This window comes from Schistosoma mansoni, chromosome 4 (assembly GCF_000237925.1).
Source record: "Schistosoma mansoni strain Puerto Rico chromosome 4, complete genome".
Classification (NCBI taxonomy): Eukaryota; Metazoa; Platyhelminthes; class Trematoda; order Strigeidida; family Schistosomatidae; genus Schistosoma; species Schistosoma mansoni.
Genome location: NC_031498.1, coordinates 18874974 through 18947062, shown reverse-complemented (window position 1 = coordinate 18947062; position 72089 = coordinate 18874974). Strand labels below are relative to the sequence as shown.

At 31.9% G+C, this 72089-nt stretch overlaps 1 protein-coding gene and 1 non-coding gene across 2 annotated transcripts; both read left to right on the top strand.

Moving 5' to 3' along the window:
• Positions 1-11865: 11865 nt before the first annotated feature.
• On the top strand, positions 11866-68537 carry Smp_145140 (putative wnt-5; the record flags this gene model as incomplete). Its single annotated transcript, XM_018797072.1, has 5 exons — positions 11866-12295; positions 44402-44658; positions 58794-59086; positions 59606-59746; positions 68217-68537. Exons 1-5 carry the CDS (start codon positions 12096-12098, stop codon positions 68535-68537), a joined length of 1212 nt encoding a protein of 403 aa, XP_018652150.1. The 5' UTR covers positions 11866-12095.
• Smp_tRNA_02389_Gln_TTG.1.1 lies at positions 46107-46172 on the top strand. Its single transcript has one exon. It is a non-coding gene (tRNA).
• Positions 68538-72089: the final 3552 nt, after the last annotated feature.

The following is a 72089-nucleotide window of genomic DNA, read 5'->3' as shown; positions in this document are numbered from 1 at the left end:
TTGGTGTGAGCGGTCTCACTCTCACAAACTATTATAACAAGTGAGTGTATTAGTTAACAGGGCCATGAAAGTATATGGAAGTAGTCCTTTGTCCATTGTTGTGTAAATAAAAGTGATCGGATGACTGTATCGTAAAGAAAATGAAATTTGTATTGGTATTTAACTAAAATAAATGATATAGAATAGAATGCTAAGTTGAAGTGTGATAGATTTTGCTTACAAGAATTCTCTTAAAAACACTTTTCTTTGGTAACTCCTAGTCATACGATTTTTAGATATCTTAGTGTTCTAATAATTTTTTATCAACTATCTCAAATGAAATACCTTTTTTTGAGATGCTTACTGGTCATACTTTGAAAATGTCAATACGCATGAATTAATTGATACGATGAAATATATCCTCGGCCTAAGGAATTTAGTTTATGGTGAGATAGATGTTTGGACTGAAAATAAAATTACTATCTTGTGTTCAGAGATGCAAACATACTACTAAGTGACTTGGTAGTAATTTGAAATCCTGAGTGTACATAGAAACAAAATGTAAAACGATGAACAATTTTTTTCAAAACTGCTATGCATAACAAACTATTCAATGGTTCCTATGATAAGACTTCTAGAAATGTCTAAAAATAAATCACCAGTGTGGTTTCCATTTAAATATGTAATACTTCAATGCTTCATACGTTTTGATGGTTCTCCAGTCGACGTCAGTCTGTGACGAAAACCTTTCTTCAAAACACATAAAAATCTTAGAATACAGTGCTAACCAGTGACTGGTTTTGGCAAAAATCTGAAGAGACCAGTGAAAAGGTATGATTAATGAGACCAACTAAGCTGGGAATTTGTAAGTAATTTACCAACGATGTTGGATATATGGTTCGCTTTTCGCTATCCAAAGGTTTCGAAATCTCCTTGATATTTGAAAACTATCAGCTAGATCCCATATGAAATAATTGGCATGCTTTACTAAAGAAACACCAACCAAGAATGAAACAACCGTCTACTGCTACGAGGATCTTTGTAGTTCTCTATTTAATACCAGCTTATAACGAAATCACTTTTAAAACAAATTTTTGCATTTTATAAACTTGGTATTTATTAGAGAAATCATTTTAAGTTTACCGGTCAATTGAATTAACTAAAAATAATGGTAATATTTCTTGAATTAATTAACAGTAGACAAATCTGGTAAATTTCGTGAATTGGTTGAAGTTAGACATTAAAACCGTTGGATACCGGCTCAGTGGTCTATCAGTTAAGTGCTCTGGCGCGAGACTGGTAGGTCCTGAGTTCGAATCTCGCGAGCCGGGACATGGATGCGCACGGCTGAGAAGTCCCATAGTAGGACGAAAGGCCATCCAGTGCTTCCAGGTTCTCTATGGTGATCTAGCTACGATTGACTCATGATTTCAACTATGAAAATTTCTGTTACGTACAAGTTGGATTATCATTATAAAAACCAAATTTTATATTATAATTAATATTCTACAACTTTTATCTTCAAAGCGAAGTCTTTCATGTTCACTTTATCAATGATCAGACATATACACTGAAACCACTAAATTTTTATTGAACAAATTCAATAGTTGGCTTTATTCAAATAAAAGATTCTTTGTTGTTTTGCTGCTTATTGGTAAATGTGAAAATTTATGCAAAAATAACTTTATGGACAAATATATATATATATGTAAGGCTTCTGTAAATGTTGTAAATTTCTTTATGACACTTAAATCCTTTTTGAACATTGTTTATGACAATCAACCTAGATAGATAGATAGATAGATAGATATGTACATGTATACAAGTAGTATATAGTATATTATATACCAAATAAGGAAGAACAAGGCAAAGAAAATATCATATTCAGACAATAATTTTGACCTGATTATCATGGATATTTTGTTTTGTTCACTTCTCTACATTTCAATTTAATTCTACTTTATAGAAAGTCATGAAACCCCATATATATATATATATATATATATATATATATATATATATATATGTTGAATAATGACATTTCCAATTAAAGTTTGATTGACCCAGACAATATGTATGAGATATTCTTTTTTATGTAAAACAGTTGATAACGTAATATCTGCATATTTTTAACGGTTGTGTGGAAAGTAACCTATTAGTCTTACTTGTAAAGAATATACAAAAACAACAACATTCAAATGATGTAACATGACATATTAGTTGTATTGGTAAAACATATGTATCTCTTTAGCCTAGTGAAATGAATAAGACAAAAACAAAATGAAGAATAAGCAAAGATTGATAGTGGCTTACAGTGGAATCCAGTTTGACGCGCTTTCCGTCCTATTTTGGACTCGTCAGCTGGAGGTACCTGCATCTCAGAGTTGACGTTCACTCTGAGACTTGAACCTAGTACCTTTCGCTTCAAACGCCATCGCGTTATCCAATCAGCTACTGAGTCCTGATAGCCACTTGCTTGTGCAATGGGGTGAAGTTTTTCAATTCACTTGGTATTGTTTGTTTGAATCTTCCAATTGATGTCCTGGATTCCACTGATAGCCACTATGATGCTTGTGAATTAAGGTAATATCGAGGCAATACGCACAGTTTACACATATGCCAATAAGAGACTGACCAGTTGCAGCCCTAAGCATCGATGAGAAGATTCAAACAAACAATACTAAGTGAATTAAAATAAAGAATAGATTTTGTAAATTTATGCGACAATGGTGTTTATGAAGATTATTGAATTTTATTGATATCCTGAACGTACCCGAATCACATAATCATTGAATATTAGGAAGTATTATATAATTGTTTCATCCTAGAATCAAGAGAGATATTCAAAAGTTATGTAAATAAAGAACTTTTTCTTTCGGAAAATGTTATATCCCGTGGAGAATTATGAATGGTAACTTTGAGTAATATTTATGGACCAATGTGATATGTATATTTCCTATTGTATAATTGCTGAGTAACTTAACTATTCATATTCACATTCCTTTTATTATGAGCTTTATTTTGACTCATAGACTATCACTGCACGATTTACCATTCCTGAGTTATACTCAGTCTATTAATTACTGTTCCCCCTATTCACAGCCACATTTGGCCAAATCTTGTACAAATGTTATTTTATATTTTATGGTACGATGTGGTCTGTCTGTTTAGCATATAAACCCAGTATGTTTGAGAATAATGATTCATATTTTAGAGGCTGTTATTGGTGTTCTGGACTTAACTGGCTGGGCTAGGAAGAAAGCAGGACTGATAAATGCTCAAGACTGCTCATACGGCTTTTGTGTATCACTGTTCTGATCGATAAATCACTGCTCTCTTAAATGTTCGTTAATGTTTTAGGTCTTACAACATGACTGAATGAATCTGAACTGAAAACAAATGAATCGACCAAAATAAATATATATGGTCGAAAAGATTGCCTTATAAATTGATTCGAGACTATGATGTCATCTTTTCTAACCTTCCATAGACACATATATTTTCCATATAACTATAAATACGAATGTACAGCTTAAGTAAATGATTTCATCGAAAAGAAAATTTTCTTCGCTGAATTCTCTTTATTCTTATTCAGTGAAATTTTTTGCTATTTTTTTAAAATCATTAAAGCATTTGACCTCATTCTACCCCTCCCACATAGAAATAGAGGTATTTAAAAAATTCGTATTTCTTAAGATAGTTTCCAAGTCGTAATAATATCAGCTAAATAAGTATTTATAGTTAGGATTTACAACATAGGTATTTCACTAAGTATGCTAATAGCCTTTCACAAATTTTGTATGTAATATATGCAACTCTCTGTACTTCAGGTTCTAGTTGGAAATCATCAATCTATGTGGTAGATAAATTATTTTCAAATTTTATTTACAGAACTAACGAAATAGTGAAATAACGTCAAGTATCCTGAGTTTTTTCAACTGTGATCTTGGAAATGGGTTTCGATTGAGTATTGCGTAACAAGGATCAGCTCTCTAATAACCCGCATTTAGTTTTATTAATATCAAATTTTATTATGGTTCAAAACTACACTTCACACTATAATCAAATCGATATATCTTGATGGAAAAAAGAGAAATGAACTTTTTATTTTATTTACAGCTGACGATATTATCCGTTTTATTGGTAATACGCCATTTTACCAGTCAATTGTAACGATTGAAAAACTCAAATCTATCATTTAATTAGAAATCTATGGACTGAAGCCTCAATGGAGTCATTAAGCTATGTAATTCAAAATAGTAATACATTGTTAAAGTACTAACCAGACGACATGTACTTAACATGGCGGTCGGTTATTATTTCAAAACCTTTCGGAATAGGTTCGAATTGATTGTGCCTGAGTTAACCTATTGCCTACAAAAGATTTAAATCAAATTTCTACGTTCTAAAGGATATTATGGGTGGGGTTAACCGTCTTTTTTCAATTTTTAATAGAAGTACGATTTCCACCATTTTTGAGCATTTTCCATTTATCTATTCTGAATAAATGTTTTTTTCATTGAGCACTACATTTCAATGATTTAAAACTATCTACATTTCTTTTGTTAACACGACACTGTAGTGCAACTCAACCTGTCAGATGAAAAAAGCAAATATAGGGAAAGCTGGGGCTTGAATAAAATCCTCAGTGACAATTATACTCCTATAAGCAGAAGCTATTTATCAAATAAATGAAAAACCACTAGATACAACACATATTAAACACTGGTGAAGTGAATGTGTTACAAATTCACGAACATTTATCTTATACCAAGATTGTTGTTAACTCTGTATTTCTTTAGTAACTTTAATTTTTCATAATTAGTTGTACAACATATTGGTGCGTGTTCTCGTCCACAAATTATTTATTTGCTTGAAAATTAAGCTTTACAAATTTTACTAAATTTATCATTCTTTTTGTAACTGATATTGTAGTGTGGGCTACTTATATCCACATAAGTAGTATATGGTGATGGTCAGGCATAGAATGTATTTCGACAGAAGATCGATAAGGAAAGAACCGAAACGAAGCGCAACTGGTATTAAAATGCATAAACAATGAAATCAGAGAAGACGGACTGATATTAGCAGAAGGAAAAGTTAAGATTGAAACAATTGATTGTTATTTTGCAAATCAACTGTTTACTGTATGGTTATCAGATTTTAGTGACATAGTCTGTAATTTGTGCTCAAATCCATTCAATTGTCCCCGCTTGTGTTCTTTTTCACTACAATATTACATAACTTCTGAAGTTTATTTACCGTTTCTAGAAATTTACTTTTATGTGCATCCCAGTTGTTGTCTTTTTTAAGAATATCCACATGAGTAATCTACAAACAATCAGACTTAATAAATTCCTCTTAATTATCTACATTCATATAATCACTAATGCTGATAAAACATCTGTAAGTACGTTATAAAGTAAGAACATTGGTTAATCTAAATAATGAAAACTATTGTATACAAGTTGTAAACAGTTGGAGATTGATGAAATATTATGAATTCATTTGAATTCGCTACAGTTGTTAACATTACTTCACCGAAATTTATAAAATAGAGATAACTGTTTGTAATAAGTCTAACATGGCTACAAATAACTGATAGGTAAAGGAAAACATCAGTAAGCTGACACTGAAACAAAAATTGAAGTAATAAAATAATCAAAGTTCTATCGTTTGTCATCGCGATCTCAAATCTTTACGATCAACAGTTTGAATTTTGACTGATTATTTCGGTCAGTATTTTCATTATGCTTTTAAAGCTATTATTAACAAACTGTTCGGTGGTATCGATGCTTGACGATGTTTTAACTTTCCTGGTAATCATGATAATTTATTATCTATGAAGTAAACAACGTTGGGGGTGAAACAATGACTTTCTAGTGACATCAGATGCGAATTACGATAAACCAAGAATTATTTAAATCTTGAATATATAACTAATGCTATACTGGAATAAGTGATCTAGTGGTATTCACTTGTCAAGAAACAGGTATACATTCCACAAGAATTACGATTTAGGATGAAACAATTGTCCGGCACCCTCTTAAACTTCAGTTAATCACCGAAGAATTTTGTTTTATGATGAAAAATACCCTTCAATAAAATGTGTCACAAACCCAACATGATTATTATTATTATCGTTTATATTCATTAGGGACTAACAGTAATCTAAATTTTCTGAAATTGTACCATAATTCTATAAACTTTGAAAATGACTTGGGCGTTCCCTTAATCTTGATGTAGCTGATCAAATATTGAAATAATCAATCAATTAAAAGTGATGAAAACCATTTTGGCAAAAGAAAGATAAGTGTAAACGTTCCAATTATGCAGTAAATATACGGTGATTAGTTGAAAGCATGAGTCAGTCGAAGTTAGACCACCAAAGAAAACCTGAAAGCACTGAACAGCCGTTTCGTCCTATTGTGGGACTCCTCAGAAGTGTGCATCCATGATCCCGCCTCGCGAGATTCGAACCCAGGAACTACCAGTCTCGCGCCAAAGCGCTTAACCGATGCACTATTGAGTCGGCATCTGGTGATGATCTAGCTTCAATTGACTAATGCTTTCAACTATGAAAATACGGAAATCTCCACAAAACCCCTTCTGATACGGTAATTACTTTAAATAAAGCTAAGTAAACATGAAAATCTAGAATCATTCAAGAAAAGCAATCATGAATTTAAAAAAAAAATAATTTCCCACAAATTCATCTTAACCACAGTCATAAAATAGTTTTCATGCAACAAGAAAAAAACATTCCTCTAAAATGAGATTAACACTTTTGAAATCACTTTTATTTTTCTTTCTTTAAAAGTAGGTTTCATTTCTATAAAAGTGGAAGAAGTCATCTTTGATGGTTTTTTTCTTTATTAACACTTTACTAGCACATTTCAAGTTAACTGAATGTAAGAAATTGCTTTCTAATGATAAATCATTAACTTAATGTTTAATAGTTTCTTTTAATGAATAGTACAAATATCTTGATTGTTACTATGGTTTTTGAATGAATTAAATGATACAGATTAATTACAAATGTTATATGACTACTTACAATGAAGTTAATGTTTAATATGAAATAATTAAGTAGTTTATGATGAATCAATTCATTGAAATATATTACTATGAAGAGTTTGTAGTAGTTTCTAATCTATAATGGTTAACTATAAAATCCAATATGCTGCACAAATCCCTCAATTTAATAATAATTATATGTTGATTAGTGATCCATCTCGAAAGTTAATTCTAACAGTTCTAGTGAGAAGACATGACCAGTATAGTTTAGCCCATATCAACTGTAAGGTAGATATCTATCAATTTCATTGGAAGATGTTTAAGTAATATTATGAATAGACTGAAATTAAAAATAGAAAAGGTAAATTATTGAATGTTAGTTTACTAGCCTACAGGTTATGTGCTATTCACAAGACTTGATTAACTCAGGTTAGATTCACAATGTGATCATGAGTGTACAATTTGAGGTAGTTCACAACTAAGACTATATAGCTATCCAAAGTTTTCTAGTTTTGAAATCGACATCATCAACATATATGTTAATTAATATTTGTTAAAGTGATTAGTAAAAGTCATATTGTTAAATGGGTGGTATATTTTCTCCTGAGTTTACAAATACTTTATTAACACCAACTATCAGCTATTTGATAGAAAGAAAGAATGTCTATTTGACAAATAATTTGAAAAAAACATGAATAAAAGTAATAAAAACTTATAAGCAAAGATGGATAGTGGCTAGCAGTAGAATCCAGGACGTGCGTTTCATCCTATTCGGGACTCATCAGCTGGATGTACCCGCATCTCACAGTTGATGTTCACTCTGAGACTTGAACCTAGTACCTTTCGCTTCAAACGCCATCGCGTTATCCACTCAGCTACTGAGTCCTGATAGCCATTTGCTTGTGCAATGGGGTAAAGTTTGAATTCACCTAGTATTGTTTGTTTGAGTCTTCCCATTGATGCTTAGAACTGCAACTGGTCAGTCTCTAATTGGCATATATGCATACTGTGCGTGTTGTCTCGATATTACTAGCCACTATCCATCTTTGCTTATAATGCTTGTGAATTAAGGCAATATCAAGGCAATACATATAGTATGCACATATGCCAATTGGAGACTGACCAGTTGCAGTCTTAAAAATCAATGGGAAGATTCAAACAAACAATACTAAGCGAATTCAGTATTAAAAACTGTTTCTCCAATAATTTATAGGATAGCATAATTGTATAGTGTTATTTTATTAAACTAGCTTTCTTTTTAAACAATTCATCAATAATGAAGATAAATTATTGTTCTTTCATTTAATGATAACAAGATGTTTGTAAACTTTCATTATTATAATTCGTATTCGATTAAATAAATACTGTACACTAGATAATACGAGAAATTCCCTTCTTTAATAGTCTATTTTAAAAATTACTGTCAACTACTGGGATGAATATCAGTAAAAAACATTGACAAATTCAATGCTGACTAGTCAGTAACTAGTAATAATTCTTGAAAAAAAGAACTCCATAATGTTTAGATCTAATTTATACAGCATAAAGATCGTACTGTAGTGAACGAGAACTCGGACAATCGAATGTATTTGAATACGAGATTACAGAATATCTTGGTAAAATCTGAGAACTATACAGTCAATACTTCATTTGCAAAAAGGTTAATCAATTGTCTCAAAGTTGACTGATCCTTCTGCAAATGTCAATCAATCGTCTCAGACTTCATCGTTCTTTCGATTCCAATCATTATTTGTTTTCGTTCTCCTTTTTTTTAACTTGTTAACCTTCTACCACCAGGCATTTCACTTTCGATTGATGGTACATACTACTGATATCTGTCAACATCAGTAGCACACATCATAGTAGCACATCGATACCACTGTATGAGAATTGCTGTATATCAATCATTTAACGAAATTCCAAAACTTAGAAAACTGAATTTTTAACTTAATCCCTATATATAGTATTGTACTCAATGAATGTTCTATAAATCAGTTCCGTGAATAAATTAAAACATTCCATCATCTAGAGTTATTCCAATAACTCATCCGTATGAAAGACATCCTAATATCTGTATCTTAAAGCAGAAATGTATATCGTTAATTTCACTATTACTTAATGATCATTATTATTGTTAAAACACTAAACGGAGAAATTTTCATCAATCTTAAATGGTATGTAACTATGATAAACTTCTCATTTTATTAGAACAAACATTTTAGATTATACAAATAAACAATTTTATTGCAAACAAACAAACAAACAAAACAAAAGACACTTGAAAAATTTAATTTTCTACAAATTTTTTTTATTAGTTTTCCATAGATTTCTTTTGTAGGTATATCTGAAGGGGTTTTTTTTTCTTTACAGTAACCATAACTGATTGTCTGTGTATAAGTTTCTTTAGAACTGAATATAATATATATACATATATTTTACATTCCCTTGATGTTGTATACTTATATCTTCCCATTGTTATTTAGGACTGCAACTGATCAGTCTCTTGTTGGCATATGTGCATCCTGTGCCGACTGCCTCGATATTGCCTTAAGTCACTAGCTTTCTAAGGAAAGATGAATAAAATTCTTTGAAAAAATTATCGTTTGCCATAATCTTGGATAACGATTGTAAGATTAAGTTGATCAAATATCTATATATAAATATAAGTCATCGATGTATAAATTTAGGTAAGTAAAGGTCATGAGAGATGATTGTTTGAATAGTTAAATTCCATGTTCATAGGTCAATGAGTTAAAGTTGAATTTATTGTAATATAATACTTTTTTACTCTTACTTACGCCTGTTACCCCTCGTGAAGGAGCAAAGGCTACCCACCAGCATTCTACATCCAATCCTGTCCTGCGCAATCTTTTCCGGTTGTTTCCAGTTAACATTCACCCCCTTCATATTTCCTTCTATATCCTGACGTGATGTATTCTTTGGCCATCCTTTTGTTCGTTTCTTTCAGCATTCCAAGTTAGGGATTGCCTCGTGATGCAGTTTGGTGATTTCCTTAATGTATATCCGATCCACTTCAAACATCTTTTTCTAATTTCCTCTTCAGATAGAAGCTGGTTTCTTCTCTCCCATAAAACTCTGTTGCTGATGGTATTCGGCCAGTGAATGTTGAGTATTTCACGTAGATAAATGTTGATAAATACATGTACCTTCTAGACAATGGATGTAGTAGTTCTCCACGTTTCAGCCCCATACAGTAGGATTGTCTTGACGTTCGTATTGAAGATTCTTACTTTGAAATTAACTGACAGTTATTTTGAGTTCCATATATTCTTCAATTGTAGAAATACTACCATTGCTTTACCAATCCTCGCCTTTACATCTGCATCCGATCCTCCCTGTTCATCGATGATGCTTCCCAGGTACGTGAATGATTCCAAATCTTCCAGAGTTTCTCCATCAAGTGCGATTGGGTTGGTGTTCTCCGTGTTGTATTTGAGAATCTTGCCTTTTCATTTGTGTATATTGAGACCTATCGGTGCAGAGGCTGCTGCTACATTTGTTGTAATATAATATTTCCCCATATTATCTGATTTTGAATATACACTAACTTATCATTCTATGTATTACTTAAAACGGTAAGGGGTATCCAGAGTTTACTTATATATCATTCTGTTTTCTGATTCAATTATCTAAAGGCAGTACGTGATGATTTGATAAATCCTATTAGCAAACGTGTTGTTTTCACAAACTTTGTACAATGTACACTATTTTTGTTGTTTAGATGACTTAAAAAAGAGTTCTGTTTGAAAAGTATAGTTTCAGTAATATTCTCTGGCTCATACTAACTAATTTTTAAGTCATTTTATCAAAATTCAATACATGAATACATTATTCTAAAAAATAATAAACAATAATACATGTCATAATGTATTCAATGACTTACAGTATATAGGGTTATCCTCTTCTTAACTTATTTCATTCTATCACAAGGGGTTTTGTGGATATTGTATTAATTTTAATAGTTAAGATCATGAATCGATTGAAGCTAAACCGCCATGAAAAACCTGGAAGCAGTGGATGGCCGTTTCGTTCTATTGTGGAACTCCTCAGCCGTGCGCATCTACAATCATCCTACTCATTTATAGATAATTAAACAAGCTGACCAATCAGTATTTAGTTTTTTTTCTTTCAAAAACTAGACGGATATTATCCTGATATGATAAAGAAATATATGCGTCAATGAATACAATGAAATGAGATAGGTAAATAGGTAGGAAAACAAATGACCAGTGAATTTATTTATATAAAACTATACAATAAATATGAATGTATGTATTTACAAAAATATGAAGGGATAAATAGAAAGTTATATTCTTAGTACCTATAAGCATTTCTCTTTTATGACAGTCAAATAACAAATTTATCTACGAACCAATATCTACTATTTGTCTCCTTTTTTTTGTTTTTCAATAACAAACATGCGGATACATATACAGAATCTAATGAATACGCCTCCAATATCTATAGAGAATACTGAACAGTATACACAAATTAATATCTACTTTTAATTATTTTAATACAATAGATTGTACGCTTGTTCGTTAGAGATACATTTGTTCTATTCTTTATATTTATTGTCAAATAATACTCTACGTTGCTTAGGGAAACTATACCTATCTTATGTAATAGGTTAGAAACAAGGTTGAAAAGTGTTTTTTTTTCTTTTGAAGAAAGAAGTGCAAAGAATCTGTACATCTTAATGTAGACATATATATACATACACATTAATTGACAAACATAACACATGTGTAGGCGTAGTATACACTTACCTATCAACTGTTTAATAGATTTAAACCACAAAGTACACGTTGTAATATTGATATCATGGAAAATTTAGCAATTATATAATTCATTTCATTATTACTTGTTTGTTTTAAACTCAATTTATTGACCGCCTAATTTATTTTTTCTAATTTTAAATCATTTTACCTTAGTCAATTACTTGAGTAATATATTTCCTCAATTGTAAAACGAAAAAAACAACAAAAAAGAATTACATGTTTCCAAGGGGAGGATTTATTTATCAAAAAAAGATAATTAGTAGTCATGCAAAACTAAAAAATTTTTTTATGGATTAAATGAATTCAACATTTAAAAGTTCATTATTAACTAAAGGAATTATAATCCCATCTATAATGCCTTTAATGAAGAATTATAGATCAAGTCAATATCATAAAGGAAAACAATATTCTTTTAATGGAATATTTGTTTTAATTTTATTAATATATATATTAACACTTAATCATATAAATGCATTTGGAAATATGGGTTATTGGTGGTAAGTATATAATTTTTAAATGATATATATGTATACTTTGAAAGTATATGTATATACTACTAACAGATTGTTGTTATTTTCTAGATAAGTAGAATACAGGTTAGCTCCTTATTTTGGGTAATGTGTTATTCAAATTCCATACATATACCTTGTAATGTCTTAGTAACCATTTTCATTACAATTATTCATGGATATAACATAATATGGTAGAAATGTATAGTTATTAAACACCGGCAGTTAGACACTATGGTTTGAATAATTTTTTCTGGTCAACGTTTTCTTAGCGAGTTGGTTTTCTACGGGATGGGGTCGCTAGCTCCATGCCCAACCTTCCTCCTTTACCCGGGCTTGGGACCGGCAGTAGCCCCCGGAGGAGCTACAGGCGGAAGGCCCAGGACAGAGTGGGTTGGAGAATGCTGGCAGGCGGCCTATGCTCTATTGGGAGTAATAGGCGAAAGTAAGTAAGTAAGGTAATTAGACACTATGACATAAGTGTATGTAAATTTGTGTAACAGAGAGTCTTGCTAAGGTTAAGAAACAACACACCAATATATCTATTTGTAGTACCAGATGATTAACATTCAATTCATTTAAAATTTTCTACTTCTTGTAGGTTTCGGGAATGCCTTATTGAAAACAGTGAATAACCAAAAAACCTTAGCTCTACCATAAAGTACTAAATGAATATATTTTCTGCTTGTTTTTTTATGTTACCACACAAGGTCTAAAGTTTCTTAGTATGAAAAAAGTATACTACTAGGAAAGCAATTTAAAGACTTAGTTTCTTTCGCTTGATTTTAATTTGAGAAATGCAGAAGTCTATAAGATTTAAACAAATGACTGCTAATTTTTATGGTTAGCCATATACATATTTACCAATAATGTTCATTTGATCATGAATTGTTTATTGTAAACGAATTATTCATCGCAGTGAAAAAAACTACCACCTGAAACATTAAACTTGTTATAAATCATGTGCAATCAGTTTTCAAGTATACACGTTCTAATGTCGTAAAGGTGAGGATTGGCAAAGCAAAGGCCGCACACCTACAATTGAAGAACATATGAAACTTGAAACAACTGTCAACCAATATCAAAGTCTTAATCTTCAATACGGACGTCAAGACAGTACAATTACTCATAAACAATTCTTTACACAAGATACTGAATGTCCGTTGAGCGGGTATCATCGGCAACAGTTTACTGTGAGAGAGATCAAACCAACTTCCATCTTAAGAGGAAATTAGGAAAAGATGCCATAAGTGAATAGGACAAACATTGAGGAAATCACCAAGCTGTATCACGAGGCAAAGGTCACCTGGAATCCTGAGGGGAGATGAAAAAAAGAAATCCGAAGAACACATTGCGTCGGGTATGGTAAGCAGACATCAAAATAATGAATAGCAACTGGAAAGAATTGGAAAATATTTTCCATCCCAGAGTTGAATGGAGAATGTTGGTGAGCAACCTATGCTCTTCGACGAGGGGTAACAGGCGTAAGTAAGTAATTAAGTATGTTTTAATGTCATAATATCAAAAGAGAATCACTTAGAACCACGGAGTACTAGGAAGGTATTATTTTATCCTACTTTCAAACTACTCAGCTGTGTTCACATCCTATCCTATATAAACATAAAACTCATCACATTTAAATAAGTAAATCACTTTTTATGTAATCTGTAATTTATTTTCTAACTTCAGTTTATAACTAAATTCATAAGTCACAACTTCTCACTAAACGTTCAGGGAATTATATCTGTAAGTTAGTTATACTCAATTATCATTGGTAAATTAATTTCTCCTGATTTTCATTAGCTGTTCAATTGGTATCACAATACATTTCAACGTTAATTTAAAAGAATGTTGCTGATATTTAGTTTATAAAAATGGATTTATTCAATAAAAGTACCATTCAATTTAATTGATTCATCTTTGATCATTAGTATATTCAAATCTATAATTGGAGGATAATTTAAAATGGAATAATGAGTGAAGTTAATTTTGTCCTTGATGGGAAACAACAATTAAGATTTCATTCCATTTAAGCAAATTTTCTATGAATTTTATCAAGGTAACAATTAAACTTAAGGGTAATTTAAGTAGTCTATTTGAATTTTCAACCATCAATATTTTCAGAAACATAACTTGCAAATGGATTGATGGGATCACTGACTTTGAATTTATAAATTGAATTCAATACTGAGTCTGTCCTATTAAATAATTAGTGACTATTGATCTTAGCCATGTCAGTTGATTCGGACCACTTATTTAGTGTCCACTCAATCACCGTAATTAGTTGTTGGAGGTGTTGGATGATCGAACTCAGAAACTGACATGATCGAATAGATGCATTAAATATTTATCTTATTTTTGATCTCGAGTTTCAGTATTCCTTTATATATACTATTTATTTTGCCTTTTTGTACCATATACTCAATGTTTAGTATTTCTCATTATCGCTATTACATGTTTTGGATTCCTTTATTATTCACCTTGTTAATTTCATCTCATCGTGCTGTTACAGTATGACAACGTACACCAATGAGAGTATATATGCCACTCCATACAATAATAATGACTAACTAGCCTAATAAAATGTAGATAAATTCATTTTTGCAAAACCTAACGTGTGTATAAACTCTAAGAATAAAACAAAATGTTATTAACATACTATTCGAATGACTTATGAATTGGTGCTCTATACATTATAAGTGATTTTCAGTACATGTACAAATTGATCACCTTCAGTTACACTTAAATAATCATCAATAGATATCTGCATAAAGTCTATCAACTGAATGATAAAATTTCCAACAACTCACCAGCAGAAACAGTCCATCACTAGTCTCTGATATAAATATCATAAAACTTCGAGTTTCCGAATCCAATAAGCATATTTACATTTGATGATGAATATACAATATCAAAGAGAATAGTATATTTAATACTATCCAATTGTCAATATATCTTTAACTGTTACATTGAGATCTGGTTTCGAATTTGCTAGAAATCATCAATACAAAACCTGTTAACCTACTAATGCAATATGAATGACAAATACATTCCAATTAAAAAAATGATTTAAAAAAACAATAGAACTAATGGATGGTAAGAGCTTCGGCTATTTTTAGGAGTTGAATACGAAGAAATCTAGGTAGATTTGAATGAATCATATAAACAACCTTAAAATCAGACTGTGGATTCATTCAAATCTACTTCGATTTCTTCGTATCCAACTCCTAAAAATAGCCGAAGCTCTTACCATCCATGAGCTTAAACCAGAACTATGCGTACAAAAGAAGTATGTCTTATCGTTATCGTTACTATGGCCTTAATATTATTATTAACAATAAAACTGAAAAAAATTTGCATCTTATCAATTATTATTTAGTATTAGTTAACTTGTCCCAACTTTCACGCTTTTTTTACTCTCTATCATTGATGTTGTTATGTGATTTTCCAGTTTTCTCATGAATTATTATAATCTGTTGACAATCTGTCATCGTTACACTGGTCAGAAAAAACTTTGGAAATTATATAAAACTATTTACTTAATTGAAATTATTGATTTACACAATCGTTAATCCCATTTACAGATTCAGGATAGTGTTCAATGTTTAGGATTGATCTGGTATACTCATTTGTAAAGTCTATCTAATAATAATAACAATGCAGAAATGTAATGAGTAGTCGATCGAAAGCAAACCTTTCTCAGGTCGAGTCTGTTTCCTAACCTCCTCAATTATTATTGAATATTTTATGAATAAGAGTTATAAAATAACACCAGAGATTGATTGTATTTGAATAAGTCAGATAATTTAATTTTTAACCGGTTGATAAAATTATTGAAGTGATACTAAGAGAGAGAACTGACCATATACTTAACTGTATACTTTAATGTGAAGATCTTTAAATTAGCTATGTGAAAATAACTGGTTCAAATCTATATGCCTTTGAACTTAACTTGTAGTTATAACCGTTAAATCCTATCGAATACATACCGTTTGATCACAATAAACTTTGCCTTTAGTGTCGTTTTGATCTTTTTCAAAAACACATTTTCATTACTTCCCATATGAGCTAAAAAATCTAATGGTAAATATAAGCCACCAACAGAATGTGACTTGACAATGAAAACTGACTAGGAAACTGAAATCGGCCACCGTAATCAGTAACAGTTCGAAAACCTAAGTTCTCTCTCACGATGGAAAGTCTTCAGACTACTTAGCTAAAACTATTGCCTGATAAAGCTTTGGCAAAGCATTCAAAGAACTCACCTTTAATCCATTTGGTTGCAGGTCCGAACGCCGAAATGCCTATCTGTTTTATGTGGATTGAATCCCTTATTAGCCCTCACACAAAAGATGTTGCTCAAATCACAGCAAAAGAAATCCTAAAATAACCATTAGGGCGTTTTAACAATGCACCAAACATTGAGGAAAATCCAACTATCCTCCATTTATCCTACGGTTGCTTAATGATTACCAGTAAACTAAATCGGTGAATAATATACAGCCTTCAATTCCTAATGAATAGGCTAGAACGTGCTTAAATTGAAAAGTGTCTGTATTTAACGACAAGTTGATGCCGGAGATTCCTGTGGATGACGATTGAAAATCACTATTTAGATAGGATAGCTAAAGCCCCAGATAGATGTTGTTTTTTTGACAGTTCTTAATTACTGATCATCTAAATTATACTAAATCACAGAAGGTCTCTTGTGGCAAGTAATGTAGAAGTGGTTTGGTCAATACTGTTTCTAAGGATTCAAACTTTAAAAATCGTCCGATCTTTGACTAATTTGGCAAATCCAGGCAGATTGAAAACATTGTTTAGCATATATGGGCTAATTCGCCTGTCTTCATTAGATCGGTAGATCATAATATACTTATCAACTTCCAAATGTAGCTGTAATCCTTAACCAAGAAGCGTTTTTTAACTTCATCAATTGATTGATCTTGTGGCGCTTTCTATAACTAAAACGTGTACCTAGGATTTACATCAATCTAATAAATAAAACAGTTGTTCCACACTACATGGAAAAATGTGTGTTTTTGTGTCTGGGAATCAGATATGCAGGATGTGAGTTTTGTGGTACCTGATTCAGTAACATAGAAGAGTTCTATAACTCAAAATAGTAACTGTTTAAAAATCCTTTTTGACTGACTGTTAACGAATATTTGAGAAAAAACTTGAGTTTCCCAACAGTCTATATTAAAATAGAAATGATTGGGCATTTCTTACAGCGAATCGTCATCTACACTTATTGTGTGAATCGACATTCATCAGAGAGGCTAACACTTTCCTGTTGTATTATTACCGTAGTTATGTATTTGAAGCTGACTGTTTCATAATATGACTTTTCTAGAATTGCTCTCTCGACCAGATATTCTCCTATTGACTTGGAGTACAGAAATAAAAGTTCTAAAATTAATTGAAGATTATGAAAGGTAGTATAAGAATATTTAGGATGTAATTCTTACCAGCTTTTAAATGTACATAGCTGTCTCAGGAATGATTTGCATTGATGCCTGGTTTGGAAATAGGAAACGACTTTGTTAAGTACATTATATTCGGTTATCTTGAGAGTCTTGAGAGCTTTTTTGACTTGATCAATGGCGAAAACTACTTCAGGTGGAAAATACCAGTCCAGTTTTTGTCATACGTAACTCAAGCAAAATGTTCATCTGCATACGAAAAGTTAAGTATTTTGTGAAACAGTATGTAGAGTATAAATTGACGACTATCAAACATGATTTATAAATTTAAAGGATATGTGCAGTTGAAGGATGTGCTTGAACCACTGTTGAAGTAAAATTTAATCGCCAAATGAGAATTAATAATGGTAGATATAAGGTTTTGGGGAAGTTGGTAAGTTTATAGATGCAATAGCGGGAATATATATGACTGAAGTTCTCATGTGAGGGGGCTGAAATCAGTCTCAGTGAGGCTAATCATTGTCCCGTGCTTTCCATTATTTAGTTACAGTTGTTCATATCAAATTATATTTGTATTATCTAATGTTTCACTCATTTGCAGAGAACTTTGCTAGTTTTTTCTGAATTCATTAAAGTGAAGCATAGAAACTAAGATAAGTCAATGATTTCTTCAGTTTCGAAACATTGTTTCAATTTATTTATCTGTCTCAGAACATTTAAGGTTTAATTAAATGATAGGTCTTTCAAAATATTAATGACTGTTGAAGCAGTTATTTCCTTTTAAAACCTTAAACAACTCTTATAATCTTTAAATTAAATGGGAATTCTCGTTTGCATTTTAGTTTGTTAATTACTTCTTAAAGTCACACATTACTCTATAGGTTAACACGTCTTAGGCTAATCAAATTGTCAATTAACAATTTCGAGTTAAATTCATCAGTCAATTAAAGCTAGACCACCATAGAAAACCTGGAAGCACTGAATTCAGACACTGAAGTTAGACATTAACACCATTCGATGTCAACTCAGTGGTCTACAGATTAAACGTTCACGCGCGAGAGACCAATAGGTCCTGAATTCAAATCCCGTGTGCGGAATTGTGGGTACGCACTTGTGATGAGTCCCATATTAGGACGAAACGGCTGTCCAGTGCTTCCAGGTTTTCCATAGTGGTCTAGCTTTAACTAACCCACGAATTAAACCATTGAATTAGTAAAATCTCCACAAAACCCACTTTTGATAAAAATTTCTAGTTAGTTAAGACAGTTTTATTTTATTCATTCTAAAATTTTGTCAACTCGGTTCATTTATGTATACTTGATAGTTGTAATGTTTATTTGTCAAATGACTCACTCATTTTTCCTTTTTATTCTCTTTCTTTTTGACATGCTTCATTGCATACAGACTTTGTATAAAACTATCTTTCATACTACCATCCATGTCTTCTTTAACTACGGCATCTTACAAGTGTCTAGCTATGATATGTGCTAAATAATACACTTTATGAATAACGTGTTCAGTAATAATGATGCTTAGACTAATGTTAATGACAATATGAAGAGTTTGTATATCTTTTATTCAAGTGTCATATATTCAGATGTATCCAACGTGGATTATATTATAATAAGAACTGTAATTATAATAAGAACTGACATAATAATTCATGGGAAATTCAACATATTGATTCCTTCCAGTTAAATAATCTTCATATAATGGAATGATCATAAGCATAATGTAGCCATCTAATTTATTTACTGTATAGACTGAAAAACAATAATTGACTCAAATAAGTAGTATGATGTGCTTAAAACAATTCGTTGATGAAAACTAGAATTCTATGATGAATCATTTTGTTTTCCTTTTTTTTATATCATGGTAACTTTTCACAATAATGTCAAGTATATTGTTATTAAATGGATTGTTATATCATGAATTCGTATTATAAGCTACTTTGGTGTTGATTGCCAGCAGATTTTCCAAATGGTAATAATATGATATTCTTATGGGCAGTCTCTTAAAACTATTCTTAACCTCTTCGATTGTTTGATTGACCGTTTGAAACTTCCCATTGATGTTTATCATTGCAAGTGATCAGTTATATAATGGTATGCGTGCATCCTGTGCGGATTGCCTCGATATTGCACTGTAAGCGAAAATGGACAGGGCTCAGTAGTGGAATCCAGACACGAGTTTCGTCTTATATGGAACTCATCTGCTGGATGTACCTACATCCCAGAGTTAATGTTTACTTTGGGACAGCTGACGAGTCCCAAATGGGACGAAACGCGCACCCCGGATTTAACTGTTAGCTCTCATCTATCTCTGCTTGAAATGCTCTTAACTTCTGTTCATATTTTTCATATTAAAAATATAATGAGTAATTTTTCCCAGCAAATCAAAATACCACAAGGTTAAATAATGATTGTTAATATTGCGATTTTATATCAGTTGAAATTAAAATGTAGTTGTAAGTTGTCTATGAATAGTTATTTAGATCACGTTTAAATAGTTTTTATTTACAATAACTAGATCAGAAACACTTTCACTATACTGCTTATCGCTATATTTCATGTTTATATAAAATTCTGTGGTAAGATATTGAAATAATGGTGAATGTATGAAATCAGAAGGGGGTTTTGTGGAGATTTTACCAATTTAATGTTTGAATTCATGGGTCAATTGAAGCTAGACCACTATAGAAAACCTGGAAGCACTGGAGAGCCGTTTCATCCTGGTGTGAGACTCCTCAGCAGTGCGCATCCACGATCTAGGTTTATCATGGTGGTCTAGCTTTAATTAACTCATGAATTCAACTACTGAATATTTACAACCCAGTAGATAGTTTTCAGAAGTAATTAGCGTTTTAAATGAGTAACTCAATATTAAATCATTTTGTTTTATGTTGAAGACCTGAACAAATCACGAACTTAAACCATTTGCAATAGTGTTTTATTTACCATTCCATTAAACCATGAGATGTAATGATGAAAACATACTGTATACTTTATGAATCACTTCTCAGTGTCACAAAAAAACCAATATCTTTCTAAACGTGAGAATCATTTCATTACACGTGTGGACAAGAAGTAGGTACACTTCTAAAACTTGTGATCATTAAACCATTGAACCAAAAGTCTCTAAAACTCTTAGTTATGTCGTAACTTGTAGCGAATTACCACTTATTCATCTTAAGGAACATACCACACTGTAATACCATCGAACAAAAAATTTCTATTAAAAATAAAACCTTCTTTATCCACAGTATATGTTTTAATTTTCAAGTTACTAGCATTCTTACCTTATTTAAGTGTATCCTTACGGGCTTAAAATCTAGATTCATTAATTAGATTTTAACATTAACATCATTAACAAAATAGATAAAACTAATCAAAGGTAAAAAACTGTAAATAAATGAACAGTAAAATTAATTTTATAGTTGAAATCGTGGGTCAATTGAAGCTAGACCACCATGGAAAACCTGGAAGCACTGGACAGCCGTTTTATTATATTGTGGGACTCCTCAGAAGTGCGCATCCAAGATCTCACCTCGCCAAATTCGAACCCAGGACCTATCAGTCTCGCGTGCGAGAGCTTAACCTCTGGAACCGCTGAGCCGGCATCCGACCGTGTTAATGTCTAACTTCAACCAATCCACGAAATTGAGCAACCATTTACCATTGTCTTAAGTGAGTTACTATCTTACAACAGATCTCACGAGGTGGGATCGTGGATTCTTACTGCTGAGGAGTTCCACAATAGGACGAAACGGCCATCCAGTCGTTCCAGACTTTACATGGTGGTCTAGCTTCAACTAATTCATGATTCCAACTATAAAATCAGTAAAATTACTATCAACAAATGTAATTAGTTTAAGTAAACTATGTCTAAAAATTAGTTTGAAGTTTATTCCAGCTCAGAAAGAGAAGAAAAAGACTGGAAGAACATCAGACACAGTATGCAGTAAAATAATAACGATATTACACCAAGAAAAAACTTGTATTCTTTTGAGGAATTCCTACATTTTTGTTGTGTTTTTTTAGGAAAAATCTTTTCTAATTGCTTCAATGTAACTATAGATAGGTTCGGAGTATAACTTAATTACTGTCAGATGTGTTCGGTTATTATTATCTTTATGAATAGTTAACAAACTAGTTTTAAAATCGATACTTGAACACGCACACACACACGCAGACCTTTAAATAGTATCAATGGTACATTATTATATAATCAAAATTTTCACATTTTTTAATTTTGTCTAATTATAAATTGAGGAAACCGTATAAAAAAGAAAAGGAAGTAACAATACAGAAATCTGTTAGAGATTATGATGTTCCAAATGTTTTGATTATCCCTTTAAATGAACTATGAATGATACTATAAATACTCACATCTGTTATTATTGTATATAAGTGAAGTATATGAAAAAGGTATAACATTTTTCATAGATAAAGGTTTAAACAGAAAATCTGTTGTTGATTAATACGAGTAACAAATAGATGAATAAACTAAGCTTGTTCGTATATTTCATCTGAATTACAATTTTATCATAGGAACGGGAGTCAGACAAGACTGTCTACTGTCCCCTTTCCTCTTTCTTCTTGTGATTGACTGGATTATGAAGACTTCGACATCTGAAGGGAAGCATGGAATGCAATGGAAATCTCAGAATCAATTAGACGATTTGGACTTCGCAGATGACCTAGCCCTCCTATCTCATACACACGAACGAATGCAGATGAAGACAGTGAATGTAGCAGTAGCCTCTGCGTCAATACGCCTCAACATACACAAAGGAAAAAGCAAGATTCTCAAATACAACACGGAGAACGCCAATCTAATCACACTTGATGGTAAAACTCTGGAATATGTGAAATCATTCACGTACCTGGGAAGCATCGTCGATGAACAAGAAGGATCGGATGCATATGTAAAGGCAAGGATTGGCAAAGTAAGGTTAGCATTTCTACAATTGAAGAATATATGGAACTCAAGACAACTGTCAACTAATTTCAAAGTGAGAATCTTCAATACGAACGTCAAGACAATCCTACTGTATGGGGCTGAAACGTGGAGAACTACTACATCTATCGTCAAGAAGGTACATGTATTTATAAACAGTTGTCTACGCAAGATAATCAATATCCATTAACTTGATGGCGTCAGCAACAGCCTACTGTGAGAGAGAACAAACCAGCTTCCAGCTGAAGAGGAAATTATGAAAAGACGTTGGAAGTGGATAGGACATACATTGAGGAAATCACCAAACTGCATCACGAGGCAAACCCTAACTTGGAATGGTGATGGGAAACGGAAAAAAGGAAGGCCAAGGAACACATCATGTCAGGAAATAGAAGCAGATATGAAAATGAACTTTAACTGGAAAAAACTTGAAAGGATTGCGCAGGACAGGGTTGGATGGAGAATGTTGGTGTGTGGCCTATGCTCCTCCATCAGGGGTAACAGGCGTAAGTAAGTATCTTATGATACTAGCTGTGAATGGTTCTTGTAAAGTAGAAAAAGGAATGAATATTGATTAATAATCATAATGATATTGCAATCAACAATTTAATGTTGTTGCATGAAACAACTACGAGTGATTACATAATGTCTTGAATCGTAAAGCAGTTGAAAATGTGAATAAATTGAATTTCGTCCAAATTATTTCAACGCATTAAAGTGATTACAATATGTCTTGGAGTTGTTATGTATTATTGAATTCCAAAACTAAAATGAAGTGATTATTCAGTTCCCCATATATCAGAAGGATTTTTCGGTTAATATCCATTTTGTTACATTTCCATTCTTTGATTAACTTGAAAATCACCTTGATGAAAATACATGATATGTTAATTAGCTACCGCAAATTGTAGTATAAAGGAGGCTACACTAGCCAGTAATATTCTGCTTTCCGACTACATTAATTATTTAACGATTGTAAATGGACAACTTACATGAAACTAGAATTGATCATAATGTTTTTGATAAAATTTCAAAATATGTTGATCGATTGAGTCCTGAACTTAGATCAATTCAACAATGTTTACTGAAGTACACTAAACTATTTGAGACTTTTCATCAATGAGGGGATTCAAATTTGACTAAACAATTAGAGAAAACATTTATTGAAATTTTCCCAAATTTGATAATTACAAACAAGTGATGTTGAGGGTTAACCAAATCGTATTTATATTTATTCTATGTGAAAGACAAAGAAATCTGCCAGTTGACCATTTACAGGATCCCTAATGTGAATACATGTCTTAGATAAGAAAAACAAAACATTTTTAATGGTTCTATTGAAAACTACTAGTAAAAACCAAAGTTATTGAATTTCGATAGAATCAATGAATTATAAAAATGTCACCCTACATAGATTGACAAAGATCAATGAAATCAGAAAGATTATACCTGGTTCATGTATTTAGAAGGAGTAATTTGTCCTTTCACAATTGCTTCATTAGTGTAAGTGAACAGTATGTATGTTAACTCTATTTCCTCATCTTCTAACTGTGATTACATTTCAGTAAGTAGAACTTCTATTTCATTTCTACTTTTTGTCAAATATCAGTTTTTAATAGTTTCTATTTTATACACTGTATTCTGATTAGTTTCTCCTAAGATTCCAGAATTGTGCTTGTACCTATTAGAAAGTTATCACTTTTCCTAAACTACACTTATTTTGCTTGAAAAGATATCATTGATGAATTTCAGTTGTTCTCGATTTCTAAGGTATTAACATATCAAATTATTTGAATTGCATAATTGGTAGATAAGGTAACTGAAAAGAAATAGAATAAGTCGATCAAATTGTTTTAATCAAATCCCCTTAAGGTGTATATAACCTTATTACTATTATTATTATTACTAAATTTAACTGTCGACACTGATCGATGATCATCTTCTTTCCTAAAAGTATCAACTATATATTTTGTACGAAAAATTATGCTTTTCTTGTGTTGTACAACATTCCTTATGATTGTAGAAAGTTCAAATAATGTTAAAAACTATTTGAAGTAGTGCATTTACTCTAATGAATTTTCATTGAGTAAACCGGAAACAAATACACTACAACTTTATGTAAATCACGTAAAATAAGAAACTATTTCAATTAGTAAAAATGGATAGTGTCTAGCAATGGAATCGAGGACGCCCGTTTCCTCCTATTTGGGACTTGTAAGCTGGATGTGTCTATATCTTAGAGTTTAAGTTCACTTTAAGACTTAATTCATCTTTGTTTATAATGCTTGTGAATTAAGGCAATATCGGTGCAATAGGCACAGTATACACATATGCCAATAAGAGACTAATCAATTGCAGTGATAAATATCAATGGACACAGTCAAGCAAACAATACCAAGTGAATGTAAACTTCACCCCATTGCACAAACAAGTGGCTATTAGGACTCAGTAGCTATGTGAATAACGTGATGGCGTTCGAAGCAAACGGTACTGGATTCGAGTCCTAGAGTGAACATCAACTCTGAGATGCATGTACATCCAGCCGACGAGTCCCAAATATGACGAAACGCACTTCAAACTGGATTCCACTTCTAGCCACTATCCAACTTTGCTTATAATGCTTGTAAGTTAGGGCAATATCGAAGCAATACCAATAAGAGACTAATCAATTGCAATGATAAATATCGATGGAAAGATTCAAGTATATATATCAAGTTATTTCTCATAACCCAATACATTTATTTATTTATTCTTATTATCATTAATGTAAACCTACAGTATTAAAATGATTTTATTTTCAAATATAAACCCCCCTCCCTCAAAAAAATTTTAAAAAAATCATTCATTACTGAGAAACACTGTAACATTCACACATTTTATAGTTTTTTCACTTAAGGTAAAAAAAATATATTAATTTTATATTATGTAACCATATCACGCTTAACATAATAGTGAAATGGCAATACTTGAACATAAGGAAAAATAGAGAAAAAATGGAGAAAAAACAGAGAAAAAACAGAAAAAATAGAGAAAAAAATAGGGAGAAATAGAGAAAAAACAGAGAGAAAAATTGTGTGTAAAGATGCTACTTAAAACGAACTCTTTATTTGTATATTCAATAAATCAGTGGAAAATTCATTGACAATTGATGATGAATATACTTTCTGTTGTAAAATCAGATAGGAGAAGAAAAAAACTTTGATGATCAGATTACATATTTTGGTAAGTAATAAAATCTATCATGTCGTGGTATATTTTAAAATACAAAAAGAAGGGAAAGGAAAGAGAAATACTTTGTTAATTAACTGTTATCATTTTAATCATTTCTTATTCAAGTTCTGTTATTATCAGAAAGGAGGTTTTGTGGATATTATAGTAATTTAATAGTTGAATTCATGAGTCAATTAAAGCTAGGCTAGCATGGAGAACCTGGAAGCATTAGACGACAGCAGAAGTGCGCGTCTGTGATCCCACTCCCGGGACTCGAACCCAAGACCTAGCAGTCGAGCGCGCAAACGCCTATCATCCAGACCACTGAGCCAGCATCCAACAGTGTTAATGTCTAACTTCAACCAATCCACGAAATTGAGCCACCGCCCACCATTGTCTTTAGTGAGTTACTATCTCACAACAGACCCGATTGAACTCCACTGGTCACGTCTTCTCACTAGGACTCCAGGAAATACCTCTTGAAGCCAGTCACTAATGAGCATATGATGATTGTAATCGGAAAGGAGCTCTTTGTTTGTTCTTTTTTTGAGGCAACATAGTTTGTTTCATTAAATGTGGTTTGAATTATATGCTATGAACAACATACTATTCATCATAAAAATTCATTTTTTGACTATTCAGTAATTTTGGTGAATAATTTGCATTTATACACTAATTGGTTGTTGAAAAGGGATACATATTATGCGTTGCATGTGCTTGTAAACCAATAAGTTTCATAATATGTGAATTCACACTTGATCATATATGTGCAGGAGAAGTCGACTGATGTACACAAATTTGGTTCACCAATTTATTTAGTTTCATTTAAGAATTTAGTCAGTTGAATTTTTAGACCTTGACAGTATACATCAAAAGTTTTCTTAGAATATGGTTTGTGGATAATGCAGTAATTTTTAGTAGTTGAATTCATGAGTCGAGATCGGAGGTTCTTGGTTCGAGTTCCACTGCAGCATTACGGATGCACACTGCTAAGGAGTCCCATACTAGACCGTCCAGTGCTTACAGATTTTTCAAGGTGGTCTAGTTAAGATCGACTCATGCATACAACTATTAAAAAATATCAGTATGGGCCTGTGGAGATTATTATGTTTTTGATTAGGATCATGAATCGATTGATGTTAGACCACCATTAGAAACCTGGAAGTACTGGACGACCGTTTCGTCCTATTGTGGGACTCCTCAGCAGTGCGCATTCACGATCTCGATCGCGGGATTCAAACCCAGTACTTTCGGTCTTGCACATGAACGCCTAACCTCTAGACCACTGAGCCTACGTCCAACGGCGTTAATGTCTAACTCCAACCAATTCACGAAATCAATTATTGCTACGGATTGTTCAGTTATCCAGTCTATAATCATACTTAGTCCTAAGAAAATCCACTCAATTATATTAATAAATCAAAAATGCTTTTAGATATGCTGCACTATGGATTAACATTTTAATGATTTTAGCAATGCTTTTTGAATTTAGTGAAAATTTTCATTTAGACATTTGGTAAAACAAGAACTAATGCTTATCGAGTAGTTACGTTGCGTAACAATCATATAATGACACATTGATCATAAAATAATATTGAGTAATTTGAAGAAAGAGGATCATTAATAATCAAAGTAATTATTCGAAAAATTAAACAGATACCATGTTGCATAATATATAAAAAGAAGGAACTAACAAAATATTTTGATGAAAGGTCAGTATTATAGTCGTTATGTCAGAATCAAGGGATGAATGTTGAGAGAATGTAGAATACAAAAGTTTTCAATGGTGGTCTACATTAGATCAACTCATGAATTCAACTATTAAAATTACTACAATCTCCACAAACCCTCATTCTGATAATTAGAAAATAGTTTAAATATTTTTGGAAGAAAGGATTTCATCAAAGTTCAGCTATAAACCCACTCCTATACCTATGGTCAAGGTAGCGAGAGTGGTTGTACAAACTTCTTTTGGATTGTTAAAATGAAGTTCAGTATGCTGATTGATAAATAATATGCAATGCTACAAAGTGTAAACGACTGATGATCACTTACGACAGTGAACTACTGATCAAAGCTCTCTAATGATTCGAAATCAGAAACAAGACCATTTGCCAGAAGAATAAGGTTTTTGATGCCATAAAATGACATGAACATGTAAAAGAAATATAACATGTTAAAATGTCATAAAATTCTGAAGGAAATAAGTTAATAGATTATTCACTCTTCAATAGACTAAGATCTAAATGCTTAACCTAATTCTTGGGTATCATATCTGGTTGGTAGTAAGCATTTTAACACTGAGGCAATTTTTAAAGCCTTTGTTTCCCTTCACTAGTAAACTGTTTAATTTTACGTGATTTTACCCAATCAGTTTAATATTAGTGTAATACAGTCAATCTCAATAAAATTGTCTAAATATCTAAAGTTAGTTTTCACCATATAGTAATATAGTCTTACAATAAGCATTAAACACATTCCATGTTGAACTGACGAAAATATTTACAGCACATGTGAATACTTTTGATGTTGTTGAGTTTCTTGAGTCAAATGATCTACTTGATGAGTTCTATTTACAGTGAGCACTTATGATTACATCCAGAATGATAGTGAAAACACTTCGAACAGACCGTCTAGCTCAGAATACTCAGTAATACCAAGATTCTGTTCTATTTTTATTTGAATTTCTCTTACAATATACATCCACAAACTCATTTGTGATTAAACTCAATATCATTGTGATACTGAAATGATCACAATATGTCATTAGATCATTAATTGGGAATAAGAGTAAAAAACCGACCATGTTCTAAAAATTTCTCTCTTGGTTATTTTTACAAATTTTATACATTTATATTACGTCGACAGTTTTCTCCAACTCTGTTTGTGTTTTTCACTTTAAATTGTCATTTATTTATTTATTTAGACACATAAATATTGGTACAAAGGGGCACCAGATACATATGCGCCCCACGAATCTCATTTGTTTTGCGTGAGAGCTGTGATACTGTCCGGGTGCCCACACCGAAGCAGGTGGTTTTCTTAGGGGGCCACACCCGGAGCCTTCGACCTAAATGTCTGATCCACAAGGCAGTGAAGCATCGTGAGGAGATGCAGTCCCATGGTAGCCGGTGACCAACAATTGGTTCGTACGCTATTTGTTCCCTCAGGATACTGGAGCCCATGTGCACCATTGGTTTGGAATCAATGTTTCCCAACTCCCCTAGGTGGACTCACCGGTTAAAGCGCCGGTCATTCGTCCGCCACGAGAAGATAGTGAGTAGGACTTCCCTGGCAGAGGCTATATAAGCGTGGCCATGTGAGAGCGTTTCGAGAGGGAGAGCGGACTCTCCGACTCTCGGCCGTATCAGGGCAGCTAGGGGCTTAAATTGCCAAATCATTATGATATACAGATTTAGTAAGTAACATGTAATGGTAATAATAATAATAATCGTAACCCTAATAGTAACAATAATAATAATAACGATTATTTATTAAACTAAAAGTTTTCTAACCTTTATATTTGTTTCTCTTGTTGTTTCATTTTCATTTTCCTTGTTCCATCAAAATTTCATCTTTATTAATTAACTGAAATTATCAGACACATGCTGTGTACTGATGATGATGATGTATTCATAGGGTTTGATGTTACACACCCCACAATTCTATTTTATCATTATACATTCATCTATTTGTAAGTTCAACAAAATTGCTACAATTTTGTTTGATAGTTCAATGCTGAATGACTGGATATTTTTGTTTTGTTTTGTTTTTCATTACTTCTTCATGTTTATTGATAATCTATAAAAAAATTGTAAGCAAAGATGGATAGTGGCTAGCAGTGGAATCCAGGACGCGTGTTTTGTCCTATTTGGGACTTGTCAGCCGGACGTACCTGCATCTCGGATTCAAACAAACAATAACAAGTGAATTTAAACTTCACTCCATTGCACAAGCAAATAGCTATCAGGACTCAGTAGCTGAAGCGAACGGTACTGTGTTCGAGTACCAGAGTGAACATCAACCCTGAGATGCATGTACATCCAGCTGACAAGTACCAAATAGGACGAAAAGCGCATCCAACTGGATTCTACTTCTAGCCACTATCCATCTTTGCTTATAATGCTTGTGAATTAAGGCTATATCAAAGCAATACGCACAGTATTCACATATGCCAATTAGAGACTGACCATTTGCAGTCCTAAACATCAATGGGAAGATTCAAACAAACAATACTAAGTGAATTTATAAAAAAATCGTTTAAATGTTTATCACGATTTATTACAACTTCAAAATTTATATATTTATTACATTATTCTATATCTCTTAACCAAAAAGATGAAAATAACTATGCCTTTTCCTAATTTATGTGGTTTAATTACAATATTCACTAGTTCATACATCTGTCCAGGAAGTAAGAGAACTCTGTTAATTATGTAGTAGAGAAATCAACTTAAAGATACTTTTCATCACGTACTAATGTCAAGTGAGGTTACAAATATCTTTAGTCAGAAGTGTAAAACTACGAATAAACAAACAAAAAATTAATTTTCGAACAAATATTTTAACATCCTGTAAGTGATCTAAATCCTTATTGGACAAATGACCATTCTTCGTTTACATAGGGAATTTTTTTTACCAACGACGCAACAGAAGGAATGCAAATTGTCAGATGCTTGTTTCACTTACTAGTTTTATATCCGGTATTGAAGTAAACTGATCGTTAAAAAATATCTTAAGCTGACTTGAAAGTTGAGTATTTTTCTGACTGCCTAATACTTTGCTTAATTCATTTGGTTTATTATAAGCTATCGACGGTCTTGCTAATAAGTACCACCCTAACTACTTCAAGTAATTCTCAGTCAGTTTTTGCTCTATTTATTCATAGGTTGTTAGGATTTCAGGCCCTAATAAACCACTCGGTTTGATAAAAAATAAACGGTAATATACTTATCATCAGTGAAAAGTTAGAAGGTAAATTGTAATTTGTCTGACTCTTGTAATGCACTATTAAACAAGTAACGTGGAGTTTCATCTTAGATTCAGATATGGTTAAGTCCTGTGGTCATCAATCCATTTATCATTCTGGCTGATAGTAGGTTGTTTCACCTACCAATAATATTGAAGGCTATCAGTCAATGAGTTAAAAGTCTTTTCTATTTTTATTGAAATAGAGTAAGAATAATTCTATTAGATGGTTTGCTCGGTTGTTAGAATAATCACTGCAAATCACTCAATAATTATAGTTGGACAAAAAATCTATAAATAATCAGATGCTTGTTAAATAGTAATTCATTAACATCATCAACAAAGGAGATACCAACTTCTGATGTTCTTGCCGCTCAACGAAATACAGAAAACTAAAGAAGAAAAAAAGTTACTTGTTGTTTACTGGTATCTTTTACTAATATTATTTTACCACTATCTTATTGACCCATAAGATCACAAGATGCATTATTAGCCTAGTTAATTACTTACAAGTATCATTACATACTCACGTAAATAATCAACACTGTCTAACTGTTTGAAAAAGTCAATAATTAGTAAGATTTGAGGTTTTCACTCGTTGATACTCCTTACGAAGGTGCATTCAACCCTTGAAGGAATTTGATATAATACTAAATATTTTTGTTTGTGTCCATAAGTTTTACAGTGAGATTTCTGTGACTGAAGCTTATAACTAGACAGTATAAGAAAGACCACAAGCAGTTTTTATAAAGAGTAACTGATGTTTATCTGTGTGTAGTAATTCCTGAAGTTCCTGTGAGAAATCATGGTCTGTGAGGTTGAGATATGTCTAGAAAGATCCATCTGTCGTTGGGGACTCCCAAAAACTAATTAAATTTAGACATGTAAACTACTGGGTGCCTACCTAATGGTCTAAAGACTAAGTACTTACCTCTAGATCTAAAGTTTTGGATCCAGTCGTCTTTGTAATCGTGGATGTGCATTGGTAACTAATCGCATACTAAGACAAAACAGCTATCCGATGGTTCCTGATTTTTAAGGTTAGTCTATGATGTAAACCATGAAGATGCAATTTGCACAAAACGTGTAAAGTTTGATTTGGGACCAAACTATATGCTTCAACGATTTTGTGTGTTCCTTTCACTGATCAAACCTTATGAGGTTAACATTCCCCTTGGTATAACAGTGTTAACAAACAATTGAAATATCAACAGGATAATAGTTTTGACAAACAAAAGTAGTCAATTTTTGAATTCTATTTTCACAAAGTTAAATTTGTTTTTTACTCAAGCCTACCAAAATCTCAATTATCTGTGATTTCCTTCCAGAAACGTTTCCCGAAACGTGAAATAAGATATGGATTACAGAGCTATCTTGTTTGAGGTCATCAAGGAATTCATTTGAATGACAAAAATAATATCATATAGCCACTGAATAAATAGGAGTAAAAATTATAGATTTTTAATACAATCCCCCCACAAAGTGTAAGTTTCCAAAATTAGTCTAACTGTAATCCGCTTTTTTCCATATACATGTAGTCTTATTTATTAGTGTATCTGAGCTAGTCAGTGTTTATGGAAAGCTCTCAAAAAAATCTATGAATCAATTTATTTTGTTGTTCTTTAATCTGATTAACCAAACGCCAAGTCTCTTACTGGTATTAATAACTTTTCACGAGTTTCTAGTAGTTTACGGTCAATGATAACGTTAAAAATACCCTTCTGTTCTTATCACTAACCCGACCTTGGAAGTGAAGCTTCTCCTTCATTTTTTCCTTTCAATTTCTTCTTGGATTTAATTTATTACCGCAATTTATTATCTACCCAAACATTATCATTTCGATACTCACTCAATAGGAATCTAACACATTTTTTGATGAGACTACACATTGAAATGAATAAAAGCCTAAATAAATCACATTCTACAGTTAGGCCTTTAAATAAACAATCAGTTATTATTGATTTGTGTTGTGAGAAAGTTTTTACAGAATGTCGTGTTTCATGAAAAAGTCTAATTTAGAGAGTCACATCAATTATTCATGATCAATAAATTTGTGTAAAATACAATTTATGTTCTTGTTTTTATCATATAATTGTCCACATTCCAGTTACCCTGTTACATACATAAGAACATGAATACTAAAGTGGTTGACAAGCCATATCATTAGTTGCAAGATTAATATCCAAAGATTAATCCAACTGACTAATCTTAAAAAAATGATCTATGCAGACTATAGGTGTTACCAAGTGACCGAGAATAAAGGAAATGAAACCGAATTGAAACCATCATTTATTGCTTTGCAGTGACCAGTGGAGTTCAACCACGTTTGTTGTGAGATATCAAATCACTGAAGACAATTGGTGAACGGTTGCTCAAACTTCGTGGATTAGTTGAAGTTAGACATTAACGCCGTTGGATGCCGGCTCAGTGATCTATCGGTTAAGTGCTCTGACGCGAGACTGGTAGGTCCTGGGTTTGAATCTCGCTCGCAAGGCGGGATTGTGGGTGCGCACTGTTGAGGAGTCCCATAATAGGACGAAACGGTCGTCCAGTGTTTCCAGGTTTACCATGGTGGTTTAGCTTCAATTAACTCATGATTTCAACTATGAAAAATCAAATTTCCATTAACTTACGAAGGCCGTTATTATTTTGTTTCAGGGTAACATTTAAAAAATACATTTTTAAAATTCAGAAACTTATCTTAAACATCAATAAACATTTGCGTTGAACACTTTACTTCTATTCGTACAGTTTGTCTTCATAAGATCTAACAAACTAAAACTAATCAACTTATCAGTTTTCTTATTAAAGTGAACTGGTAGTTGAAGGTAGTTGACAGGAAACCCTGAACCTGGGTTTTGTGTTATTTGACACTCGTCAGTAAGGTGTATCTGTAATCTTAAGGAAACGGATTATCCCTAACAGGTTCGACCCCATGTCACTCAGCTTCATAGTCAGTGACGTTACAACTGAGCTATCCGTTTTATACAATATGATTTCCTACATGGATTTAAGTATTCGACATATTCCTATGTTAGACAGATAGTGTCAAGCTCTCTTAAACATACTGAAAGACAGTTTTCATTAAGCACGTTTATTTCTTGATTTTTATTTTTATTTAGTGTTTGAAATATTCATGTTTCTTAAGTTTATTTAGTCATTGTTACGTGTTGTACTTTTAAAAATTAATCGACGCTATTTCCCAATTAGAATTACTAAAGTCTTTCGAGATATACCGATCAAGGTAGATAAATATTCATTCTATGAGACATGTATTTGCGGAATGTCATTGGTTAAAAAGAATATGGAAAATGATAAGTTTTATCTAGTATAAAAATAAGGATTCAAAGTTAAATCATCCAGTTCAAGGAATGTAATGTAATCTTGAGATGGTGAATATTTGAAGCTCAGGTGGATGGTATTGATGAAGTTTTGTTGTCTGAACTAGATGACTAATTCATAGAGCTTTCATTATCCTTTTGAAGAAAATTGTAGACAAATATATGACCAAAAATGAGATCAAAAGGAGTAAACATCAAAATAAAGAGACAGAAAATAACAGTTTATAGGTCCACAGTAACCAATCAAGATCGAAGTCGACAGGGCAACCTTTCAGTCATTTGTGGAGAAATTTGAATAATTCACTTCTACCTGAAGTTTATGCTGATGTTGTTCAGTAGAATAATGAAAGCTCCACGATCAAATCATCCGACTCAGGGAACGAAAATTTTCCAAAAATCGGTAATGTGATCATAATGATCAATTATGATTATGAATTTCTTTTGAATGGGAATGAATAATAATCTCCAAATAAGGCCCTGATAAACTCAGGTAGCTTTTAATTACAGAGAATCGTCGACATCGATTATTGTTCATTATGAAACGTTTTTATCATCTATAACTTCTTCATATACCTGTATAACCACTATATTTGTTTACAAGAGAGTTATTTATTTTCAGTACTGATTTCAGCTGGTTAATCTATTTTACTGATGTGTTTTTATGATAACCATCTATTCATCCTAGAAATGCAAAAATAAAACTGAACTTTACTTCTTTAATTTAAAAGTTGGAAAGTTTATAACATCATTGTGATTAGTAATAGCGAGACCATCATTCATAGATGAACTAATAAGATTAAAGTTGGCAAGTCTTGGATTTTGGCTGAAAATTCATTCATCGATATAGTTAAATGGCATTTTGACATTTTAGCTGATGTAAGTTCGTGATGAACACTTTTACTTTGATTCTTAATCTTAAATTATAGTTCTAAACCTCATTACTAATTTATAACCCTCTTTTGATCCTGGTAAGTAGGTGAGTTGTTTCTAGGTCACTTTAGCTTCGCTCAAAGGTCGTCCACAAACTATAATCTCACCGTAGTAACTAAAAAGATAGTTTATTTCATGTAACTTGAGTTGGGCAGATAGTTAATCCATAGATTGAGGTTTTTATTCTCTTAGTATTTTGTTTCTCAATCAAATAGTCTAGGTAGTTTTGATTTTAAAACTATTCACTTAAACAAAGACAACTAAACCAGAATAACTGGAATAATCAAAATTCCGTGACGTTCAGTATTTTTTCAATGATTTAGTGTAAGGCATAAAAGTAATATCAAGCCATTCATTTGCTTTTCATAGCTTGAATAATATTGAATACTTATTCTTGTATTGGGTCGACTTAAGAAATACATAACCGATTAACGATCTTCCATGTTTAAGGGATGAAGCTTGTAAACATTTCTTTTGAATGATGAATCATTTTCTAAGTTTGCATTCTATACATTTGTTCGTCTGTAAATAGGTTTCTAGGTGTATTTCCTTTTTGAATTAGGTTTTTATAGGTTCAATCTTTATATTATTTAAACAATCTTTCGCAATCTTCTTTGCAGTGACCACTTTGACTAATATGTGTTCACTTATCAGAGCTAAAGTATAGAATTTAGTTTCAAGTTATTTTTTTTTATCGAGGAGTGGGCATCAACTGAAGAATCTTGGATGGTAGATGGTTGCTTCACTCTAGTTTCAAACAACATGGAATCCCTCACTTACTAGACCGACAGGGTTAGAACACATGACCTTCATGTCTCCTGGTTTACATGATTCCGCCCTAGTTTATAACGATGATTGATTTCTACATATAAATGAATAAAGTTTAAACACCAAAATACACATAATCTACTTCGAAACAGATGTTAAATAGTAGAGTTAACTAAGAACTTGTGTTAAACTTTAACATTAAAACAATGCTGATTTGAGTTTCGCTATGAAAATATGTTTCATTCACATTCGTTACTAATTTTCTATGTTGAGCACTTAGGTTAAATAAGACTATTTAACGTAAATGATCTCAGTTTTACTCCATAATATTAATTGATTCTGTGTTATCTTTGGAAAGTAAAATGAGATTTTACCTAAGTGATTATTAAATTCTGGATAGCTAAATATTAGTTAAAAGTTACATTACTGTTCTTCAATTGAGAAACTGAAAGCGTGTTTTTGCAAAAATAATTTTCTTCACTGGAATACATGTTGTCTTTTTTAGAAAAGGAACTTTTCTGTGTACACCATTTAAAAGTTAGCTTCAAGACATTTCCGTCTACCATTGAATATAACATAAATTGTAATGATTTTACCATTTAGGATGTAATGTTCTAATGTCTGTTTATAGACTGACGAAATTGGATTTTATGGTAGGAAATTATCTAACACTTTCATGAAGTTGTTCTATTCTTGACCGATAAACTGTAGGAAAAATATTCTTCACTTTTCTCGTGATATAATGAATTTTTAAGGTATGATATAGACAAATTAGTTTAAGTAGAGGTTTTATAAAAGATCCGAATGCAGAACCATAACATTACATAAGTTAGTGACACTGATACTAAAAACTATCTGAAATATTTCACATGTCTATTAATAAATTAAAAGGTCTCACAGATTCGAATTTCCACATTTTGTTCACTGGTGATGAACTCCATTTCTATGTTTATTAACGTATACGACAAAAAATACATTTTAAATGTCTTAGGCACAGTTTTTCTAGTAATGAAAGAGAACTATGATACTACTGCCGGCATTTTTAGAGCTGAATTTGAAAGATATAAAATCTTTAGTCTAATATTCATTGATGTTATAATATTTAATAATAAATATATTACACTCCTTTGTCATCTAGTCTGGAGTCTCTCTAGAGTTACTGCCAATTCCAAGGCCTGGTAAAGTATGAAGGTTAGGCATGCGGTCAGCAACCCCATCCCCACAACCTTGCATAAAAAACACTAACCAGTAAACTTATTTATTCCTGGTCAAAGATGAACAATACAACAAAACATTTTCATAAGAAGTACATCAATAAATCTACTTTGTCATTCTCTAAGCAATTCAAAAAGATTTTTATAATTTATTGATAATTATTCACATTACTGACAAAGTCACTGATCAACTTTTATCTAATCCTTAAGAAAATTATTAAATTGAGAGGGATCAAAAGACTTTTTAGATGGCGTCGAGTCGCGATTGACTATTATCACCACTACAATAAGATTATGCGCCAGATAACGACTTGGATCCCTCGATAGGCCGAAAACCAGAAGGCTGATATTGGTCCAGATAAGATATATTTATTGGCGATCTCGTGGTATCGAAAGAATACCGAGACGTGCCAAAGAGTACAGGCAAAATGGCAGAGCATAAGAGAGTTCGCACGAACAAGATGGACAACGGAAGGAAAAGTGTTTTTTCGTACAGTTAAACAAAAAAGTACATTAAAACAATCACTGGTACATTGGGCTGTAATAATAATTGTTTCTATCACACCAGTCGCGTTCTCGTCATGAAAAGTAGGTCGCTACAACTTCAATACTTTTCTCAGTTAAAAAAAAACTAATGATATGTTACTAACTAGTTTAACTAAGAGCCATAAAATCGTCAATCTTTGAACATTTGTAATTATATTGGAATTTTTACACTCTTCAATATATGAAGGACTTAATTATGGAGTTTCCATTGTTCTTCTAGACAACAAGCGTTTAATGATTTAAATTCACTTAGTATTGTTTGAATCTTCCCATTGATGTTTATGACTGCAACTGGTCAGTCTCTAATTGGCATATGTGCATACTAAGCGTATTGCCTCGATATAGCCTTAATTCACAAGCATTGTAAGCAAAGATGGAGAAAGTGAACATCAACTCTGAGATGCAGGTACATCCAACTGACGAGTCCCAAGTAGGATGAAACGCACATCCTGGATTCAACTGCTAGCCACTATCCATCTTTCTTTAATGATTTAGTTCTAATGAAATTAATATTGATTATTTACCTTTACAGGTTCTACTAGCTTTATGTATCTACGTGTTTCCCCCTTGTGTTTTTTTATAGTCAGTATATGATCTTTTCTGTACAGATGTGTGAATTGGATTCATATGAATGACTGAATGATCTGATTATCGTACACTTAGAAATTATCTGGCATTCTTGAAATTTCCTTGATCAATCGTTCTAAAATCATCTCAGTTACGTTTATATTCATACTTGTCTTTATGTATCAACTTGAGTGATAGTATATTGTGCATTTTCCATTTTTAGTCTGTATTTATGTACTCGTCAGCTAAGAGAGTGTTCACTTTATTTAATATGGTGTTTATCCTCGTCGATACAATGTACTTCTCTAGATAATTTTTTGCTTGTTCTCCTCCATTGTTGTCTTGAAGTTTGTGAAATTAAAATCCTTATGTTGACTTTGAGGACTTTCAGAATTAATGTCTATCACAAGTCAACACAATTACTTCTTTTCGTTTTATATTTCGTATACATTTCCATCGACTTTAGTTGCATAAGCTATCGATGTCATTGTACGGATGGACAAAGATTCTTGATCAATTCATACAGTTCAGTGAATCAAACACATCAATAAAGGATTAGAACTTTTGACCTTTGTGTTGTAGTGAACGAAGACTTAGTAGGGTAAACCAATTTATTTCCTAATGCAAAATTACAAAGTTTTTTCCCGAAATATGAAAACCATAAATTAAATATATTATTTGCACATCTTCCATAAGTTGTCCTTTACGTGCTTTATAATTTTTTCAATCCTGTTGTTATTACGATGGCCGTCTATTTCTCCTCCTGTTCTCTTCAAATCAGTATTCTTTTGTCAGTCATTCCAATTCCGATTAGTACTACATTCTATTTATATCTGTCAACATAAGTAGTATACATCACAGTATTAGTTCTCTAAATCAGATTATGAGTAATATGAGACGAGCTTGTGAAAAAATATGACTGAATGCATTATATTTGTACTGCTAAGAATAATCCCTGATTTTTTTTAATACAGTAATCTTCTTTGTAATAAGTATTCCAGGAAAAGGGAAAGAAGCGTTACTCTTTCAAATACTGTATTTTATTCAAGTACTGAGTTATTGCTGAGTTATTACAGATTCTAGCCAAATTTGTTTATAAGAAATAAAAATTTTCATTCCTCTTGAAGGATATAATGATCTCAAACATTACGATTACGTCTTCAACCAAAGTAAATTTTCTCACTCTTTCCTTGAACATTGAACCGTATAAACATTATACCACAGGACAAGCTGTGAGTCATATATGAAGAAATTCGAACACATTACTTCTTTCTGAAGTTTGTGCTGATGATGTCGTCCAGGAGAACGATGAAAGCTTCATGGCCAAACCATTCTGCTTAGAAAACAAAACTCTAAAATATAGCACAACTATTTATTTCAATAAATTAATTTAACAGTCAAATTTCTTTTACATTTATAATGTCTACTGTAAATTGTTTTGCCGTTGCTCGAAAGAACACGATTAAGTTATTGACGTTTTAAATATGAATAATATATTTGTAAAATCTCAGCGAATGGATCTGAAGTAAATCCAACGTTTCGCCTGACAATCTAGTCCAAGCTTTTTCAAGCAAATATAATTAAACATTAAAATTATTGAATATAAATAGGTACATGGTTCTTCGGTTCATTGTACACTGAATAGGTCATCCAATTAACGTTAAAAATGTTTAAACTAGGTATACGTATTAGTGTGTAAAAGACTTGTGAGACTTGACGTTTTAATAATCTCATCTTTATGTGTGTACATATGATTGGTTTTAATGGTTTCCATGTTCCTATCCATTTGCAAACTCACTTCCTTATGTTATCTTCTAAATTGTGGTCTAAATTAAGTAAAACTTTTTTGGTTAAACAAGAAAATCTATATGTTCTATGTATTAAACAAACGTATATCATATAAACAAACGCTTGATTTTTTGTGTTTGTTTTAACAGTCCATTTATAAACAACTGTATGTTTGTAAGAGTGGAGAAAATAGGACAAACTGAAATAGATTCAATCATTTAGTTATTTGTTTAAAACTTTACTTCCATATATCCATGTTCATACATCATTCATACATCAAGTCTTTAAGTATGATTATAAACTACTCTTTATTGGGGGGCAACTAATCAATCACAATATGCTTGGCTAGACTAACATATAGGACGAAATAATCATTTCATTTCATTTAAACATGAAGCAGTTTACCAATTCCTCGACACAGTTCATATAACTATGTACACACGTCGATTGTCGAAAAGTGTTTTAAAGCTTAATGACATGTACCAACACTTCCTTCCATGTAATAGAAGTTATAAACACAGGGTTAGTCAAACCTTGGTTCCTACAAGAGCATGCAGTCTTTTTCTAATGCTACTATATACTTTAACTCATACTTAAATCAGCACTTCAGCTCAGTGATAATAATTAGGTTCTGTTAATCTTTAAAGCATGAACACGTTATTCGATGTCATGAAGAGGGTTCAGACTACACAACAAGGGATATAAATTTACTGAAGATTTTAATTCTTTTTAAACTTCAGAAATTTTAAATAAAAAAGACATCAAACCTAAGGTAAGTTATACAAAGGTGTGGATGATAAGTAACTGCAACAAGTGATAACTTTGGACGTTTCCAGCCTGAATTAGCACTAAATAGATCTGGATTCTAATTGGTTGAGATACATGCCAACTAATATGAACATACAACGTGGAAATTTGAAAGTTGTTTGAGAAAACTATGATTTAAAAGTAGATAGTGTATATATGAACACACGTTTTACTTTGTTCGTACCCTGTCAGTTCAATTTCAGTTACATTCAAGCAATCGTTTTTCGAGCTGAAACATTGACTCAACACTCAACAATGGGAACGATTTCAACTAGTGTAGTCCATACTTTAAGTGTTTGTGTATTCAAACTTCAATATAAGTAATCTTAAATGGAGTCGTATTATTTCAGTTGTTATTTGTCACATGGACTTATGAAAAGATTATTTGCATTACAAACAAGTTTTGTTTAGATAAACATTGACATTGAAAAACGAAGAAGTTATTTCTGAGGTAATAGTACATTTTACTTGCAACTTATATAACTGGCATTTGAAGCTTCTTTTTAATATTTCACTAGTAAGTATCAGATCAATCTAATCAGTCAATGAGTTGAAGCAATCAATCATTTTTCATTGATATTAGTGAGTATATTGCCTCATTTCATTACTATACTCATTCCATTAGATGGATTCTTCCAGTCTTAAAGTTATATCATAGAATATATTTTCAGTTATCACTTTCAGTATCTTCAAATGAAACTAGATTAGATAATAATCATGGAAACATATAAATAGTCATGATAGATTAAGGATTATATTCATTTTTATATTTTATCTACAATGTGTGTGATTCTCTAAATGCAAATGTTTTTAAAGGATACTTCCATTGTAAGCTTTAACCGAGATCGAATCTCAGATATTCATATCTAGTAAGCATTACCATTAATCTTGTGTGAATACCAAAGCAATTACAATTCTGACGTTGATTAAAGGAAAATTTAATGCATTATTTTGCAATCAGTGATGAGAATTCCTTACTGTGATAAGATTTATAGTAATCACAATTGATTGATCACTGGGTGGTGATCAATGTCATGCGTGTCAAGTCCTTCTTAGTGCTGATCGAATGCTATCGATCAAGTTGGCTCGACACTGCGTGCACTATGTTGAGATAGATGGCAGTTGGTGGTGGCCAATAGGAAACCCTGGACCCAGGTTCCATGCTACTTGACACTCGTCAGCAAGGTGTACCTGTACTCTTGAAGGAACTAGTGCTCCCTGACGGATTCGATCCCGTGTCACTCAGCTTCACAGTCACAGACGTTAACACTGGTCTATTCAGGCCGCGACCGAACTCCTGTAGGACTGAGATGTAATCACAATTGATTGATCACTGGGTGGTGATCAATGTCATGTGTGTCAAGTCAGGGAGCACCAGTTCCCTCAACATAACAGGTACACCTTGCTGACGAGTGCCAAGTAGCACGAAACCCGGGTCCAGGATTTCCTGTTGACCACCTCCAACCACCATCTTATTTATAGTAATACCTAAATTTATTTATATTACTGTTACTATTATCACTATTATTATTATTACTATTCAGTACATCTATTCTTTAATTATCATAATTTTCATCGTATATCTAAATATTTTTAGGTCACTTGATGTTTAACCTGCCAACAAATTTATAATATACTACTTATAAGCATAGGTTAAATGGTCAGTAAACGAAATATAACTTTTGAATTAAAGATTCATATTCCACTTCACAAAATTCATTCTAATAGACTCAGTAGTATCTTTAACATCTATACAATCAGATAATTCGAAAAGAACCATGTAAAACAAAGATAAATCTTATGTAGTTCAAGTTTACATAACTTGAAACATTAATAGTAACTATTGATTATATCCTTATAATAATATTCATTATATATGAACCTGTTGATTACATAACACTTTTGCTGTTTTCTAAACTATAATTATTTATATTTGAACCTTTATTTTTTGCATTTTTAAAACTATTCCTTCTGTTAGAAAGTGTTGAAACATTACCAGTTGAATATAGATCCGATAAAATATTTACCTCTTGTTAGCTAATGGTCAAAAGTTCAATTATACTGATTGTTTTATGAAATTTGTTTAAATCATCTATTAAATATTCAATTTTTTCTTTTATTTGATAAATAATTCCTATTCTTTATATAAGAACTTTCGTCTAAATTAGAGCGAATAGTTTCACAGTATTTGGGTGTCCAGTTGGTGTAAGACATTAAATAAGAATAATATATTTGTAGAATTTCAGCGAATGAATTTGAAGTAAATATGGATATTTCCTTGAAAAAGCTTGGATCAGATTGTCAGGCGAAACGTTGGATTTACTTCAAATTCATTCGCTGAGATTTTACAAATATATTATTATCAGAAGGGGTTTTGTGGGGATTTAGTATTTTCATAGTTCAAAGCGTGAGTCAATTGAAACTAGACCACCATGGAAAACCTGGAAGCAATGGACGGCCGTCTCGTCCTATTATGGGACTCCTCAACAGTGTGCATCCACGATACCGCCTCGTGAGTTTCGAACTTAGGACCTACCATTCTCGCGCCAGAGCACTTAACCGATAGACCACTGAGCCGGCATCCAATGGTGTTAATGTCTAACTTCAACTGATCCACGAAGTTGAGCAACCGTTCACCGATTTTCTTCAGTGAGTTGATATCTCACAACAGACGTGGTTGAACTCCACTGGTCACTGCTTCTCACTGGAACTCCCGGATTTATCTCTCGGAGTCCCATAATAGGACGAAACGGCCGTCCAATGCTTCCAGGTTATCCATGGTGGTCTAGCTTTAATTGACTCACGCTTTCAACTATGAAAATATATTGTTCCCATTTAATTCCTATTCTTGGCTGAATATTTTGATTTACAACTGTAGTGAACAAGAATACAAGTGGGAATAATCGAATGTATCTGAGTATAAAATTACAGAGCATCTTAGTAAAATCTGAGAACCATATGGTAAATATTTCATTTACAAAATGTCAATCAGTCGTTTCAGACTTGATTGTTCTTTCGTTTACATGCCAATCACTCTCTATTCTCGTTATCTTTTCTCCCATCTCCTTAACCTTCTGCTGTCAGGTATTTCACTTTCGATTGATGATACATACTACTTATATCTATCGACATCAGTAACACACACCACACAACTAGTAATGTTATTTCGGTAGAAAGTATTTACTCAAAAATTGTGTTTTAATGAAATTTTCTAGTTGAAATTAGGAGCTCCTTTTACTTCAGTCTTATGGCTAATCAGTCATCAATTTAAAATATCTCTGATTTTTAGTATCCATTTTATAAATGATGTTTCTTTTCCCTAATTATTGTTCATCCATACAAATACTTTCTTCAAAAGAAATATGTAGTCCTATGCTTTTAAATCTATCTATTCAAGTAGATATTCAAAGTCAAATACTTTTAACTTCAAGGTACCCTTATCTTAGAAGAGTAAAAGTACCACTAAACTTAATAATTTGTACTAATTTCTTGATAAGTAACAAATTGTAGACTTTCAAGAGCAACCAAACAGTTTAAAACATATTTTATTTTTATATTTCTTAATTTTAGGAATCTAGGTCTTTTATCTTGGAGAACAATTCATCAAAGTCCTGCATTTCTACTAGCCCCCAAACCACTTTGTTTGCGTGTTCAAGGTTTGACACATTCACAAGCTCAGTTATGTCAACGTTATTTTGATCATATGCCTGTGATAAGTATTGGTGCAAAATTAGGCATTTATGAATGTCAACGGCAATTTCGATTTAGACATTGGAATTGCAGTTCTGACAATGAAGCTTCAGCATTTGGTCCGGTAACTTTAACAGGTCAGTTTATATATTACTCTTACTATTTTTAATAACCAATTTATGTGCCATGGAAAAAGTCTTGAGATAAAAACTTCATTATGAGCGATAGATATGAGTAACTGACTTTATGATCGTTTGGTATTAGTTGATAAAATGTGTATTCTCTAAACCAGGTGGTTTAATCATGAAGCTTCAATTGTCTTTTTAGGCATTCTCATTAACACAAACTTCAGAGAGAGGTGGGTGATTAGATTTTCTTTCACAAGTGATTAATAGCCTGCTTCGTCAACAATGAATATCACTGGATGTTATCGACACTAATATTGTCATCATCTCTATTTTCATTTTGATTGTTTTCCCCTTGTGGTTGTTTACAATTTTTTTATCTGGTTAGTAAGTTGAATCTATATTAATATTTTTATTCATTGTTGACTGACATTAACGGAAGGCTCCTGAAAGTCATCTCAAATGAGTTAAGTAGTCGACGCGTTCGACTATTTCACTCTCTATCCTTAGTTCATGTGTTGACGCAGGCCAGTCCTGAAACAACAATTTGTATATATAGGGGGAGAAACGCATCCCAAACATCCTGGAGTTGTTGCCCAATGCTACAAAAGGACTCTACATTTTATGAGCATCTTCAGCAAGCAGTACATTTGGTTGTCTCTGTCTGTGTTCTCGCTCACTATAAGTCTATTTCGTAAATATCCTCTTCCTTGCTAAATATTATTTCTAATGAAATTTTGACCTTACATTCATAGTATCTTGTAATTATTTCAACTAAAATAAACATACGTTTTACTGTAATACAAAAAATGTATTCTGTTCAGATATAAAACTTTGTCTCAACTATAACAAAATAACGAACTCTTCAATAAGGTATTCTTTGTATACAATTCCTTTCTATGTGAATATGATAAAAACAGAGGTATATAAATAAGGAACATTCTTATCAAGGAACTATCATCAAGTTCTACAGTTGGAAGGAAACATCAAGTCTGAGGTATATATATATATATATATTTATATTACTAGTAAAATAAGTCTTCCATTTGGAGTTTCTAATCGTCGAAGTGGTCAATATTTAGTGTATAGCTGAATTGGTCTGTAGGTCAACTGAGATTTTGAGGATAAAAATCGGAATGTATATGAAGGTTATATAAAGTGAATGAATTATCAACATTTGTATTAATCAGATCAAATGTTTGAATGAGGATTACGTAGTTTATGTAATATTAGAAATTATGCCGACCGTACTAAAGTGTACTGGCGTTACGTCTGAATATTCATCCTGACTATTAATCTAGACATATAACTGTAGAATTTAACAAGAATTTCTTGAAAAATGTATTGCTCTTTCATACATCCATATTGAAATTTAATCTGTTTTTTTTAACAACCGAACAATAATACAATAATAACAATAATAACTTCACCCCATCGCACAAGCAAGTGGCTATCAGGACTCAGTGGCCGAGTGGATAACGCGATGGCGTTTGAAGCGAGGGTACTGGGTTCGAGTCCCAGAGTGAACATCAACTCTGAGATGCAGGTACATCCAGCTGACGAGTCCCAAATAGGACGAAACGCGCGTCCTGGATTCCACTGCTAGCCACTATCCATCTCTGCTTACCATGCTTGTGAATTAAGGTATATCGAGGCAATACGCACAGTATGCACATATGCCAATTAGAGACTGACCAGTTGCAGTCCGAAACACATCGATGGGAAGATCCAAACAAACAATACCAAGTGAATTCAAATAATACATATAGTTTAAAATAAACTAATAAAAAACGTAATCCACAATCAAGATTTGTATTTGGGTTTTTTTTCGCTTGTCGTCGGTACTGCAGTCTGTCGAATAAATATACAATTGCTTGACCATTTGCATTCAACATTATATAGAAAAGTATTGTACGAATCTTGTTATCGATAATGTGTTGTCAAATTGCCTCGACTTTGTTATCCAGTCACAAGTTTTCGATAAAGTTTAATAGTAGCTAACAGTATAATCTATTAGGCTCAATTCCTCTTGAATTCAGCTAAATTAATCTGACGAGTCACAAAGCGGATGGAATACACTTTCTGGATTACACTACTAGCCATTGTTTAACCTTATCAAGATTTTACCTAAAATTGTTAGTTTCCTTACTCTACAATGTGTTTGTTTAACATTATATATTTAGAATAATGTATTTTAATTAAGACTTTAAATGGCCATCATATACATATAGATGATAGTCAACTTTCCCGTACAAACTATTCAAACATTCATATATTCAATTTAACTTTTCAGAATAAATGTTTCTGACAAACAAACTACTCAATCATTTTTATACCTTCGCTTTTAACGGAAATAAGAATCGATTAATGTTTTTTATTTCTTTTCACAAAATTAAATCCATTCATTAAGTCAGTGATAAGAATGCTTAGAGATAAAATTACCCATCTTTGTATTCTATAATAAATCAGTCATTAATCTTTTCTATTCACTTAACTTTTATTCTTATTTCCTATATCGTTTGACTAATTTATAATGATTTTCACCTTTTTCTTCTTTTTCTTCTTTTCACTTTTTCTTGTTTTTCTTCTTTTTTCTTTTTCTTCTTTTTCTTTTTCTTCTTTTTCTTTTTCTTCTTCTTCTTCTTTACTTTCTTCTTACATAACTTGCTGAAATCAGACTAAACGTTAACTGATTAATTTATTTATTTCCCCCTTTTTTTATTAAGATATTCTGAATATAATTAATGTATTTCATTTTTTATAGAATTAGAATGATTAAACCTAATTTATTACACTTTCTCAATCTCTATCTCTGATTCATATGTTCTATTCAGTTGATTTAATTTCTTTATTATAGTATGTATATACGTGTAATGAGATTCATACATCATCATGAAAATGAAGAACACTCATTAGTTACTCTATTTTCTCTGGAAACATAATAATTAATACATCCATTGTTGTTTATACATTGTTTTGCCATAGCTCATTTATTTAAAACAAAATACTTCAGAAATTGTCGGATATCCGTTTTGTTTTTTTAAACAAAATTAAATAAATAAATGAGAATTCAAAAATGATCTGAATAAAAAGAAAACTTGAAAAAACTTGACGTATCATTTCAAGGAAGAAAACATTTTAAAAATAAGAGAAAATAAAAGTAACCCTTATAATTATGTTGCCCCTTCCAGCCATATACAATGGTGAAGCCTAGTAGGTCCCTCTGGAGAAGAATGCTACATCGAAGCACGGCACAACTACCTGGACGGGATGGCTGTTTCTGCACTGGTTACGCAGAACCATTACACAAGACTCACAACCCTTTTTTGTCTTTTTGTTTTTGTTTGGGCAGACTCATTTTTTATCACTCTTTTGAACCCTCAATAGTTATGCAATGACTCTAAGTAGCATTCGTGATCGTTCTCGGGTATTGATAGAGTGGTTGATTAGACCGATCTTCACCACCCGGGATTACCACTCACGTTAGTTCATGGAAACAGTCCCATGATCCAGGAGGCACGATGAGAACTTGTGAGTCGGATTTTGCCTCCCATAATTACGTTAAATTTATTGACACTTAATAATACGACTTATCTTTGTTAGTTTCATTTGGAATAGTTCAAAAGAGAACAAAGTTTACTAGGGTATATTCTAAGCATAATTATGATATTGACTGAATTAGTCTCTTATTTAATATTTCATAAACTATATAACTAATTCATAATATATATGTAGAAGTGTACATTTTAAATGAAGTTTTATTTTTTGAACTGGATGATTTGATCGTAGAGCTTTCATTGTTCTTCTGTACAACATCATCAACCCAAACTTAAGGTTTGTGTACATTTACTGAGCTACAAATATTCTCTAATATTTCAAGTGTACATTTTGAAATGTCATTGCAAAAAAAGGATTGAGATTATCACATTAAATAATTGAAATATCTGTATTAGAAAGATTTTATACTAAATCTCTTAGTAGATAAACGTATGTATTTCAAATAGGGATCTTTCTAACGTTTCTGTCTATGTAATAGAAAAACTAAATTTACAGTAAGTATATAGGTATCAAATTCAAATCAAAATATGAAAAACACGTAATTTAATATGAACATATTCCATTTAACCATAGAAAATCTATGACACTTTTGTGTTCATTAAACAGTTAAAGTCTATATCATTAACATCATATGAAAAGATTTTAATACAATCTTAGAATAACATCAGTTGACTCATAACTACAGGTCGAAGGGCAATATAAATCGTGGAGATTGTGTTTACTTGACATTAGTACAAAATGAACAGGTTACAGGTTACTTTCGGAATGATAAATTGTTATTCAACTGTTAATATACCATAATAATGATCAGATTACATCAATAGATAATCACGTCACATTCAGCATCATTGCACTTCATAAGTCATGACTTCTCACTAGAATCTCATAGATTCATCACTAAGTTAATAGTCATTAAGGAACATATGATTGTTATCATAAAGAATGTAATGCACTTATCATGAAACACTTATCAAATGATTCTCATTTCTCAACGGTTTGTCAGTTGTTGTTGGTATTATGTGATGAAAATCTCCAAAAATCTTATCTCTGTAATTTCCTGTTTTATGATTTATTTAAATTCATATTAAACTAACTAAATACAGGTTACAATTCAGAAATGTGTATTTGATTTAGAATAAGTGATTTGTTAGTTGAACAACAAAGAATGTTTAGATTTAAAAGAAATGCTGGTTTTCTTTCATGATCATTATTTACACATCTGTTCATTACTAATAATGGATATGTTTCACTATTCAACAGTTTTTAGAAGAAGGATGAAAGATAAAAACAGATATCTACTGATACATCTCAATGGATGCATATTCATTTGAAATTTATTGACCAATTAATTTAAGCATTATTTCTGTGATTAATAACAATCAGAAGTGTATATATATATTATTCCTACAGTTTTCGTTGTACTAAAACACTTCACTCTGTTCGACAACTTTGAGGCCATGTTCCTCAACATACTACTTACAAGCAATCCTGTCCATTACATTTTTAATTTACTATTACTCAATGGGCTCTGAAGGTCTAAGGTTTCAAGTTTCCAAATATATACTTCTTGCTGGGATGTGATAAGTTTTGATTCTAGTAACTTGAAATGATACATTCTCTGGTGGAATTAATATTTCATGATCGATAGCATTCGATCAGCACTAAGATGGACTTGACACGCATGACATTGATCACCACCCAGTGATCAATCAATTGTGATTACATCTCAGTCCTACAGGAGTTCGGTCGCGGCCTGAATAGACCAGTGGTAACGTCTGTGACTGTGAAGCTGAGTGACACGGGATCGAATCCGTCAGGGAGCACTAGTTCCCTCAAGAGTACAGGTGCACCTTGCTGACGAGTGTCAAGTAGCATGGAACCTGGGTCCAGGGTTTCCTGTTGACCATCTCCAACCACCATCTTAATATATATAAATATAGATAGATAGATATAGATAGATATAGATATAATTCTCATTTACCTTAAATGTTTATTCAACCATAAATCATCTACATTTTCAACTGTTTTTAGAATGTTTCATTATTAAAACATCAGTAACATTTATTCACTTGTAAAAAAATGCTTGAACTTTTTCAGTTTGAAGAACAAAATCACTGGAAAATCGTGAAAAACTATTCGCAATAGCCTTTAGTCAACTTAAAAATGGCTCCATCATTTAAAAAGTGTGTACTTAATGTTATGAATCGATCTGTTAGAATTATTCAGGTTAGGTCTTTGTAAAAAGTAAACGAAGGAGATGAAAATTGACCGCGTTTAGTTTTCTGGAATTTTTAAACATGGTTGATACACAGTGAACAAAAAATATCAATATTAATGTTTTGAAATGAAACAACTGTTTATATTGAAACAGTATACTAAGAAATAGCTTAAAAATTCTCTCAAAAAATCACGTTACTTATCCTATTATGGTGTATACTACTTATGTCAACAGGTATAAGTAGTATGTATCACCAATAGGAAGTAGAAAGCCTGAGAGCGGAAGATTAAGAAGACTGAAATGAAAAAGTGAGAGAAGAAAAGCGAAAGTAATCAACATAACAGGATTGAAGGAACAATGAAGTTTGCAAGAAACAATTCAAATAACATGTGCAAACGATGTTAATAATGTATGATTTTCACATTTTACTAAACCACTGCGTCACTCTGTATCATACATTGATTTGGTTATGTTCATCAAATCCTCATCCACTACACTATTGCTTTCGTTGAAAGTATACTAAATTTCATTTGGTTACACTCGAAAGAGAATGAAAATCTAGCTCTAATAAATTTTGACAGCATTCATGACTTTAAAGTGCGACTCATGAAATCATGATGAGCCAAAATAATTTACACAAACGTTTCATAGATATAACTATGTTCTGTGTAGTAGATGCAAAATTTACAAGTGTCTATTTATATGTATGGTTTGTAAACTTTGAATTTATGTGCTCTCCAATTGATATATTCCGTCACAATCAGTAAGATATTACTTCGAAGAAAAAGCCACTGTTCGAGTTCCAGTGTGAACACCAACACTAGGACATAAATAAGTCCAAATAGGACAGAACGCGTGTCCTATATTCAATTGCTAGCTATTATCCAACTTTAATAAAGATTTTACATTGACAGTTTTATCTTCTAGTAAATTGAAAACAGAATCATCAATTTTCATCATCAACTGGACAGTAACATTGAAAACAAATATTATATTTAGAAACAGATCAACAACTTTTCGGTTACCAGATGTCTGCCATAAATCAAAAACTAGACAACTAGTATATCAGAAGGGATTTTTGTAGAGATTTAGTATTTGCATAGTTGAAAGCTTGAGTCAATTGAAGCTAGACCACCATAGAAAACCTGGAAGCAGTGGACAGCCGTTTCGTTTTATTGTGAGACTCCTCAGCAGTGCGCATCCACGAGGACTCCCACAATAGGACGAAGCGGCCTTCTAGTGCTTCCAGGTTTTCTATGGTTATCTACCTTCGATTGACTCATGATCTCAACTACTGAAATTACATAGTAGTAAATTAATGAAAATATTTATCCAGATTATTAAAAAGGTTTAGACCGAAGCTATTAGAATAAAATATTGACATTTATCTAAAATATTGAGTGCCACGAAAATTTCCGTCTTTCTTTTGTTTTAATAACAACCTTAAAAACTTGAATATTGAAACCATAATAGGCAAAGATGGATAGTGGCTAACAGTAGATTTCAAGATGAGCGTTTCGTCCTACTTGGGATTCGTCGGCTGCATCGCAGAGTTGATGTTCATTTTGGAACCATTACTTAGTATTCTATGTTTAAACTGTTGTGAACAATTTTGTAACTGATAAAAATTACACTTAATTGACATTTCATTGTTTTCTTTCTTCTTTGCTTATTTCCTTTAAATCTATGTATGTTTTGTTTAGTTTACATCATTTATATACCCCCCTTTATCTTCCCTTAAATGATTCATTATGACCCTTAAAGTTTTGTACCCATGCATTTGTACCCATGTATTCAAATCCATGAAAGCCACTAAAAATATTATTTGTGGAATGATTAGATAAACTTAAAATTTACATGGATAAATTTGTTATTAAAAAATGTTCAAACATTTAATGACATTTACATGACCTATTTTTATTCAAGTTATAAAAAAAAATTGACATTTCTGTTAAAGGAAAGAATAAACTATTTTCAAAACAGTACGTTACCTATTTGATTATTCGTCAAGTTTATTCATTCATATTAGGTGTGTATGTGTATGAGTGTAGGGAAGGGGGTGGTGGTATTTCTTTAAGTTTGATTGTTTAGTTGTTTCTTTTCATTCCATTGTATTATTAGGTGAAAAAGGGATAAGAAAAATTTATAATTTATTAATTTTTGGAATACCAAACATTTATCCATGAAGAAACTACTATATTGAATATCTATTTAGATCAGAGTTCAATAGTGAATTGGATAAATTATCAAAATAGTAATTTTAATAGTTGAATTAATGAGTCGATGTAAGCTGGACCATTACAGAAAACCTGGAAGCATTAAACTACCGTTTTTTCTAGCATGTTACTCCTCCGTAGTGCTCATCCACGATCCCAGACACGGAACTTGAACCCTGGACTTTCGGTATCGCGTGCGAGCATCTAACCTCTAGACCACTCATGAATTCAGTTATTAAGTTTGCTACAATCTCCACAAATCCCCATTCTGATAATAATCATCATATGTTCACTAACGACTAGTTTCAAGATGTATTTCTTACAGCTCTAGTGAGAAACTGTGACTAGTGGAGTCCAATCCGTGTCCTGTGGAGATAGTTATCCACTTCAGACAATGGATGATGGGTTGCACGAGATAATGGATCGATTGAAGTTGAACATTAACATCGTTGGATACCGGTTCACTGGTCTAGAGGTTAAACATTCGCTCGCGAGACCAAAGGTCCTAGGTTCGAGTCCTGTAAGCTGGGTTGTAGGTGGGCACTTCTTAGCAGTCCCGTACTAGGACAAAACGACCATCCAGTGCTCTCAGGGTTTTAATGATGATTTAGCTTAGATGGACTCATGAATTCGACTATTATAATTAGTCGTTAATTTATAAGATTTTAGGGGGAATTACTTTATTTCCTATTGTGTGTAACGTTATCTAAAGAATGATAATAGATGGTACTCTTATGAAATGTTTTAGATTAGGGATTGTACTGTGCGGCTAAACAGTCCAGTTTTGATTTTGTAATCCAATGGAGGAGTATCCTTAAGCTTCAATTTAATTGTGAACTTGCGTGTCGTTTTTATTTCTTTTACAGATTTTTATCGAAATATTTAATTCTTTCCTTTACGGTACAGTCAGTTATCTACCTTCTAGTTGGGGTATATTTCACTTACGCTATCAAACAAAGATGATTAACTTGAATTTAACATCGTCTGTATGTAGGAATTTATTTCCTATGAAGATAACATGGTAGATCTTGTCAGAACTAAAAGCGAGGACATACTTTTTTCAAATGATTTAACTCTATTGTAAATACACTTTTATAAATAAACGTCGGTAATTCTTTTTGTGAATTTGTAATAGCCAAAGTAAACAATAATGTATTGTATTAAACCCCGCTCTATAACTTATAAACCTTAATAATTATAGCTGACAGTTCTTACGTAAAGTAACATGTATAAAATACGTTTGAAGGGTAAATTCATTTCCACTTCAACTCTGTTTAAAACAAAAATAATATTTAATGTTGTAAACACTAGTGAAGATATGATACTTAGATGCTGATTATTTTTTATAAGATCCCAGATTCACACCTTTAGAAACTCTCAAATCAAGACTGGACAGTTGTTCAGTGCTTCTTAGATTTCAGTGACCGTCCAATTAATATGAATTATTAATTTAAATTATCTCAGAAGTAAATAAATCTCTATAACAATGAATAAACTAATAATACACTTTTATTGTTGTTATAATCATAACGATTCCTTTTTTTAAAGTTTGTTTTACTTTAGTAATGACATACTTTTAATTTTTTACAAAACGAACGTGTATTTTCTAATTCTTAAGAAGTTAGTTGACAACATTAATCATTGTCATTAATTATGAAACCAAAATATCACTACTGTAGTGAAGAAGAACACTGGTGGGGACAATCGAATGTACTTAGACACAAATTACAGACTATCTCACTAAATTCTGATAACCATTCAGCAAACAGTTAATTTGCAAAATAACAACCAACTGTCTCAATCTTCACTATTCCTTCTGTAAATATCAGTTCATCTTCTCTAATTCCATTGTTCATGCATTTTCCTACCAATTGCGCTTCATTTCAGTTCTTTCCTTATCGATCTTCTGCCAAAATACATTCTATGTCTGACCATTAATATATACTACTGATGTGGATATAAGTAGACCATACTACACTACTATTATAAAATGTTACTTATTAATTGCTTCACAAATATATACATTTATATGTACATATTTCTTCATTAATCGTCTCTTGTTTACAACAAGTTCTTGTATATCAAATCAATTTTATATGTGAATAATACTTTTTCCAGTTGAATAACGATTCATCTATCTTACAGACAAACACCGAAGAACATTACGTTTATCAATCAAAAGAAATTGGGATACAGACTGAACTTTTATGGATGAATAGATTATAAACCCTAAGTTTAATAAAGAGAAGTGACAGTAACATGGAATCGAACATTTTCGAAATTCTATACTTATGTGAATAGTTATAATGAATTAAAATATTTTCACTTGGGTTGAATATTGTTTTGATATTTTTATATAAATTAGTCATTTCCATTTTCCCTTATCAACATTCGAATATCGGCAGTTAGTATTTGAAAATCGAACTAAGTTAGGCATATGTTTTTCTATTTACATACAACAGGTGGCAAGAGAAAGAGAAAATTACCCTAAGCTGGATGGTTTGTTCGTGAAGCTTTTATCGTTCTTCTGAACGACATCAACAGCACAAATATCAGGTAGAAGTGAAGTGTTCGAATTTCTGTACATATGGCTCACAGCTTCTTTATTTTGGTTGTATCTCCCATTGATTTAATTTTTGCTCCTAGAAATTGACAGATTAAAGGCCAACAATAACCAATCAACACTGATGTCTGCAGGACAAGCTGTGAGTCATTTATGAAGAAATTCAAACACTTCGCTTCTATCTGAAGTTTGTGCTGATGATGTCTTCCAGAAGAACGATGAAAGCTCCATGACCAAACCATCCACCTGAGCTACAAATCTACTTCCAAACCATCCACCTGAGCTACAAATCTTCACCATGTCAGAAAATTACCCACTTTTAATGTTTTTAGTGAATTTGGTCAATAATTATACTAGTTAGTCAGTTACTTAAAAGTTACTGAAACTTAGTTCTATGAAAAATTGGTTTTAAATAAACAACGGATGAAATACCGTGAGTATCTTGTAGTTGTTTAACTATTTTTCTCTTGACTATTTTTAATAACATGTAAATAGGGAAAATCGATTCATTGATTCCTAATACAATGGAAAATTGAAAAATTCAGATATATGGCGCTAGAACTAAACATACACCAAAAGAATACCCACATTATTTCTCAACAGCAATTTATTCATTCTGATTATAAGAGTTCAACAATAACAGGAATATATATTACATATTGTTACATAAAGGAATAAATAAATACAGAAAATTTATTAGTTAAAAAAGTCAACAATTTAATTTATAGACCCAACGATCATTGTTGGATGATGGGTTGCACGAGATAATGGATCGATTGAAGTTGGATTTTAACACCGTTGGATACCGGTTTACTGACCTAGAAGTTAAGCGTTCGCTTACGAGACCAAAGGTCCTAGGTTCGAGTTCCGTAAGCTGGGTTGTAGATGCGCACTGCTGAGAATTCCCATACTAGGACAAAATGACCATCCACTGCTCCCAGGTTTTTAATGGTGGTCTAGACCCAACGATCAGTGTTCAACACGTCTGTGTAAATATTTATTTAATTGGAATTGACTTATGATGATAGAAAACAAATAAACATTATTTTTATTAATTGAATTCACAAGTCCATCTAAGCTAGACTACCAACGAAAACCTGGAAGCACTAGAAAGTCGTTTTGTCTTAGTATAAGACTCTTCAGCAGTGAGCATGCAAGATCTCGTACGCAGTATGTTATTTCTTTCACAGGCTTTTAGAAACAAAGTGTAGTATAACTAATCTTACAGAACTAACCCATTCCATTTTTCTAAGTCGCATTATTCGTAAACTAATTGAACTATGATTAACATTCAATGTAAAAATTAAATATATAAAACTTAAATGCAACACGTTGAAGATACTGTCCAGGCTGTCAAATGTAACTTAGGGATCATGATTTTAATTTAATTTAGTTTACCATACAGTACAACTGAATAACATGTTTTCTCGACCTGTAATTTAGTTGTTTTTTCGTTTATCAATATGTGGTCAACCTTCTTATGCTTGATTTCACTGTCTTTCGTCTTCAGCTGATCTCTGACATCCCAGCTTTTAATCTCTTATATTCAATATGACCAGTATTTGTTGGCATTGTTGTCTAGGATGACACTGAAAGCTTCATGACCAAATTATTCAGCCCAGAGAACATAGCACTCATAAAATACAAATTTTGATCTACAGATATTCTCTATCATTTGTATGCTAGTCTATTTAGCCTAACAGTTAATTAGTTCTATTCCTATTTTCAAGGTATTGATTGTTTCTTGATTTCTTTCTATAAATATATCAATTTACTTATCTTGGTGTAAAATATTCACTTCAAACTCTATACGTAAAAACGATCTATCTTTTTTTTCTTGATTCGATGACATAATATTAAAGTACACTTTATATATATATATATATACAGGGGGAGAGAGAGGGAGAGAGGGAGGGAGGAAGAAAGAAGGGGAGGTATAGAGACCTGTCAATAATTTACTTGTTTATATATTAGAAATTTTATTTAAAAGTTTTAATTAAACGAATAATTTAGTATTTAAAACAATTTTTCCATAGTTCACACAAAATTATTATGAATAAACATAGTTAGTGTTAAAAATTATATCACCAATATATTCTTCTAATAAATAATAAATTTATAGAGATTATTATAGATGAGATAATGATTGTGGTAAACTTCAAGTTTTTACATTATTCATATCTAAAGGAAACCTGGAAGCACTGGAGGGCCGTTTAGTCCTATTGTGGTACTCCTCAGCAGTGCCCATCCACGATCTCGCCTCGCGAGATTCGAACCCATAATAGGACGAAACGGCCGTCCAGTGCCTCCAGGTTTTCGATGGTGGTCTAGCTTCAATTGATTTATGCTTTCAACTATGAAAATACTGAAATCTCCGCAAAACCCCTTCTGATTATCATTCATATCACTAATTTATCGGTTAAATTAAGAATTGTAACTTCATGATAAGTTCAACAATTAAGTTGCCTCAACATTGATCCATACAGTTAAAAAAAATTAGCAATCATTGAATTCCCTGCAAAATAGAAGATTAATGAATGTCAATTAAAGTTAAGAATAGAATAAAACCCAAATGTAATGCATAAAATGAAATTTATCAGCTTCGAACAATATTATTTTGGAAATTATTTCAAAATATTGTATATCAAAACTTTTGTAATGTATGCTACTTATGTTGACAGATATAAGTAGTATGTAGCATCAGTCGGAATGGAATGTCTAAGAACGGAAAATTGAATAGGCTGAAACGAAAAGAAAAAAGAAGAAAACTAAGAGCGATCAAGATGAAAACAGGAATGAAAGAACAATGTAGTTTGTAAGAGACAACTGATGGAAGGTGTGTAAATGATGTATTCATATTTTACGAAGACACTGTAACTTCGTATTAAACAATAAATTGGTTATCCCCACCATGTCTTCGTTCACTACACTATAAACATTGATCAACAATGAAGTGGTTTAATGTGGAATATCTAATGTTATACATCCTTCAAGTACTATATCAATCTCCAAAAATCTGTAACTCGTCATTAACACAGTTAAGTAAATACTTTTCTGCTTATTTATTACAGGTAGGCCAAGACGATGTATTTATTTAATGGGATAAATATCATATTGATTTGTAAGAGATTCATCACAAAAAACAAGTGTTTTAGGATGGTAAAATATGCATAATTCTAGTCTATCATTCATCCCGCATAAAATATTGATTCAACTTAAAGATATCCATCACTAGGATTTACTTCAAAGGTTTAAAGTTCAGTACATCCATCAAACAATTTAAGAGTTCTTCAAATGAACTTTAAACATATCATAAATAGTTAGTCCCTTTGATAAATTTGAGAAACAAAGGGAAACAAAGATAATAAAAATGTACACAAGCTATCCCCTTACATTTTAAATTATCTAGTTCACCTTTTATTTTTTCATATATAACATCTCAACAAGCATTTATATGATCAGATTGTTCGAAATGCATTGAGCAAATACATCACATGATTCTGATCGTCTCTGTCTTCTCATCGTATCATTTGAAAAGACCATAAATGCTTGATTATATAAATAAATAAATGTTAATATTAATTTCTTTTAGGTAGCCGTGAAGCTGGTTTTGCGCATGCAATATCTGCAGCTGGTGTTGTACATGCATTAGCAAGAAGTTGTAAAGAAGCTCGATTATATTCATGTGGATGTAGTAAAGCTGATAGACCAGATCAATTACATCGTGATTGGATATGGGGTGGTTGTGGTGATAATATTGCTTATGCGTATAGATTTGCCAAAGCATTTATTGATGTAAGAGAAAAAGAGAAAAGTTATCCAAGACATTCAAATGAATTAGCACGTATGTTAATGAATTTACATAATAATAGAGCAGGTCGTTTGGTAAGTTCTTGTTTGATTAAATGGCTTTAGCATTGATTACATATATAGTGTATTCTAGATATTTTACGAATACCATCCATTTGACTAAATACCACTTAAAGTTTCTCAGTAATTAGGAATTACAAACTTAGATAAGCATTCATCGTCACCGGATAAATCAAATTCGTAAGCGTGTATACAACAAATCGTGTGGATGTGAAAACAATCTCAACACGAAGGGATTAGTTTCAAACTAAATAGGTTATTTTTCAGTTTCGATGCAATACACCATAGTGTTGACAGTTAATTCGATGTTTTTGAATCTGAAAATTAGTCTGAAACTCTGCTCAACAATGTAATCTCTAACCTTCAATTCAAACAGCCTAACAGTGAAGTCTGATATAGACTGCTACGAACTGTCAAGTTCGGATTACTTTTCTCGAGATTTCAGATATCAGATTCTTCAAAAACCTCAAAAATACCAACTTATCTTGTTTGGTTATTACAGACTATTTATATATATATTTATTTTTCTTCTAGGCTGTCTACAAATTAGCTTCTGTAGCGTGTAAATGTCATGGTGTTTCTGGATCATGCAGTTTAAGAACATGTTGGACACAATTATCTCCATTCACTCGTATTGGTCGATATCTTCGTCAAGGTTATGATGAAGCGATTAAGGTAAGCGAAATTCCTAATCTTAACAGTAATTCTCCATTTATTACGAATCACTAGTTAATAATGGATTTAGTAAGATGCATTCAGAAAGTTTATTAACTTGTGCTAAACCTAACATATTGAATTTGTTTTATCGCCAGCAACTGAGTATAATAAGTGGCAGTTAAGATGAAAGTGTTTACCCACTGCCCAACTGTATTTAGTGTATTGACGAAAATAAATCAAATAGGAATTAATTTTCAAAGTGTAGCTACACTGTGCTTTCCAAATTTGAGCAAATTTAGAAACAATACACGGCCTTATTCTCTTTATTAGCTAACCAGAATACAAAATTTTATGCACAATAGGGATAACATAACCGATTCTGTAAGGTTATAAAATGGTTTTTTACTATTTAATTGAGGTTGACTAAGTATAAAAACTTATATAAATGGCCCCACATTATCTTTCTTTACAACTCCCTGATACAGTAATTCATTTTTTGAAAACCCTTATATTTCATACGTAAAGCCAATTAACGTATAAACACAACATTATTACAAACGATTAGTATAATCACTAGTTTCTCAGTTGAATTCCATTCTTGAATAGTTGTAACATTTTCGAGGATCGAGGCTAACATTTTCTTGTTCTTTTGGGACTTTGAAGCCGGTAGACTCAAACTACTTTGTAAGTATTGGAGAACGATTTTCCCAACTATTGTATCGTCAATCTAGAAAGTAAATCTCTAAAGTATCAGACTTTCATTAATCACGCATAATGTTTCTGATTGTAATGCTAAGAAATGAAATTTAAATCGTTGGAAAAACAGTACTTAACCTTAGTGAATGTATATATATATATATATATATATATATATATATCCACACACGATTTCAGATTAATTTGGAAACACTACATTTTTGATTACCAGTCTGTTCTATCCTAGATCTAACTATCTACTAACCAAATATCGAGTACAGAGTACCTTACCAATACGAACCTGAAATATTTGCATCTTTATTATGTAAACGGTAGATAAAAATGTTTTTTTATTAATTTCACTAAGTGATCTAAGTTGAATAACAGTTGAAATCCTGACGGTTTGATCCTGATATGATACCCTCCAACAGTGCGCCTCCACGATTCTGCAACTGAGCCCAAGAACTTCAGTCACCCATGCTACCTTCTAACATTCAGACCACTGGGTTGAGATCCGACAGTGTGTGAGTCTAATTTCACTCAATCTGCGATATTATGTGACCATTTTCCATTGTTTTCGGTAGATACCTTCTTCATGTCTGAAACTTTTGAACTACACTGGTCTCAGCTACTCACTATAACTCCGGACATTTCCGTTCTAATCTAGTTACTAGTGTGGACGTAAATTTTCTCATATGAACTCCATTTATGAATGACTGGTTAAATGGACTCTACACATGAACGTACCAAAATATTTATAATTCTACTAGTACCAATAAAAAGAAACATTAAAATTTCACTGTAATTTCTGAAAAGAAGATAATTCAGTATTGAAGTGTGATATTATTCACAAACGTTACCCGGTCAAAAACTCGACATTAAACTTGTAGGTTATAAGCGGAAAATTAGGCATTACCTAGTGATATATATGAGCTACATCCAAATGATTATGTCAATCAATGGTATTCATTTAACTAACGTACACTGACACTAATTAGCATGATCCTGAATCAATATAGTTTCTTAGGCACTTTAATGCTTTATTTACTCTTATCCTCAGTAATATTTTATTGATCTATACAACTCAGTCAGCATTGAGGGACTATATAAACGAGATATAAGTCATTATTAAGTGACCAATCACTTGAAAATATATCAGTCCTTCTAGATATCCATCGAAGCCAAAGTAGCTCAGTGGTAACATCTCAAACCACAAAGCTGAGTGACACGAGAACTGATCCACCTGGAAACATTATCTCCCTTAAGAGTGAAGATACGCCTTTCTGACGAGTCTAGAGTTATCTATTGATCGCCTCTGATCACCCAACACATTCACTGTGGGTTAGTTAATAAATATTATAACTTTCTTATCAAGTTGAATACTTTTGATAATGATTTGATAGTATCTGAAGGCATCCACGATTGCACAAGGGGTGCCCGGAAACTTGACTAATCCCAATTTGGTACCCTCCAACCGTATGTACCTAAAAACCAATACTGAATAAAGTTGTCTTAGAAGTCTTGAAAGCATAGAACATTGGTTCTTTGTTTGTTTAATATGTAGTAAATAATAATTTACATATAATGAATAATAACTTCCTATTCACAAATTTACACATATTTCTGTCACAATATATTAAGCAATAGAATAAGTAGTACAAGCGAATCATTTTCCACTGTTTTTCCTTTTTACCCTTTAAACCTCGCAAACATACAAATATGTCATCTTTTATATTATTAGCGAATTACCAATGTCTACATGACGCCATGTTTCTTATTCTACTACTATGTGTGATAAATATTAATAATTTTTTTTTGTATTTTTATTAACCAAGAAGCATGTTTTGTAGATTTGGTTACTACATTTAACCAAAATAAATAACATATGTTGGATACTAGAATATTCCATTTTTGTAAATTCTAATGATATTTCAGTTTTGTTTTGTTTTCACGTTTTAATTAATTCATAATTTTTTATCTTAAGTTGTAATGATTGAATTCGTTTCAATTTACAATGGATGTTGTTTGAATATATTTGTAGATGAGTGAGTAGTCGATAAGTAAAACAAAAATGAGAGACTTAAACGAAACGCTAAAATGTATATTGGTGAAAACAAAATTTTCTGGAATATTTATCAGCGGAGATGACGATGGACTCCAGGACGCACGATTCTTCCTATTTGGGACTCGTCAGATGGATACACCTGATATTCGTTCCCGGACTTGAACTTAGTACTGTTCATCCCTAACGCCATTGCGTTGTCCGCTTAGCTACTGGGCCTAGATAGCAACTAGCTTATGCGTCTGAGTGAAGTTTAATTCATCGCTCATAATGCTTGTGATTCAAGGTGATATCCAGGCAATCCTCACAGGATGTACATTTATCAATAAGAGACTGATCAATTGTAGTCTTAAGAATCAGTGGGAAGATTTAAGTAACCAATACAGAAATGATATATATTCATCGTTGTTGGGAAAATCATTTTATTAATGAGAATAGTACAGCTATTAGTGTATTTCAACCAATTATCACTTTTCTTCATCACTGTGTATTTTGATTAGTCTAGTGTTGCATTTGTAAGTTTAGATTTGAATTTGAACATCTTAACATCAGGAATATAATTATTATACTAAATAGAATATAAACCGGTACACAAATATCAACTTAAACCATCGTTCAACATACTTGACGAAATATTTCTATGAAATAATTTTCAATTACCTTACTTCTGGTTGCTTCTATGCATATTTCCCAGTGACTTTGCTTTCTATAGCCCCTTATTCTGTGGTCTACAGCTCCGAATTGCCATCGTCAGTTAAATCATCAGTCTTATCGAAATAGTCTGGAGGGTTGTACGTAATGAGTGTGCTGTTCTCATTGGAAATAAAATAGTTGAACTTGTGAGTCGATTGAAGCTAGATTACCACTGAAAACCTGGAAGCACGTGATGGCGTTTCATCCTAGCATGGTACTCCTCAGCAGCGTGCACCCTCTATACCGTACACGGGACTCGAATTTGGGACCTTCGGTCTCGTGTATGTCTAAGTCCGAGTCCCGCAAGCGAGATCGTAGATGCACATTGCTGAGTAGTCCCATATCAGTACGAAACGGTCGTCTGGTGATTTCAGGTTTTCAATGATAGTCTAGTTTTATTCGACTCACGAATTCAACTATTAAAATTACTACAATCTTCACAAACCTCCATACTGAAAACAAATTACTTAAGAGTATGAATTTAGCGGTATATTATATATTTTATTGACCTCAAAATAGACTACAGTTTTCTCTATACATATATCAATCAATATTTATGTGTAACACAATTATCACTAAGGTGAAATACTTTATATTATTATATATTTTAATTCACACATTCATATCAAAGGTAAATCTAATTGTGAAATATTTGATGACCAATGAACTAGTTTTAAGATTATTTACTTGAATAATGATGACTAATTAATCTATAGAGAAACTGCAATAATAAAAAAACAAACAAAGAACTGATTAAGTGTATAGTTTTCAAGCTTATTAAAGGAATCTATTTGGAATGAATAAAGTTGATGAACTATTGAAATGAATTAAACAGTAGTTTGTCCAGACTCCAAGGTAGTACATATCCAATCCCATATATATATATATATATATATATATATATATATATATATCTTACATCTAACCTAGGTTGTATGTTAAGTGTTATCTATCTAGGCTAATAAGCATGAATTCATTGCATTTTAAATTCTTAATTCAAAAAGAGCAAAATGAATATAAAATAATGATCTTAATAAAAATTTTGATGTTTTTCTGTGTGAAGTTCCTAAATTTTTGATAATTTCATTTTGTTGTTCTAATCGGGTATGACAAGTTGAATCAAAGTACACATGTGCTAGGTTCTACGTTGAGTATAATTAACTCACTGACTTTTTTTTACTAAACATGAATACTGATACGATTGATAAAGCAGTTAAAACTTCTATAAGTAGTAATGAAGTGTATATTCTGAAGGCGTTTTGTTCGATCCCGTCTGAGTTCATGAACATTAGTTGAACGTTTTAAACTAAGACAAAATGGTTTGACTGTTTCACAGTTATTTCAATTGCTGATATCAACCTATGATATTTTTCTTAAATAGACAAAAATGGCACGTCAAATTTATACTTGCATTCAGTAAAACAGATGAGTAGTTGTGATATAATGATATGCAAACCTGACTTGAAATTATGTGTGCAAGTATACGTTATAGAGTGGGAGCGTGTAATTATCAGTGAAATAAATCAGAATAGAAGTAACTTAATGATGAACTCTTAAATAACTCTACCGGAAATAACCATAATATCAACTATAAAAATAAAACAAAGAATAAAGTGACAGAATATAATAGGCCACTTAACGACTGAAATATTCATGGTAGAAAACAATACTAACTGATTTATTCATGACCCCGAGATTTGGTAATAGGATTTTTCAGAAATTTATAACAAAAAACGATCATTATAAGCAAAGATGAATAGTGGCTGATAGTGGAATCCAGGACGCGCATTTCGTCCTATTTGGGACTCATCAGTTGAGTATACCTGCATCTCAGAGTTGTTGTTCACTCTGGGACTCAAACCCAGTTCCTTTCGCTTCAAATGCCATCGCGTTATCTAATCAGCTACTGATTCCTGTTAACCACTTGCTTATGCAATGGGCACGATTCAAACAAATAATACCAAGTGAAAGAACGATTACCTTGAAAGTATATCATTTAATAACAGCTAAACAGGTTTTTTGCTTCAATTATTTTACAATTGAACATTGTAAAAACAATTAAAGAAGGTAAAATACAATAAAGGAATATAGAAAATATGATTTACAAAGAATAAAACAGAAAAAGGAAGAAAAGCAACGTCGAATGGTCTCGATATTGAATAAAATAATGAGAAGTCCAAATATTTTAAAAACCATCCCCTACGCTTCCCCCCAAAAAAACATTCTTTGATTTCAATCATACTTACGCATTTATATCTGTATACAATGTGAATACATCAAAAAAGGCTGATGTCATATATTTTTATCGGATCGATGTAAAAATAGTTGTACTTGTAATAGTACTGATCCTTTTACACGTCGAACAAGGGTAACACTAAAGCAATACTAACCATATAAATTAAAGTCATTTAGTATCTTATCTATCATTACGGAATTTTAATGTACAGTTCATTTCATTTCATACTGAACAGTAAAAGTAAATTATCTCCCTAAATTCCTTACTTTGTAAATGTAAAGATCAGTAACACGTTTCTTCTTTTTTTTTTCATTTTTACTACTACATTACTTAAATAAAGATCTTTGAATAACTTCCTTTCACTTTTTTTATGATTCTAGTCTCTTCTATTCACATTATATCACACTAATTCTCATTCTTGCATACATTTCTTTTTGTTCGTGAAATTTCATATATTACTTTTTTTCAGTTTGCTTGCTTGATTGCTTATTTATCTTCTTTCTCATCAACTATTCTGTAGAGAATATGGTTATATCTTTTTCTCCTTCCAGTTACATACCTTGATGCTTTTTTCTATATTTTGTCATGCACCGTCGACAAAATCAAATAGGAGATTTGTAGTGGAAGTTAGAATGTTATAAGACAAAGACAGCAAGACAACTACAAAACGTATATACACATATATATTTGTTTCAACCTGTATTCGTATCACTGAGACCATGTTCAGCAGTAAACCATCTATTTTGTTTGTTTTTTTACTTGCTTCTTAAAATAATCGCTAAACTAATATGTCGAATAAAGACATTTAACATGGTTATTCTTGTCATTATCTAATACAAAGATGATAATGATGGGGTGGAGGAGGAGGAGGAGGAAGATGAAATGGAGGAAAGTAAGTGGTAAAGAGATATGATATACAAATAAGATTTGACATGATTAGTAAAGATAGGGAGAAAAATACCAACTAGTTTTTTTTATGTACATATTTTCGTCAACCAACTGTTCATTATTATGGTGAAAATACATACATAAAGAATAACAATCTGAAATGTATTCATTGTCTTATTTGTACTTGTAGTCGCCGTTTTCGCTATTATCATCATGTTCATCAATAGTAATAATAATAATATTATTATTATTAAAGCCAAAGTATCATCATTATTAGAATAATCATACCATGATTAGGATTTCTTTTTAACAACGTCTATGCTTATTACTCTTACTACCGCATACTATTTGTCATGTATTCCATTCATTTTGAATCTTAGACAAAAGGAGTTAAATAGTAAATGATAAGTAATAACAACAATGTACATGCAGACATAAATAATTTCATAGTTTGTAATTGACTATGTTTATGTATGTATTGGTGTAGTAGAAAAATGTGTAAGGCGATAGCTAGAATTGAGACAAATAAAAATAAGGAATATTACTAACAGACTATCATTTATGATCATATGTTTGTTATATTGTAAAGCTAATGATAATGAAATTGGGAATGTATTCAGACGAGTTGGCTGAAGAATGTTTGTTATAAATTATGAGACCTGATTGTTTGAGAAACATCAATTTTACTCCTTATCTCAAGAACATTGAATGGTTTGTTCAATTCCTGTATATATAAGAAACATATAAGTTATCCTTCTTTTGTCATAATAACCATAAAACTAATCAACTCTACTACTGTAGTTTAAAATGATATTTATTCTTGTAAGAGGTTCGATTAACAAGTTGGTCACTTAGATTCCCCAATAGATCTGGTTCATTGTATTGTCATGTATCAAACTTAAAACTTCTTTGGATTTCATTACAATTACTCAAGGTAAGTGTATAATGGGCGGTAAATTACTAAGATTTCTTGACTATCATTGATGAGTATGCATCTGTGAACATACTACCTTCCAATCAAAAATCGTTCATTGATGTCAGTTATTATATTGGCAATTATGGTACCGATTATTTACTTAACATTATGAGTACGAGATCAAGAAAAAGTAAATTTTCAGTGTGTTGAAAAATTTGTGAGTTTTATCAATAAAAAGACAATTTTGGAAGTAATTTCTGTGAAAATAAGTAAGAATCCCTAAATTTAAAATTTTAGTTGAACAGAATCATATCTAGAAATCGACAGAAACTACTAGAGAACATGGTACTTGCCTTGTTCATTTTATTGGATCGCCGACTACACTCCATGTTCAAAAGATCTTGATCAATAAATACTAAAGTATTACAATTGATTATGCCTAATCAAGATCTTTTATTTCGATAAGTGAGCAAAATTCAAACGTTTATGGTAAAAAAAAATATTGTAGAACAATAGTTGCATTGAAATATAAACTACAAAAAAAATCATCCGAAATGATCCCTGCTGGTTAAATAATTATTATTAGTAGTAATAATGGCTTTATTCAATATTCTATTTTCGGTACAATATAGAATTCTCAGCGCAAAATAATTCAACAAGATTCTTTTTCTAATTTTTTGACCCAACGTGACGATAAATATTGAGTGATGACCAGTTAGATGTTAGAAGTTCAGGAATTGACATCTGAATAATGTACATTCAGTTCAGTTCATACTGTCAGCCACCACAAAGCCGCTGATTGTACTTTTTTGTAACTTGTACAGTGAAAAGTTGTAAACTTTTCATAGACGTACTTGAATAGGTTATTCAATTAACGGACATAATAATGTGTTCAAACAAACAAAAACAGATAACTTGTTGAAATATCTAGATGACAGAAACACATAACTCATATATATATATTATAAATTAACTATTTTTGTCAAAATAATTTTAGGTTAAATTCAACAGACGTGGAACAAGACTACGTCGAGCTAGTAGACAATTAAGTCGTATCACACCAGATCATATCACATATTTAGACGAATCATCAAACTATTGTGATTATGATTCAAATACTCAAACTTCAAGTACAAGAGGTCGTGAATGTTTACCAAATAATACAGATCAAGCAAGTTGTGCTACACTTTGTTGTAATCGTGGTTCACAAACACAATTACGTGAAGTACGCGAAAAATGTCATTGCCAATTCAATTGGTGTTGTCGTGTTGAATGTCAGACATGTGTGAAAACAGAAGAATATCATGTATGTAATTGAATGAATTTAAAAACTGAATATAATTTCATTTTATTCAAAGAATAGTCAATGAATTCTTATTTAAATTTATACATTGTTTTCCTACGCATTTCTACCTCATCATTTCTACCGTTTTTTGTTGGCAAAAAAGAAAGTGTTCATCCTACTTACAATTAATAATCTGTCATCAATTCAATAATGGATCATAGAAATCAAAGTTATTTCAAATGAAACATACATTATATAAACATAATTATTATAATATTATCATTCAATCATATTTTTTAAATATGTCAGCTTGGTTTTTTTTTTGAAACTAACCTATTAAAGTTTATTGTATTGTTCAATGTTTATTTAAGTGAATTCAAGTAAAGCATGAAATTCATTTTTGGCATTCATTCAATAGTTACATCATCATAGCAACAACAACAACACCACCACCACCAACAACAACAACAACAAAGACAACTAAACATATATGGGGTTGACTGTTAACAATCTATTCATTCTCATTCATCATTAATCACTTTTAAAAATTTCAATACAACAATATACACAACTTGTAGATATACATAATGAATATAATTTATGACATGATATTTTTGAAATCAAAAAAATAATCATAATTTGCATTTCTTCTCTCTGTGGTTATTCTTTTTTTTAATTTTCCTTTCTTCTCTCTATCTCTCTGTTTCTAGTGTCTATTCATTTCATTTTACATTTTATTTATATACAATTTTTTTTCACATATGTAATAAGTTACACACGTGAATGAACAAAATGATGTTTGACTTAAAAGAGAACATTGAATTATATATTTGAAAAAAATTTTTTTTAATTTATTCTCATTCTTGATTATCATTGGTTAATTTAAATAGTGTACCGTTCATATTGACCAATAAGGTTGCATTTTTTTCGAATTATTATTAAATCTTACTATAAATATTAATTTATAATTAAAAAAAGACAAGTTTTCATAATTTGTTATAAATAAATAAATAAAAATATCATAAAAATTATTTTTTTATTTAAAACATTTAAATTAAATTAAAATTGAAAATATTTAATCAATAAATAATAAGTTTATTTTTATATAGTTGAAATCAGAAGTCAATTAAAGCTAGACGATCATTGAAAACCTAGAAGCACTGAACGACCGTTTCGTCCTATTGTGGGACTCCTGATCAGTGCACATACACGATTCCGCCTCGCGAGCTTCGAACCCAGGACCTATCAGTCTTGCGCGCGAGTGCTTAACCACTAGACCAAATTTTCCATGGTAGTCTAGCTTCAATGGACTCATGATTTCAAGTATATAAAATTACTACAAATCTCCACAAAACTCCCTTCTAATAAGTTTATTTTTCCAATCTTTAAAAAAAAAGAAAAGAAAAACGTTGAAAAATTCAAACAAAAATAAGTTACAATAAAGTAATGAAAAGATGGAGTTGATCTGAAAAATTTGATATATTTACTCTATATATTTCGAACAATGCAAACAAGGATAATGGAACATGTGCCTAGATGTCTTCAAAACCAGTAAATGTCAAAAGTTCAGGTCAATGTGGGATGTAGATATATATGTTCATTAGTAGCAAAACATATAATTGAAACAAGGCACAGGATTGATATCAATATAGCTTTTAGAAAGTTGCATAGAAATTGTCAAGAACGAATTCTCAAATGTATTGAAGCCTTGACTATACATAAATTGAAACCCCCCTTGTGTGTCCAAAAACAATTTGTCGTAACTTTGAATTTACCCCGGTAATCTTCAACTCATTTTATGTCCTACGGTAATATGACAATTTCATATTCTTTCTGTATGACGTTATTTTCTTTCTTCCTCATTACCTTGATTGCTTGAACCTTCAGACCTTTATTAATTTTCATATAAAATGCTTTGGGAAGTATATATGTGGCCAGATTGTTCGAAATGCATAGCGCAAATACATCACATTTTTTAGATCAACACCATCTCGTTGCTCTATAAAAATGTATAAAAGGGATTAATTGCCTTCAATATTAAGTTGCTCATTCGTGGCACAATAAACTGTATAAACTTTATATTCAGTTGACAATATCGTCACGAATAACATTTATTAGTACCAGTAGATCATGAATAAAGTATTCAGTTCATACAGGTATATGAAACATCCAGATAATGTGGTAGACCTAAAAAAGTCCAGTCGAATAGCAATGGAAATGAGGAGAAACAACTTGGCAGTACTTGGAATCAACGGAACCCATTGGACTCAAGCTGGAGAGTAAAGGCTGGATACAGGAGAGATGCTTCTGTACACCGGTTAAGAAGAGGAAAATGCTCCACACACTCAGTGACTTGTTCTGATGTTGTCCAAACAAGCACGAAAAGCACTTATTGAATGAGAATCTGATGGATCCAGAATCATCAAAGTATCCTTCAAAACAAAAAAGGAAGGATTCACAATGAATGTTATCCAATGCTGTGCACCCACCAATGATAGCAACAACGACGATAAAGATCACTTTTATGAAAGGCTAAAAATGATTGTAACTCCGCCTGTAGCTCCTCTGGGGGTTACTGCCGGTCCCAAGCCCGGGTAAAAGAGGAGGGTTGGGCATGGGGTTAGCGACCCCATCCCGTAGAAAATCAACTCGCTAAAAAAACGCTAACCAGAAAAAATCATTCAAACCATTCAAACTCTGACCTGGGAGTAGAAGGAAAAATGATGTCTCATGATGAAAGCCGAGTTCCTTCGGAAGTCATGAGGCCGATTCACCTTCTTACAACCAGAGCGACAATTTTTGTAGGTACATAGAATGTCTGAACAATGTGGGAGACCGGATGAGTCTTTCAACTTGCTGCAGAAATGAGAAAATACAACTTGGAGGTGCTTGGAATCAGCGAAACACATTGGATGCAGGTTGGACAACAACGACTGACTTCAGGAGAACTTCTGTTATACTCCGGTCATGAAGAAGAAAATGCCCCACATACACAAGGAGTTGCATTGATGCTGTCCAGAAAAGCATAAAATGCACTTATTGGATGGGAATCTCATGGACCAAGGATCACCAAAGCCTCCTTCAAAACAAAGAGAGAGGGCATTACAATGAACGTCATCCAATGCTATGCACCTAACAACGACTACGATGAAGACGTTAAAGACCAATTCTACGACAGGCTGCAGTCGGTCGTCGAGGAATGCCCAATAAAGGACCTGACCATTCTGATAGGAGATTTAAATTCCAAGGTTGAAACGGATAACACTAGATACGAAGACGTCATGGGACGATATGGACTGGGAGAAAGGAACGAAAACGGTGAGAGATTTGTAAACCTATGTGCCTTCAATAAACTGGTCATAGGTGGCACCATATCCCCACACAAAAACATACACAAAGCCACTTGGATTTCACCGGATCACACTACACAGAATCAAATCGACCATATCTGCATCAATACAAAGTTCAGGAGGACGATGGAGGATGTGAGAACCAGAAGAGGAGCTGATATAGCATCCGATCATCATTTGCTGGTCGTCAAGATGAAACTAAAACTCAAGAAGCACTGGACAACGGCGCGGACAA